Consider the following 72,089-nt stretch of genomic DNA (forward strand, 5'->3'; position numbering starts at 1 on the left):
ACCAGTTATAATCGAAGCATAAAATGTTTTCCATGTTAGCTTATATTGAACATGAGAATTAAGGAAGACACATTTTAAAAACAGAACTGAATAACAGCAAAGTGTAATGCACTGCAAAGTATACAAATAACTCAAGGCTTTTAAAACCATTTTTATCTCTAATTGCAAAGCTTTTACATTTTAGTTGATTGCACAAAAAAATCAGGTGAATATTGCAAAGATACCTGCAATGCTGACACTAACATGCAGGCGCACATTTAAATAAAAAATTATAAAATACTTTGTACATAGCCTTAGTTTAACTGTATACAGTATATATACCTTAAATGCTCAAAAGATGGTCACTAATCGCTTGACTGGCTGGAGTTGTTGAACATTGAGTCATGACTGGTCTGGCAATTGTTCAGAGGTCAGCTGTACATGACAGTGATGCGGCTGATCCAGGGTCAGATAAGGTGGATAGCCTCACTGCCACCAATGACCTAACTGTAAGAAAAAGACCTATCTGTCATAAAGACCTAACTGTAAGATAAATACCTGTCTGTCATAAAGACTGTAAGATGTACCACTTACGGGCCTGTTAGCAAGTGCACTTAGCTGTCAAAGTAGACAGGTGTGCAGGTCCATGGTTGAGAAGCAGAAAGACCCTGAACTCTCCTCTGGGGTCCGAGTCACTGCTGCTGCAGGCACTGACTCCTCTACTGCTGTCCTGCAGACTCAGCCACTCTGCGCTTGTGGCTCTGTTGATCAGAACCAGAAGGGTGTGTCTAACCAAACCAAAACCAGCAGGCAGAAACACTCTTTGTACTGGCCTATGGCCACATGGCATCAGTACAGACCCTGGTCATGACCTTTTTATAGAGTGCAGGTCCTGCCACAGCACATACCTCAACTGAATCCTTACTATGTACTATGTATCCAATAAATGTCAGGTTTTGTTTACATGATGATTTCTATGAAATAATGCAGCTGACATCTTCAAGGACATTTGGTTCAAATGTATCATGCATGGTATTCAGTTCCAGTTGTTCAGGCTGCATCTATCGATGTTTAAAGGCTGTGTGTGCAGACTGACTGTAGCTAATTTATCTTTCACTTACAAGATGTTTAATGTATTGTTGAATACTTATATTTTGTTTTAATTTTGTTAATTTAATATTAACATTAGTCTGTTCTTTGCTACTGTAATTATCCACATTATTGTATAATATAATACAATATAATACATTATTGAGGCTGTATTATATTGCATCATAAATTATATATTATTATATGGTATATATCATATACCATATAGTGAATTATATTGCATAAGATTGTATTGTAATTAGTTTGTACCCTATTGCTGTGAACAGTGTACTCTCCTATGTCACACATTATTTCTGTACCTCAGATTTTCACTCATCTCGTATACCTTGCAGTCTTATGTAAATTGTGACATGACAATAATCTAATCTAAAGGATTTTGTAACGCGTTACTCCGCCCCCCCTCATTTACTTACGTTTATTCGTCGGTTTTAGTGTTTTGCACCGCCTAGTTCCAGCCCTTGGTATTATGGGTCTCACCTGTACCTCATTGTTGTTTAAATAAGTGGGTATTTAAATCCTTAGTTAGGACACGGTCTTTGGCGATCGTTGTTTCATGCCCTCCGCGTTTCCAGGTTGTCCAGTCCAGTGCCGTCTGTCAGTGCTCTAGATTGTAGTCGAATTCACTTTAGTCTTCGTTTCAGTCTTTATCAGTCTGTTCTGTCTCTGGTTATTACAAGTTATGTTGTTATGGTTATCGTGTGTCTGTCTCCTTCGGGGTTGGTCATTGCCTTTTGGGAAACGTTGTCCTTCTAGTTCGCAACCCTGTTAGGTTTGGCCGTTCCCCGTGTTTGTTCCTTTGATTTCCCTGTCTGTCATTGTTTCTATATTCAGGTTCATGTCTGCGTGTGTTCTAATTTTGAGTTACGTGGTTAAAGTCCTATGTAGCTGAATACTTAGTTTCGTTTGTCTAAATCTAGGTATTTACTCCCTTTCACACACGAAATATCAAAGACTACTGACGTGGTTGTTCCTAATGTCTTGTTGATCTGGTCACCGTTTAAAGAGTTGTTACCGCCCATAATGTTATGTGGTTTATCTAAATGCCTCGGTGATCTAGTCGTCACGTAAAGAGTGTTACTGCCCATGTTGCATGTGTTATGTACTGTCGGTGATCTAGTCGTCACGTAAAGAGTGTTACTGGCCGTGTTACATGTAATATGTACTGCCTCGTTCATCAAGTCACCATGTTAAGAGATGTCATTGTTCTGTCTTAATATTGTTATATCGAGGTGAGTTGATGTAATCCCAGTGTTTCGTGGTCTGTCCAGGATGCCTCGTCGGTCTCGTCACCGTGTCGGGAGTTTGTCAATTGGTCATCTGTCTTTGGATTCTAAATTAAATATACAGTCTACTGCAAGTGCAACCCTGGTCTCTACGCGTTTGTGTCTTACTTCATCCAAGTCCGCAACAGAAACGTTACAGATTTAAGGAAATCTCACAACCAGACTACACTTAGGATGTATCACTTCATTCCAACCACTAACTAACATACATCAACATACTGCATGCCGCGACCTTGGAGCCCAGGAAGACGCCTGGCTGTTTTTCAGGAGAGCCTGCGTCTGCAACAACAAACAGAATGAGGAAACTGAGATCACTAATCACACATTTGTTCTTATTTTGCACAGTGACATTTTGCTCAAACATCTATTGAGTAGAGTAGAGGGAGTATTGAGTAGTGAGTTGTGAGAACACACACATACACAGTAGGCTGTGGTACATACGTGCCCAGAACGGTGTGCAGCCCTAGTCCGGCACCCAGGGAGTAGTTGGGGGTTAAGTGCCTTGCGAGTTACCCATTATTTGACCACCTACAACACAATAGTTTTTTTTATTATGATTTCCAGTTGTTGTTGCATCAACAATGTTAATTACTACTATACATGTGGAAGAGGCTGAGGTGGCTCATAGAACTGAGGCCTTAATGTTCATATGATCCTTGACCTCTTTGTCTCTGTCTGGAAAACACTTATTACCTCAGTTTAAGAACCTTCCATAAATCTGAACATAACCTCTCCATCATCACCTGGGTTAACCACATGACATTAAATACGCAGACACCAACAGGAGAATCCTGGATTAGATTGAGTGTATTGAGCTATGTTCAGAAGTCCAGTACTTTAACATAAACTTTCATGGATTGTGATTTAGGTGATTTACATTTCCACAATCTGTGGCAGTTATGTTCATGGTATAAACATGTGTATAAACATGTGTATAAACATGTGTATAAACGTGTGTATAAATGTGCTTTTCATCCTTGTATACTTCAGCCCATTCTCTTTGCAGTACATGTCAATGATTAAATGTCTGGAGTGCGAAATATGATAACTTTGAATATAGTTACTTCAAAGGCAAATTCTCTGCTATCTCTAAGTGTGTCTCATTATGTGGAAACTGGGGTGAGTGGTCAGTAATGTGTTTGACCTCAATTTCCATGTGAATACACTCTGAGGAAAAGTGACAATGTCAAAAGTGATGAAAGAGCACGATAACACTTGGTACAGTTGTTTCCAGTCCATGGTATCTCCAATGGTTAAAAGTCCATCATATTGTCTCATATAAACTAAAGAGGAGTTTACTTACTGTATCAACCAAAATTAACATTCAGGGTCCTCAATGTCCAGAGAAAGTTTACCAATCTCCATACCTTGTGAATAAAGTACTTTATTGGTGTATAGTATTAGCAAACCATAAAAAATATAAATATCAAACAAAATGAAAACAATTTTATGTTGGACAAATAAAAACTTGTGTAGTCCATAAAAATGTGTGTAGTCCGTTCCGCTCTCCGCTCTACTGTTCGGTGGACAGTGTCCATCCACTGACTATGAGGCTCAGTGTATGCAAATTAATCCATCCAGGGACCAATGAATTTTCTCTGTCTTGCCAAAGGTTGCGTGATCGGTGTGGTTTGCATCAGCTTCTCACCATACACTGCACACTGCACATAGTCACAGTGATTTTTGTTGCTGTTATTTTGCAGATTTTCCTTATTACTTACATAACAGATATTCAATAAATATATTAGATAGGGAAACATAGATTTGATAGGTTTAGATAGATAAAATAGGTTGAGAAAGACAAGATAGACTAGATTAGGTTAGGTAGGATAGATATATTACACAGATTAAATGGATCAGGTAGATTAGAAAGGGTTAGATTCCAGACCCAGGGGGAGAACCCTCATCTCAGAAAGGCACAGGACCCTGCTACAGTGATGGGCACTCAAGTCGAAATAGTGCTTAAGTCTTGACTTCAGACTTGACTTGAACTTGTTTCGGTGATTTGGGACATAGCCCCTTTTCTTGCAATGTATCACAATATCTACATATCAGAAAGAAACATCAAATGTAAACAAACAAGAGTGCTATGGCTGGATATGATGGCTGATACATGTTGCAACACAGACAAATGCAGACTTACTCAAAGGTTTTAAATCCTTTGACATAATAGAAGGACAGCAATATGTAAAGAATCTGGGACACAAATTAAATACACTTGAATGACCAATGTAACTTCAAAAGGCACCTGAAAACACACCAGGATAGGTCTGGAGACTTTACATAGACTCTAATAAAAATACTTGTATTTTGCGACTTGAAAATATCTCTAACAAAATCAGGCGGAGAACGTTCATCTCTGTCATTAAACTAGGCAACTTTGCATAAGAATGTATTGCTAATACTATGTACATAGAATTGTTCATTTGACAATAGCATGCAATATTTTGTAAAGATGTCCTTTACAGTCTTAAATTTGTGCTTAACTTAAGATGGAACTGACTAGGCCATTATTATTTTGAGCACAAGCTCATCTGCTCTGATTTCTCTACAGACAGCAGCAGGTGTGAACAGCCACACTTTCAGGTTCTGTCAGTCTTTGGGTTTTCTGAGATAATTGGGTTTTCTGAGATAAAACCTAAGGATTTGCAAGAAAGCTTTATAGCCCTTCCAATTTTTCAGTTCTGTAAACATTTACAAAATCATTATATATTATCTTCACCAAAGTACATAAACCTTTCCCTCAGCTTGCAGAAAAGAGTTGTCACGGTAGGTCAGGACCTGGGCTCAGGGGCGTCGCCCACTCCCAGACACACCCCTCTACATCACTCCCTCAGTCACAGTCGCCGGAGTATTAACACGCCACACCTGCGCACATTCCAGACATTCCACGCATTCCTTTCTCTCTCTACTTAAGCCTACAGGTCCCGTCATCCAGTGCTGCATATTCATCGGGCATGAGCTGCGCGTGCTACCTGTCGTGAGACTGTCACCTCGAGTTCGTCTTTGTGTTCGTCTGATCTCAGTTGTTCTGCACTTCTGCACCTTTATTTTGCTGGGCGTTTGCATATCTTGCATGTTATGGACAATAAAGCTCTACAAACGCCTTGGACATATGTCATGTGATCATTGGACTGTTCAGCAAAGTAGACCTCTTCCTAATTGGCCTCAGAGCTCTGGAATTAGATTGATCACCTTTCTAGAGTTGGAGTGATCACCTGCTCAGAATTAGAGAGATTCTCTCTCTAGAGTTTGTGTGATCATCTCTCTAGTGTTGGAGTGATTACATCTCCAGAGTTGGAGTGATCACCCCACCCCCTGCATGAGCCCTAAGGCTGATGGTCTTACTGGCACGGTGTCTAAATCCAGACCTCAGAGACTCGTGTGATGCTGCTTCACTGCTAATCTGAAACAATTAAGAGAAAATTAGTTGTTTGCTTCAAAGCAGCTTAAGAAGTTTATCCTTTCATCTGTGATGGCGGTGTCTCCGTGCTGAAGGCTCAACACCAGCCACTTCGCCATGAAAGTAAAAACATCTAATTCACATGAAACAGGCTCACTGATTTGCTATTAGCATACATTTATATTAATTAGGCTCTTTTGAATTACATGGATTATTTGTCATATTTCACATTTTAGTATCATTTTAAAGACGTGTTTGGTTTATTAAGCTTGGTAGACGTGGCTTCATTAATCTGCCCTACTCATTAAAGTAAAAGAAAAACAATCCAGACTGGATGTGATTCAGACAGCATGCTTGCAGAGGACAGGCGGGTGCCTGCCAGTTAAGACGTGCTATTAAAGGCAGATCACAGCTTGATTAAGACGCGTGTGATGGGACTAAGAGCATTAGTGAACGCTAACGAGCCAGGCCATCTGTTGAGCTATTAAGACATTTAGCGGTGATTAAAGGAAGGAGCACTAGGCTCATGGTGTTTTGTTTTAGATGTTTCTAAAATGCGGCTTGTGCCTCGTGTGGGGATCAAAGAGTTCCATCTGGCCCTGTGCTGTATGCTTACATGCATTTAGGATCACACACAATGATGAATGCAGCCTGTCAGTTCTATGTTTAAAATATTAGCACCCAAATACGATAAAATGTTTACATAGATGCACCACAACCCCAAGCCTCGACCTGCAGGAATCATGTAAAATATCTGATCAAGCCTTAATGTCATTGTGTCATGTTGTAATGTCATGTTGTTAGCAACATCACCCTTTACGTGCTTGAGAAGATAGTCGATGACTGGGAAGATGAGCAGGACCAAAGCTGAAGTGAACATTCCTCCGTGATTTCATTTAATTTTGGTGAAAATAAGATATAGTCTGACAATCTTTTTACAGTCTGTCAGATTTTTAGATCCAGATTTCTTTTGTATTACAGCTGTTTTGTCTTGTTGACTCTTGGGTAGCGCTGCTCTATGATCTGGTTTAATTTACAGAAGAGGACTGTGGATGATGGTTAAAGACACAAACTCACGCCTTCACACATGCAGCGTATTCAGAGGAGACATTTAATTTAAATCATTGAGTTTGTCTGCAAGCCAGCCAATCTCCTCGCCACCTCTTATTATTATTGCATGACCAAATGGGCAGCTGTGTAAATGTGTGTGTGTGTGTGTGTGTGTGTGTGTGTGTGTGTGTGTGTGTGTGTGTGTGTGTGTCAGTGTGTGTAACAGATGTGGAGGTGACACCTCACAAGAGTGTTTGGTAAAGGAATCACACCAGACACCTTAATGGAACACGTCCATCACATACTTATCAAACCACTGAAGACACCACACAGCAGAGTGGGATTAATGTGTGAGTGCTCATCGACTCTATATTGTGCCTTAATACTGAACTAGTACTGAACTAGTACTGAACTAGTACTGAACGAATGGGTACAGTTCAGAAGGCACACTGCAGCTCATCGCTGGCAAGAGCACCAGAGTAGCAGTAGGTAGATAGAACACTCGCATGAGACTGTAGGACCAGACGGACCTGTGCTCTGTCTGGATTGACCTGTGCTCTGTCTGGATGGACCTGTGCTCTGTCTGGACGGACCTGTGCTCTGTCTGGATGAACCTGTGCTCTGTCTGGACGGACCTGTGCTCTGTCTGGATGGACCTGTGCTCTGTCTGGACGGACCTGTGCTCTGTCTGGATGGACCTGTGCACTGTCTGGACGGACCTGTGCTCTGTCTGGATGAACCTGTGCTCTGACTGGATGAACCTGTGCTCTGTCTGGATGAACCTGTGCTCTGTCTGGACGGACCTGCGCTCTGTCTGGACGGACCTGTGCTCTGTCTGGACGGACTACATGAGAGTTTATGATTCAGTGCTCCACACTTGGATTCTCCTCCTCCTCCTCCTCCTTCTCCTTCTCATCATCATCATCATCATCATCATCATCATCATCATCATCATCATCATCATCTCCAAACATGGACCATCAGCCATCTCCTCTTCAGGGCATCACGCTGTACCAGAACATACAGTACCAGGACATACAGTGAAGACATCAGAATGTCATTCACACTGGATAACTGTGGTCAGATGGTTACAAATATAGTGAAGATGGTTATAGTTTCATACTACCTATAACGTATAACATTTACCCCATACTATAACATAACAGATATAGATATTATATACACACATATATATATATATATATATATAGGAGGTGAAACTCACATTCCTGTGTGAGTAACAGGTACTGACTAAGAGGCTGTTGCTATGTTACTTCCAGAGTAGAAAGCTTTGACCCTTTGAGTTGGGATCAAAACATACAAACACACAAGCACACACACACACACACACACACACACACACACACACACACACACACACACACACACGTGCGCACACACACACACACTCACACACACACACACACACACACACACACACACACACACACACACACACACACACACACACACACACACACACACACACATACATATACACACATATATCGCAACACTGTAGCTCTCAACAAAAAGGGCAAACAAGACTGCCAGTCTCATCTAGTCTGATCTCATTTATATATACAAAAACAAGCATGCCATACACTGTCGCCAAGGGAAACCAGCTAAAGATTTGCTAAGCAAAGACCAATTATTGTAATGAAATGCATGACACATTTCACAAATACCCAGTTATTCCGTTCTTTCATGCAAGATTAATTAGTCTATTAGGACACACTTGAATTATATACACATTCCCTGTAATTGGCTCTCCATGGAATTATAGTAGCTAAATCAGATGCAGGCTGGTTTAATACAGACGTTCCTGTCTGTGATATTTTTCCAAAGCAGAGTCCCAGTGGATGGATGGATATTACAAAGCTGGGAGGGACATGGATTTTGTTGTATGCTTCATACCAACTGCGGTGGAGACAGGGAAAGATCAAAAGAGGCATTTACGTTTGTGGAAAATCTAACATGTATTTCAACACCCAAAACACACACACACACACACATATATACACTCTTAACACACACACACAATCACACCAATCCGAGAATTACACTGCTCTCTTTCATGCTGGCACCCACCCAACCCCTTGTCCTCATGGGGAAGGGGGAAGGGAGGGAGAGAAAGAGAGAGAGAGACAGAGAGAGAGAGAAAGAGAGAGAGAGAGAGCGAGACAGAGAGAAGGATACGGAGATACAGAGAGACAGAGAGTGAGAGTATTCATGTCGGATCTTTGCATAATGTTATTGTGTTATTGGTGTTTGTTGGTCCTGCATGGCAGATCCTTCACTTCCATTTTTGTGTCTACACCTGGTTTACGGGTCTATGATTTAGCTCCGCCTCCTGGTTTACGGGTCTATGCTTTAGCTCCGCCTCCTGGTTTACGAGGTCTACACTTTAGCTCCGCCTCCTGGTTTACGGGGTCTATACTTTAGCTCCGCCTCCTGGTTTACGGGGTCTATACTTTGGTTCCGCCTCCTGGTTTGTACAGGGTTTCTACTCACAACAGAATGACAAGAATCCATGGAACAGAAAAGTGTGCATTTATGAATTACATTAGGAACTTGGACAGTGATCTCTGTATGACTCTGGTTTCTGATAAGAATTTTCCATGAATACACTGAAAGCTATAAGAGACTGAAATAGCATCTCTAAAAGTGACCAGTTTGGATATCCACAGATATTGTAATAATCCCATGTTGCTCCATATGTGGACCCACAGATTTTCTTTATGAATATATAATTGGAGTCCCCTTTGAACCCAGTGTGTATGTAGTAGGCACCTGCGCTGATTTCATAAAGGTAAAGAATATACTTAAAGAATATACTCAAAACTAGCATTCTGACATGCTGCTGGAAACAGATATAACTGCATTAAAACATAATAACAGATATAACTGCATTATAACATAATAACAGATATAACTGCATTATAACATTCTGTACCTTTGGTTGTTTAGGTTGATTCTTTCATTATCAGCATCAGCAGAAACGAAAGGACCAACTACATTAACATGTCAGTCAGAACCCCATATATGCCCCCTTCTGTGGGGTGACACGTTTATACATGTATAATGTACATTTTACTCCTTTACACTAACACCTCATATGTGAAGATGTATCACAGTTCTGACCTCCTTCACCCACACAGCCATCTCCACAAAATCACAGAGCAGCTGTGGACCTTCTGGTCACAGAGAGTCAAGTCGACAGTGGAACACACAAAGCGGCCACTGCTGTGTCTGACATGTGCTCTGCATTTTAACACCATCCACGGGGGTTACGTCATCCACAGCCGTCCCCCAGGGAGCCCCAGTAGATGGCGCTAGGGAGCAGAGAAGGGAGCTTTTGTTTGGGCCAGCCCACAACCTTAACCATTACCCTGGGCTACAGATGTCAGAAAGAGGGAGTGAGAGATTACCGGCTTTTCTACTGTCCTGGATTTGTGAATTTTGCACAGTGGATCAGGACCAAGTCCTGACTGAGCAGTCAGGTCACTTGCCAACCTCGTGCCTGTTCTGAATTTTGGGTCAGCACTGAATCGTGTGCAGAGTCTGTGGTTGAGCCAGGTGTGTGTCTGAATATCCAGCTTGTGGTTGTGGTGGTAAATGAGCCGTGTACTTATTCACACAGGTCAGTAGCACTACTAGCAGGACAATACAATGCTGAGCAACTGTAAAACAGCTCTGGTGGAAACAAGCCCTTTCTAAGAGATCAGAGCAGAAACCCCAGGAAAGGCAGATGTGTACAGCTCTTTACTGTCTGTGTTAGCTCATCCACTGGATAGCTCTGCTTAACTGGTTTTGTGCTTAACAGCTTCAATTTGACAGCTCTGTTTAACTACACAGTTCTGTTTAACTACAGTTCTGTTTAACTATACAGTGCTGTTTAACTACAGTTGTGTTTAACTATACAGCTCTGTTTAATTACACAGCCCTGTTTAACTATACAATATACCTGTTTAACTACAGTTCTGTTTAACTCAGCAATGCTTAACTACACAGTTGTTTAACTACACAGCTGTTTATCTACACAGCTCTGTTTAAATATACAGCTGTGTTTAACTACAGTTCTGTTTAACTACACAGCTCTGTTTAACTATAGTTTTTTTCACATTTATTGCAGGTTTTTCTTTTTTTTTTTCCTTTTTTTGTAACCATCCATTTTTATTTGCAGGATCTTCAATCACACTGTCCTATTGAGGTTTGAATTAGCATACTCATTTTCTCAGCTGTCCCATATTTTCTGTGGAGCGGCGCCTGTTTGGGGAGCGGCAGGCTTAGGTGTCGTCGTGTAGATGAATGGAGGATAGAGGTGGGATTCTTTGTCCTTGTCTGCTACATTCCTGAAAAATAATATCATACGTGAGCGAACACTGAAGTAACGTCTGACAACAGGGCCGCCTGTGTCTTTTACTTCATTATTCCAAACCCTCTCCTCTCCCCCTCTCCTCTCCCACTCTCTCTTATCCCTTTCTTTCTCCTCCCTCTCTCCTCCTCCCTGTCCTCTCCCTCTCTCTGTCTGCTGCGAGGCATTCAGGCAGACAGGAGGAGCTGAAATGTGGAATATCTCATTTCCATATCAGATAGTGAAAAGCAGATGAAGTGAAGATGTCTTCTGTAGTCCCGTCAGCACCATCACACCATGCGTTCTGCCCCCAACCGCTCCACCCAACTCTACAACAAAGAGATTCACGGGGCACCTCCACCATTTTCCCTCCCTCTTGCACTGAAGTCTTCAGGAAGGTCCTGCACTGTACGGTTGGATGTTTTCAATTATTCAGGAATGCCAATGAATTGTTCACCTTCTCTCACCTTCATTCAGCGTGAGAAGACCACAAGTGCTGAGGTCTGCCAGGCCAAACCCCTGCTGAACATCTCACCTCATCAGAACAGTGACGTCCATGCATGGGGCCGGCCTGGACAGGCCAGGAGAAATGAAAGGATGAAGTGAGAGTGGGATTCCTTTCATCTGTGCTGCAGGCACAACAGCGGTGAGCACTCATCTCCCTCTCCAATCTATCATTTATAAACTCTGGGATGTTTTATGCACCTGCTTATCTGAACAGCCCCTATCAAGCTGCCAATGTATGAATATATTGAAGAGCGCAGTGTTGGGAGTTCTGTTCTCATGTTTTGAAGCATGTTACAGACTGCTCCTGGTCATGAGAGAAGTCTCTAAAGCTTAATAACACACCGACTAACACACACTCTTCCTCCCACACCTACACACACACACACACACACACACACACACACACACACACACACACACACACACACCACACACAACCACACGTACTAACATGGTCTCCTTCCCACATCCATCCCCACACACACCAATCCCTACCTATACCCGCACACACACCCCAACACACCAACACCTACCCACACATACACACCAAGACCTATCTACACCAACACACCTATCCCCCACCACCCATCCACACACACAGTACCTACCTACACCCACCCACATCTACCCACACATAAACATCCACCCCCACACACCTATCCACACACACACACACCCACACATCTACCCACTCATACATGCTCTGTGTGCTCTTTCAGAACTGTATCCGGGTTCAGTGGAGACCCGAGACCAGACATGAGGAGGAAACACATGTCCTAATTTACATATATACTATGTAAATTTAAATTAGTATGTTGATGAAATATTTTTATCACTCTTTCAGTTAGAAGTGTTAATGTAGATTTGCTGTTGGTGAGAATAGCCACAGTGCTCTACTGTTGGTCATACATCTCACACGCAACAGGGCCTAACAGGCCGGTCTATGTATGAGCAAGTTAAAGACTGTCTCACAATCAACATATTCTTTTTTTCTGCCAATTGCTCCATCACATTTTACTGTTAACCTAAAGGTGCCATCATAGAGCATTTGTGCATAAATGTACATAAATGCACAGAATGTGCTAAATGTTGTTTCTTATCACACACACACACACACACACACACACACACACACACACACACACACACACACACACATGTAGGCCTCCATTGTAAAACACATAGTGAGGATACATACTCATGTGGGTACACTACCATAGACCTGTAGTGTTCCCAGTCTATATACTATACACTCCTGTACACTCGTACACTTACACTTGTACATTTTGTATACACTTCTACACATATATGGTCTGTCTTATACTGTCCTGCTTATTTACGGTACTGGAATTATTGTTTTGCATCTTGAAGTTAGTTGCAGTACATGTATTTATTGCATTTTAATTTAGGGTACAATGCTACCAGTTGCAATATATGTAATTCTTGTAACTAAAGATTTTGATTTGCTAGCAACATATATTGTAAGGTGTTGTAAACACAAGTCCTGTCTTGTATGCTGCACCAAGGCCCTTGAGGAATGTAATTTCATTTCACTGTATACTTGTATATGGATGAGATGACAGTAGATTTCTTAGGAACTCCTGATGAATATGAACTCTGGTACTTCCGACAGAGGTTAATTTAACAGAGAGACTGTTCCGCCACACCTCATTACCCCCACACGTTCAGACACTCTTTCTCTCTCTCTCTTCCTCTCTCTCTCTCTTTCTCCCTCTCCCTCTTCTTCTCTTTTTGACTGATTCACTCAAAGATGTTTGTTTTCCAAACCGCCCAACAGGATGCCAACACACAGTGTGAGGAGTGAGCTTGTACTGAGATGAGTGGACTGAAATTCTTTTACTGTGCATCTGTGTTTTCCTTGACTGACAAGCATAGGTTTCAGATGCAAATAATTACACATTCATCATTACCTGAGCACGGGAGGTGAGGGTGTTCTGATGGACAAGCTTTGTGTGCTTGAAATGGCCTTCAGAGAAGATCTGGACTCTGCCATCACTTTGTAATTCATGGCAGGGCCGTAAAGTATTTATCACTCAGCAATGAATGGAAAACACTTTTAGTGCAACATAATCTTCCATTATGAGCCACGCGCTTTGTGCAACACAGGAGACCTTGGACACACAAACACACAATAAATCTTTCTTCAATAAACGATCAAGTGACTGGTATTCATTGAGTCTTTGCCAAAAAGTTGGAACCACACACTGTGAAATGGGAGGGAAAACCTTCAAAGTTTTTTTTAACAGTTCAGACAAATTACCAGAATTTAATAAGAAATTCTGAAATAATCTATGTTGAATTCCCACCAAGAAAGTACCTTGCTGTCTGTGCTTCAGCAAAATTGTATGTCATGTGTAATGTTCAGATAATATGACACAGGGTCTCATAGGGTAGGTGAGTGCCCTGTAGCTAATGGTTGCAGACACAATGACAGTTAATCCTCAAACTAGTGGTTAGCATCCAGCCAGACATCCACACATTCAACCACATCCAACCACACCACACATGCAATGTCTCAGTGAACCCTCATGACTGTGGTCACCTCCAGGCCCCTCCCTTTAGTTATGCTGCTATAGATACGCCTGCTGGAGCCACATGCTAATTATTGGCACACGTGCTATACATATATGGTTGTTAAAATTGATGTTCACATACTTAACCTGTATTTTGGATCCTGGTTATGTGCTCCTACCAAAGACAATTCCATACAAGCACTTAGGAGATGGTCTGGTTTGCCAGTGGATGTGCTGATGCAGTGGATGGATGTACCATTACCAGCAGACACACTGATGTCGACTCCTCCTTCTACATTGGAGGGACTGTGACTGCTCGGCCTGGAATTAGAACTATAATTGGAACTATAGAACTATATTAGAACTATAAAAATGGACTTGCGGGCCGCCCAATGGAGGATGGGTACCCTGCCCCTATTCAACCACACCACACATTCAACCACACACTTGGCCCTATCCAACCACACATTCACCACACACCTGGCCCTATCTATACAGAGTCCTCTATACAGTGCTCTTTACAGAGTCCTCTTTATAATCATCTATGAAGTGTCCTCTTTATAGTCCAATATACAGAGTCCTCTTTACAGAGTCATATTTTGACAGTTACACATCAGAGCATGGTCATCATTTCATGTGTAAACTACACAGAGTAAAGCATTAAATGCACTAGCATTTGCATTGGCCATGATAACGATGAAATCTCCCTATTAAATATCCTGAACATACTACTGGTGGAAACTGATATCTGAGCTTTTTAGTGGAGTTAGGAAGGTGGAATGCATCGTGCTGTCTGCCAGGTGTGCCGTGGTCATAATGAAAACAATACAAAATTGAACCCATACTAAAACATTCACTCGGATACTAAAACATTCACTCAGATACTAAAACATTCACTCAGATCTTCAATACTTCAAATATACTTTTCATCCTTTATGTAAAAACCTACTGATATCAACCTACTGATATCAACCTACTGATATCAACCTATTGATAGTTATGTTCTTCCCTAGAACACAAGTCCATTCTTAGTCATTCTTGGTATTGAGAAGCACTTCTATAAGAAAGATCAGGTCAAAATGAACCATTTTCCTTTCCAGAGCAAAACTGTAGAAACTTTGCCATGTTGACACCCTCCTTCCAGCAGTCCCTGTCAATGAGGTGCTCCTTACTGGGATCCTGCAGCTGGGATCCTCCTCACTGGGATCATACCTCAGCCCACCTCTGTCCACGGTAATCTGACCTCCTCAGCTGATGCAGAAGTTTCACTCTATCTCCCTGGTCAGTTCGCTGTTCTCCAGAGGTGGGGACTCGAGTCACATGACTTGGACTCGAGTCAGACTCGAGTCATTAATATTAAGACTTTTGACTTGACTTGAAAAAATATTCAGAGACTTAGACTTGACTTGGACTTTTACACCAATAACTTGGGACTTGAATTGGACTTGAACCTGTTTACTTGCAAAGACTTGATTTTTTTTTTACCCCAAATCTAAATTTTAAAACGCATATTAATATTTATAAAGTGCGCCCCATTAATTTCATTTCCGTCCTTCTGACGCAGACCGGCGTTACACCAGATTCTGTGACCGTCGAGTTTTGTGACCACAGGGGGCGCTATTTCACAGTTTCTGTTCAGAGGCACAAACGCTTTACGAATGCTACGTAAACTATGCTGATGCACTTTCTTTACTCGTTTTGTTGGTGTCCACGAACCAAAATATGACAGATGTTTATATTTACATTTTATCGTCTCTTAATTACATAAATGTACTTAAACAAGATTTACCATCCCCTCACCATTGAGGCCAACAAAGAAATCATGAATGGGATATACAGGTGAGCCTTTTTAACTGGGGTCACCAATTCTGACGGCAGCCATCAGAATATGTGACCCCACTGAATCTCCAGGTAACAATAGTTCACCGTGACCCCACAATAACAGAAAACAATGAAAAAATAACCCTAACCTTTTATTAGTCTATATTTAAACATTTTATCCAAATGTTTAGAATAACCATTCGTAATGACAGCATCTTGCTTACGATGAAGCTTGCTATTTTCGTGTAAAATTATGTAACGAAACATTCTTGTTTAAGTACATTTATGTAATTAAGAGAAGATAAAATGTAAATGATCTGTCATCTTTTGGCTGGCGGACACCAACAAAACGAGTAAAGAAACGCATCAGCGTAGCATTCATAAAGCGTTGGTGCCTGTAAAAAAAAAAGACTCGAAAGGACTTGAAATTCCAAGCTTCAGACTTGGGACTTGACTTGACGGTTGCCTGTCTTGACTCGAGACTTGACTTGAGTTGACTGTCTTTGCTTGAGACTTGACTCGGGACTTGAGGATAAAGACTTGGACTTACTTGAGACTTGCAAAACACTGACTTGGTCCCACCTCTGCTGTTCTCTGATCACATTGCAAACTGCCATGTTGCTCTGTGCTCCATGTGAGTCTCCTTCTGAAGTAGTGATGCTGTAAGGTGTGAATGCTTCAAATGAACACATGAAGACCAGCAGCGACAGGACACTGTGATGTGTGCAATAATCGTAGGGGCCCCTGTGATGTGTGCACTCATCCTAGGGGCCCCTGGAATATGTGCGCTCATCCTAGGGGCCCCTTGGAGATGTGCACTCATCCTAGGGGCCCCTGTGATGTGTGCACTCATCCTAGGGGCCCCTGGAATATGTGCGCTCATCCTAGGGGCCCCTTGGAGATGTGCACTCATCCTAGGGGCCCCTGTGATGTGTGCACTCATCCTAGGGGCCCCTGTGATGTGTGCACTCATCCTAGGGGCCCTGTTAATCTGTGCACTCATCCTAGGGGCCCCTGGGATATGTGCACTTATCCTAGGGGCCCCTGTGATCTGTGCACTCATCCTAGGGCCCCCTGGGATATGTGCACTTATCCTAGGGCCCCCTGGAATATGTGCACTCACACTAGTGAGATGTGTGCACTCGTCCTAGGGTGCAGCCCACCCCCCAACAGAGAGGAGCGTCTGTAGCAGCTTCATGGAGTTGGTGACTGGAGTGATGAAACAGGGTTAACAGGGTTATCTGCTGCACAGCTGCAGACCCACTGACACGCTCGCGAACAGATCTCACTTTGCACTTAATCCCACAGAAATGCTTTGGTAGAAAATACCCATTTAAATGTGGAATATTGGATTCGGGTATTGAAGCTCGCATCTAAATCACAGCAGAGATGACCAATTTCAGGCAAAGAAGATAGCTTTACTTTCAGCTCTTCAGGTTAAAAGTGCTGGAATCACCACCATGAGCTAATAGACTCCCTGCCCAGCGGGGGGGGAAACTTTGACAGTGAAGCTGTAGCTGAATGGCAGGTGATGCTTTCTGCTGCACGTGCAGCTGTCAGAGGTGCAGACACATCAGGCCTGGGCTGCGTGTGTGACAGCCAGCTATGGACTAACGCATGTGGGCTTGCTGGGACAGATGGGGGGTCTTTCTGGAGTGGCAGTGAATAAGGCAACCAGGCCCTTACGGGAGCATAGAGAGGAAATGTGCCTGCCAGACCCACTTAGCCATACTTCCATTTCCCCTCTCTTATTGTGTCAGCATGCGGGGTCTGCAGTAGTGCAGGATGTTCTGTGTGTGTGTGTGTGTGTGTGTGTGTGTGTGTGTGTGCGTGTGTGTGTGTGTGTGTGTGTGTGCGTGCTCGTGTGCTTGTGTGTACTTGTGATAGTGAAAGAGTGCGAGTTTGTTTTTATCCTCTCCTTCTTGGCCCATTGAGAATTCAGCTCTTTTCTAAAGCTGTGTTTCTAATGGCTGGATTGGGCTCTGAACCAACCAATCAGGATGTTTGAGGAAGATGCCAGCAATCTGCTGCCAGTGCTGCCACCAGCAAACGTGCCATTACCTCCATGAACAGGAGTCCCATCTTCCATCTTCAGCCAGGTCAATTAAACCCACAATAGCAACTGTGTGGTACCTGCATCATCAGTACATCACTTCTACAATGTCATGGTCAGATGTTTCTTGTAAGGCGAGATCTCATGTGTAGGCTTTTATGAATATAAAATAACCAGTGGTGCAAATATAGAGATCTCATTATATTTAATTTAAAAATACAATAATAAAATATCAGACTTCGTTTTGTGCAAATATTCTTTCTTTGCTATACATAGAATTCATCTTACAAAAATCTGAGAGCTTATGGGTGAGAAATACAGCAAAATTCATTTTGCTGAAGCTTCAGCCGACAGACATGCAGCTCAAAATGGCCCCAATTTAGAAATGTCTGCTGTGTATTCATAAACCTCCCAAAAAAACCCAGTTAATTTTTAATAGGCTGATCTTTTAAAGAGAAATGCCAGTCTGGGTTAATGTTCAGCTGACATATATTGGGTTTCACTGTTTACCACTTTCACTGTGTGAAAAGAAAGAGAACCATAGCAACTCATTTATATTCGGAGAGGACATAATTCAGTGTGAAGTATTATTAGGCAAGAAAATGTGATGTTTGTCTGAGGGTTTTATCTGGCTTGTTCTGGCAGTGAGCTGAGGGACTGTCTTGTAGTTCCTGTCCGCAATATCAGCTGCAGTGGGCTGAGTTGTCCCTCATCCTAGCCATATGTAATCCATAAGAACACTGAAGCCTCCACTCCTTTCACAGAGCAGTAGGTGAAGTGTACTGGAGACATATGAGAGCTCCATATACCTTCACATTGGCCTTCTGGATCTCACCATGTAAGGCCTGAGACTGCATTTGGTTGTTAGAGCTCATCGTTTCACAGCTTTGTTACTTCATATCTGCTACGGATTCTACCATGAAATGTTCACTGAAACATGCTTGGTCAATTCATTCTGTAGGGTGTGTGTGTGTGTTAGGAAGACTCAGAGCCTCTAGTGAAGTATCCTGCAGTTCAAAGGCTTTGGGGAAAGCACATAAAAAAAGGCCTGATGTGGAAGTGAGAGCACTTCTGAACACAGCTCTGAACACAGCTCTGAGCAAAGCTCTAAGCAAAGCTCTGAACACAGCTCTGAACACAACTCTGAACACAGCGCTAAGCAAAGCACTGAACACAGCTCTGAGCACTGCTCTGAATACAGCTCTGAGAACAGCTCTGAGCATCAGTTGTAAATGTTGAAGTGAGCAGCTCTGAACACAGCGAGCGTTGGGTGTAATCACTGCCCCACACCCAGTACCACCTCCTCTCCATTTTGCCTTCACGCTGTTATTCGCTCCTGATAGATGAGCCACTCTTTGTATTTCAACCATGTGCACTTTCTTAAATCTAGAAAGCCCATTCATCTTAGCCAAACGGCAACAGAGAGTGAAAGGGGCAGGAGAGAGAGAGAGAGAGAGAGAGGAGGGGGGACAGAGAGACAGCGAGAGACAGTGAGAGACAGAGAGAGAGACAGAGAGTACAAAGAGTTGAGCAAAGAGAACAGTCCCCTCACTCAGCTGGTCCTGAAACAGCTCAGCACTAACACACACTAACACACAGTAACACACACTGACAGACACTTTGTCATTGTTGTTATTATTATAGTTGTTGCTATTATCATTTTTACTACTACTATTATTACTATTATCATTGTTGTTATTATTACTTTTACTATTGTTTCTATGAATATCACTTAAATGTTATGTGACAGAGACAAAGAGAGAAAGAGAAAAAGAGACAGACACACAGGGAGGAGAAGAGTATAGAGGGAGGAGTAGTTATAGAGGGAGGAGTAGAGTATAGAGAGAGGAGAAGAGTATAGAGGGAGGAGTAGTTATAGAGAGAGGAATAGAGTATAGAGGGAGGAGTAGATTATAGAGGGAGGAGTAGAGTATAGAGGGAGGAGTAGTTATAGAGAGAGTAATACATTATAGAGGGAGGAGTAGTTATAGAGGGAGGAGTAGAGTATAGAGGGAGGAGTAGTTATAGAGAGAGGAGTAGAGTATAGAGGGAGGAGTAGTTATAGAAAGAGGAATAGAGTATAGAGGGAGGAGAAGAGTATAGAGGGAGGAGTGGTTATAGAGGGAGACGAAGAGTATAGAGGGGAGGAGTGGTTATAGAGAGAGACAAAGAGTATAGAGGGAGGAGTAGTTATAGAGGGAGAAGAAGAGTATAGATGGAGGAGAAGAGTATAGAGGGAGGAGTAGTTATAGAAAGAGTAATAGAGTATAGAGGGAGGAGAAGAGTATAGAGGGAGGAGTAGTTATAGAGAGAGGAATAGAGTATAGAGGGAGGAGTAGAGTATAGAGGGAGGAGTAGTTATAGAGAGAGGAATAGAGTATAGAGGGAGGAGTAGTTATAGAAAGGAATAGATTATAGAGGGAGGAGAAGAGTATAGAGGGAGGAGTAGTTATAGAGAGAGGAATAGAGTATAGAGGGAGGAGTAGATTATAGAGGGAGGAGTAGTTATATAGAGAGGAATAGACTATAGAGGGAGGAGTAGAGTATAGAGGGAGGAGTAGTTATAGAGAGAGGAGTAGAGTATAGAGGGAGGAGTAGTTATAGAAAGAGGAATAGAGTATAGAGGGAGGAGTGGTTATAGAGGGAGACGAAGAGTATAGAGGGAGGAGTGGTTATAGAGGGAGACAAAGAGTATAGAGGGAGGAGTAGTTATAGAGGGAGAAGAAGAGTATAGAGGGAGGAGTAGTTATAGAGGGAGAAGAAGAGTATAGAGGGAGGAGAAGAGTATAGAGGGAGGAGTAGTTATAGAGAGAGGAATATAGTATAGAGAGAGGAGTAGAGTATAGAGGGAGGAGTAGTTATAGAGAGAAGAATAGAGATTAGAGGAAGGAGTAGAGTATAGCGGGAGGAGGAGTTATAGAGAGAGTAATACATTATAGAGGGAGGAGTAGAGTATAAAGGGAGGGGTAAAGTATAGAGGGAGGAGTGGTTATAGAGGGAGACAAAGAGTATAGAGGGAGGAGTAGTTATAGAGGGAGAAGAAGAGTATAGAGGGAGGAGAAGAGTATAGAGGGAGGAGTAGTTATAGAGAGAGGAATATACTATAGAGAGAGGAGTAGAGTATAGAGGGAGGAGTAGTTATAGAGAGAAGAATAGAGATTAGAGGAAGGAGTAGAGTATAGCGGGAGGAGTAGTTATAGAGAGAGTAATACATTATAGAGGGAGGAGTAGAGTATAAAGGGAGGGGTAAAGTATAGAGGGAGGAGTGGTTATAGAGGGAGACAAAGAGTATAGAGGGAGGAGTAGTTATAGAGGGAGACAGAGTATAGAGGGAGGAGTAGTTATAGAGGGAGAAGAAGAGTATAGAGGGAGGAGAAGAGTATAGAGGGAGGAGTAGTTATAGAGAGAGGAATATAGTATAGAGAGAGGAGTAGAGTATAGAGGGAGGAGTAGTTATAGAGAGAAGAATAGAGATTAGAGGAAGGAGTAGAGTATAGCGGGAGGAGTAGTTATAGAGAGAGTAATACATTATAGAGGGAGGAGTAGAGTATAAAGGGAGGGGTAAAGTATGGAGGGAGGAGTAGTTATAGAGAGAGGAATAGAGTATAGAGGGAGGAGTAGATTATAGAGGGAGGAGTAGTTATATAGAGAGGAATAGACTATAGAGGGAGGAGTAGAGTATAGAGGGAGGAGTAGTTATAGAGAGAGGAGTAGAGTATAGAGGGAGGAGTAGTTATAGAAAGAGGAATAGAGTATAGAGGGAGGAGTGGTTATAGAGGGAGACGAAGAGTATAGAGGGAGGAGTGGTTATAGAGGGAGACAAAGAGTATAGAGGGAGGAGTAGTTATAGAGGGAGAAGAAGAGTATAGAGGGAGGAGTAGTTATAGAGGGAGAAGAAGAGTATAGAGGGAGGAGAAGAGTATAGAGGGAGGAGTAGTTATAGAGAGAGGAATATAGTATAGAGAGAGGAGTAGAGTATAGAGGGAGGAGTAGTTATAGAGAGAAGAATAGAGATTAGAGGAAGGAGTAGAGTATAGCGGGAGGAGTAGTTATAGAGAGAGTAATACATTATAGAGGGAGGAGTAGAGTATAAAGGGAGGGGTAAAGTATAGAGGGAGGAGTGGTTATAGAGGGAGACAAAGAGTATAGAGGGAGGAGTAGTTATAGAGGGAGACAAAGAGTATAGAGGGAGGAGTAGTTATAGAGGGAGAAGAAGAGTATAGAGGGAGGAGAAGAGTATAGAGGGAGGAGTAGTTATAGAGAGAGGAATATAGTATAGAGAGAGGAGTAGAGTATAGAGGGAGGAGTAGTTATAGAGAGAAGAATAGAGATTAGAGGAAGGAGTAGAGTATAGCGGGAGGAGTAGTTATAGAGAGAGTAATACATTATAGAGGGAGGAGTAGAGTATAAAGGGAGGGGTAAAGTATAGAGGGAGGAGTAGTTATAGAGAGAGTAATACATTATAGAGGGAGGAGTAGTTATAGAGAGAGGAATAGAGTATAGAGGGAGGAGTAGAGTATAGAGGGAGTAGTAGTTATAGAGAGAGTAGTACATTATAGAGGGAGAAGTAGAGTATAGAGGGAGGAGTAGTTATAGAGAGAGGAATAGAGTATAGAGGGAGGAGTAGAGTATAGAGGGAGGAGTAGTTATAGAAAGAGGAATAGAGTATAGAGGGAGGAGAAGAGTATAGAGGGAGGAGTGGTTATAGAGGGAGACGAAGAGTATAGAGGGAGGAGTGGTTATAGAGAGAGACAAAGAGTATAGAGGGAGGAGTAGTTATAGAGGGAGAAGAAGAGTATAGATGGAGGAGAAGAGTATAGAGGGAGGAGTAGTTATAGAAAGAGTAATAGAGTATAGAGGGAGGAGAAGAGTATAGAGGGAGGAGTAGTTATAGAGAGAAGAATAGAGATTAGAGGAAGGAGTAGAGTATAGCGGGAGGAGTAGTTATAGAGAGAGTAATACATTATAGAGGGAGGAGTAGAGTATAAAGGGAGGGGTAAAGTATAGAGGGAGGAGTGGTTATAGAGGGAGACAAAGAGTATAGAGGGAGGAGTAGTTATAGAGGGAGACAAAGAGTATAGAGGGAGGAGTAGTTATAGAGGGAGAAGAAGAGTATAGAGGGAGGAGAAGAGTATAGAGGGAGGAGTAGTTATAGAGAGAGGAATATAGTATAGAGAGAGGAGTAGAGTATAGAGGGAGGAGTAGTTATAGAGAGAAGAATAGAGATTAGAGGAAGGAGTAGAGTATAGCGGGAGGAGTAGTTATAGAGAGAGTAATACATTATAGAGGGAGGAGTAGAGTATAAAGGGAGGGGTAAAGTATAGAGGGAGGAGTAGTTATAGAGAGAGTAATACATTATAGAGGGAGGAGTAGTTATAGAGAGAGGAATAGAGTATAGAGGGAGGAGTAGAGTATAGAGGGAGTAGTAGTTATAGAGAGAGTAGTACATTATAGAGGGAGAAGTAGAGTATAGAGGGAGGAGTAGTTATAGAGAGAGGAATAGAGTATAGAGGGAGGAGTAGAGTATAGAGGGAGGAGTAGTTATAGAAAGAGGAATAGAGTATAGAGGGAGGAGAAGAGTATAGAGGGAGGAGTGGTTATAGAGGGAGACGAAGAGTATAGAGGGAGGAGTGGTTATAGAGAGAGACAAAGAGTATAGAGGGAGGAGTAGTTATAGAGGGAGAAGAAGAGTATAGATGGAGGAGAAGAGTATAGAGGGAGGAGTAGTTATAGAAAGAGTAATAGAGTATAGAGGGAGGAGAAGAGTATAGAGGGAGGAGTAGTTATAGAGAGAGGAATAGAGTATAGAGGGAGGAGTAGAGTATAGAGGGAGGAGTAGTTATAGAGAGAGGAATAGAGTATAGAGGGAGGAGTAGTTATAGAGGGAGAAGAAGAGTATACAGGGAGGAGAAGAGTATAGAGGGAGGAGTAGTTATAGAAAGAGGAATAGATTATAGAGGGAGGAGAAGAGTATAGAGGGAGGAGTAGTTATAGAGAGAGGAATAGAGTATAGAGGGAGGAGAAGATTATAGAGGGAGGAGTAGTTATATAGAGAGGAATAGACTATAGAGGGAGGAGTAGAGTATAGAGGGAGGAGTAGTTATAGAGAGAGGAGTAGAGTATAGAGGGAGGAGTAGTTATAGAAAGAGGAATAGAGTATAGAGGGAGGAGAAGAGTATAGAGGGAGGAGTGGTTATAGAGGGAGACGAAGAGTATAGAGGGAGGAGTGGTTATAGAGGGAGACAAAGAGTATAGAGGGAGGAGTAGTTATAGAGGGAGAAGAAGAGTATAGAGGGAGGAGTAGTTATAGAGGGAGAAGAAGAGTATAGAGGGAGGAGAAGAGTATAGAGGGAGGAGTAGTTATAGAGAGAGGAATATAGTATAGAGAGAGGAGTAGAGTATAGAGGGAGGAGTAGTTATAGAGAGAAGAATAGAGATTAGAGGAAGGAGTAGAGTATAGCGGGAGGAGGAGTTATAGAGAGAGTAATACATTATAGAGGGAGGAGTAGAGTATAAAGGGAGGGGTAAAGTATAGAGGGAGGAGTGGTTATAGAGGGAGACAAAGAGTATAGAGGGAGGAGTAGTTATAGAGGGAGAAGAAGAGTATAGAGGGAGGAGAAGAGTATAGAGGGAGGAGTAGTTATAGAGAGAGGAATATACTATAGAGAGAGGAGTAGAGTATAGAGGGAGGAGTAGTTATAGAGAGAAGAATAGAGATTAGAGGAAGGAGTAGAGTATAGCGGGAGGAGTAGTTATAGGGAGAGTAATACATTATAGAGGGAGGAGTAGAGTATAAAGGGAGGGGTAAAGTATAGAGGGAGGAGTAGTTATAGAGAGAGTAATACATTATAGAGGGAGGAGTAGTTATAGAGAGAGGAATAGAGTATAGAGGGAGGAGTAGAGTATAGAGGGAGTAGTAGTTATAGAGAGAGTAGTACATTATAGAGGGAGAAGTAGAGTATAGAGGGAGGAGTAGTTATAGAGAGAGGAATAGAGTATAGAGGGAGGAGTAGAGTATAGAGGGAGGAGTAGTTATAGAGAGTGTAGTACATTATTATTATTATTTTTTTTTGTGTAGAGAGTGTAGTACATTATAAAGGGAGGAGTAGTTATAGAGAGAGTAGTACATTATAGAGGGAGGAGTAGTTATAGAGGGAGGAGTAGAGTATAGAGGGAGGAGTAGTTATAGAGAGAGGAGTAGAGTATAGAGGGAGGAGTAGAAGAAAACAGACATAGATTTTTTTAGCTCAGTTCATGTGCATCTGCGCTGTGTTTGTTCTCCATTAAGCTTTTTCCTGATCCATTTTTTTACTCAGACACTGGACCAAACACCACAATCACAAACACCACAAACACAAGCACAAATACCACAAGCACAAACACCAATTCGTTCTGCTCCCTTTTAAATGTTTTTCACTTACCCTTGATGCTGCTTGAATAACATCGAATTTCCAACAGCATCTTGTCACGGGCCTGAATGTCCCATGTCAGGGTCTCATGCTGGCAAATGTGCCTGTCGATGTGAGAAGCGACAGTGTCATCTTCAATTAACAGTTCTTTTCCTGTCGATTACCAACCTCATGCAGACAAATTAATTCTGGATGAGAAGCCAGTAACACCCTGAGTAACCCTGCTTTCCTCCTAGAATGGAATATGTGTGCAATAATAGAAGAGACATGGCTCAGCTGTAATGGAACAGAAATTTATCTATATATAAACCACTCAGAAGTAGCCACATTAAATACCCCCACCCCTCAAAAACACCTTATAATAGTAAATACCCCCACCCCTCAAAAAACACCTCATAATAGTAAATACCCCACCCCTCAAAAAACACCTCATCATAGTAAATACCCCACCCCTCAAAAAACATCTTGTAACTGAATCACAATTTATAAAATCATTGTGGTCTTAAAATAATTTCTCTTAGCCCAGAATCACATTAGGACACATTAGTTAACATTAGGACAGTCCCCTTTGCACAGTATACTCTCTTTAACACATTGTCAGTCTTTAACACCTCTTAACTAATCTTAATTACCTCTTAACTCAACATCTACCCTTAACCCTATGAATATCAACCCTAACTCAGCCATAGTAGCCACAGTAGGTTGGGTCTCATCCCTCAAAGAAAATGCTGATGGACATGTGGCCTATTGGGACCAGTCCAAGGATTAGTGGACTTGGTTAAAGATGAAGCAGGAAGAAAACAAACAAACAAACAAAAAAGACGATGGACTAACACAATGAAGAAAAACACTACAGTATCCTTTGTGGAGGATTTTGACATTCCCTATGACATTCCATCTAATGTTGGATCTTATTCTGTGGGTTGATATCGCTTGAAAAGATTTTAAATAAGCAACATGAACTGGAATCTCCTTTTTGTCGCAATTTCTAAAGGACATTTGTGGTGAGCGTATAAGAATATTGAGGCGGCCTGGTCTCCAAGTTTACCAGAAAGCGCTCCGTCAAATGAATGAGTGTGTGTAGTCTGAGAGAGTAGCTGCTAACTATGTGTTTTTGTCACGTTGTGGGGGGGCCCCCTGCCGGTCGCCCCCGGTTACAGCGGCAGCGGTCCTGTTTTTGGTCACGTGATGTTCGTCCCTCAGGTGGGCGGGACCCGTGATCCGTCTCACCTGAGGGTCGTTTGTTCGTCTATATATGTCTTGTCTTTGTACCAGTTGACTGCTGGTTATTATTTCCTTAATCTGGACCAATGCATGGGTTTTTGGTTTGCACACTTTCTATTAAACCATCCTCTTTCCCTGAGACTTGGCGTGATCGCTTCCTTTTTAGTTGCTCACCCCGCCCGTCACAGTTTGGGGTTATTCTTCTTGTTGTTATTGTTGTGTGAGGTTGGCTTTGAGAGCCTAAGTTAGAGGGGTTAAAGGGAAAATTAATAAATAAAATGACTCTCATAAAAACACAATTTGTTTTGGTATGTCCTGCTCAAGTAAAAACTCAAAATTAACCCTAACTTGTTATCATCATCATCATCATCATCATCGTCATCATCATCATCATCATCACTTTTTATCCCTATTATTAACTCATAACAACCTATTATTAACTCATAGCGCAGTATCAGTGTCAGACCCATTCAAATCTGCCATTTAAATATATACGTATTTGCCCTAAACAGAATAAGCATCACTTTACAGTAATACAATATCAGTGCTTTTAAATGGCATTACCCCTTAACACAGTTTAGGTCCTTAAAGAATTACCTAAAGCTAGACTGATTAATAAACAAAAGGTTTTAAGTTTCCTGAAAGTAGTTGTCAAGGAATGGTACATTCCCCCAATTCCCCTGTCTGTAGTGGTTTAGTCCACCATGTGTACTATTGTTGTGCTGCCACATCCCCTTTTTAACATGGTATTAGTCCTTAACTTAGTATTAGCAAATGTCATAGTGTGACGGTGGCGGGTAGGAGCAAGGATGAGACACGAATCCTGCTTTGCAGCCAACGTCACTGCTTTATTCAAGTTGCGTTGCGCAATACGCGCACAGAAAACACAAACTTCACACACACATGCAACGTGCAAACTAAAGACAACGACAAGCACACGACACTGCGTGAACGCACATTAAATAGACAAACTACATGAGCCCCGAGTGATTACGAGACGGGCCACAGGTGAGACGGATGAACACACGCAGACACAACCACACCCACGAGGAGCCACAGACGCAGACGGAAAGACGCAGACGACGTAGACACACGCCCACAGGGAGGGGTCCGGAGCTGTTCCGTGACACATAGTCCCAATCAACACCCTAACTGTAACATTACTGTGTTACCCCCAACCTCCCCCCCCTTCCCCACTGGTCCACTGTGGGCCTGTATTTCATGGGTGTTAGTCGTTTGGCCACGGCCCTCGTTAGAGTTCCCTATGTTAGTTAGATTCACCCGACTCTCAATCCCCCTCGTTAGTGTGTGTATTTTCTGAATTGTTGCTTGTCTTGCTGTCATGTTTGTTGTTGTGTTTATTGTTTATCATTGTGCTACCTGTTCACATCACTCTCCCAGCTTGCCCTCCCTCACTCACCATGACACTAATCTGTTGTTTCACAAACATTTTAATTAACACAAATACAACAAATAAATAAAAAATAAGTAATTAAAAGTTCTGCTTTTAAAATATTTATGAATGCTCTAAAGTTCAGATAAAGACGTTAGTCCAAAGAGTACACTGGTGCATCAAGACCAGGACTCAGTAAAACACTACAAACACTCTGTGTCTTCCTTGTCTCCAAAGAACAGCATCAACACATCATCGTCCGGCTGCCCTGGGTGTCCCTGCCCCTTCCCACTGGCCTCCAAACAGGAGTGATCCATGTCCATCTTTAATATAATCAGCTGAGCAGCAGCCCTGGAACGTTATACAGCTGTGTTTAAATAAACAATATACAGCTGTAATTAAATAAACGTGATTCAGCTGTGATTAAATAAACGTTATACAGCTGTGCTTAAATAAATGTTATACAGCTATGATTAAATAAACGTTATACAGCTGTGCTTAAATAAATGTTATGCAGCTGTGATTAAATAAACGATATAGAGCTGTGCTTAAATAAAGACTGATGGCTTGAAAGGATTCGTTAAAAAGTCAAATGTTCAGTTCCCCTAAGTGGGACAGGATGATGAAGCACAACAACTGTAGAAATGCTCTCTTCACACAGCAGAAAGACCCTTCCTACACATACGGTGACATATTTGTTTTGGAGCTGAAATGACCTATAACAGTTCACTAGCTCTATTCTCATTTTCATAGGGGCTTTTTCAATGCAATGAGTAGTAAAGAAGAGGGGTGTAGCTGATGTAAAGGTTAAGTCTAAGGTCACCAAGAGTTTGAACAGGGTAGAAACCATCACCATTTCTGTGGTTCCACCACGCTGTTGCAGGACTGGACCACAGACTGTGGAGAAGGAATGAGCTCTGTCCAATGGCATCTACACACTGCAGCCTTTGGTCTCACTGTTTAATAAATGTTTCTTATCATGTTAGGATGTTTCTTTTAAAAGCTTTTGCTTGAGGAAAAAAACAAAGCACATATCAAAGCATAAAGTTTATTTCACCTACCCCCAAATGCACAGAATGAACCTGGACATATTCCAAAAATGCAGAGTTAACCAGCACATGAATACAGCAGTACAGCACCTGATTACAGCATCACAGCACCTGAATACAGCACCACAACACCTGATTACAGCACTACAGCACCTGAATACAGCACCACAACACCTGATTACAGCACTACAGCACCTGAATACAGCACTACGGCACCTGAATACAGCACCACAGCACCTGATTACAGCATCACAGCACCTGATTACAGCACTACAGCACCTGAATACAGCACCACAACACCTGATTACAGCACTATAGCACCTGAATACAGCACCACAACACCTGAATACAGCACCACAACACCTGATTACATCACCTCAGCACCTGAATCCAGCACCACAGCACCTGATTACAGCACCACAACACCTGATTACAGCACTCAGCACCTGATTACAGCACTCCAGCACCTGAATACAGCACCACAACACCTGATTACAGCATCACAGCACCTGAATACAGCACCACAGCACCTGAATACAGCACCACAGCACCTGATTACAGCATCACAGCACCTGAATACAGCACTCCAGCACCTGAATACAGCACCACAGCACCTGAATACAGCACCACAGCACCTTATTTTAGGTGTCAGATTCAGGTGTCTCCCTTCAGGACAGTGTTCTTTGCAGTCATGTAGCTGTGAGATTCAGGAGTCACCCTATAGGACAGTGTTCTTTATAACTTACATCAGAATGATTTGCAAGACATTTCAAGATAAATGTGTAGTAATGCTGGAGTATCAGCGTATGTTAATCAGAGTGAATATGACCATGTCCATAAGATTGCACATTTAATATTAGAGAAAAACAAGACAACCTTGTTTCCTTGCTTTTAAATGTAGTTTTACTTAGTATACGTACCTAGTATATATGAAATAAATATCATAAATACTTTACCACAAAATATAATTCAGGTGGGCTAATAACACTGTAAGTCTCGCATTTTGGTATTTGGCAGAATGAAAAGCGTATAATGGAATATGGCAGTGCGGGAGAAGATAGCTCTCCTCCCGGCTCACTCTAATTGCGAGCGTGGGCTCTTAAGATTGGCACACCATTCACCCAGAATCCTGCCTGAATGTTTCGAATCTTAATGCGGCACACAAAAGGTGGGAGAGAGTCTGTCCAGAATTCTAAAGGAATCTTAAAACGATCTCCCACGAGAGGAGTAATCAGCCAGCAGCCAGATGGGCAGCGCTGCTGTATAATTTGCTTCTGATCTCTAATCTTTTCTGAAGCCCACTGCTGACAGAGTGTGTGTGTGTGTGTGTGTGTGTGTGTGTGTGTGTGTGTGTGTGTGTGTGTGTGTGTGTGTGTGTGTGTGTGTGTGTGTGTGTGTTTAGACTATCATGGCATTTCTTGAGGCACATTATGGACTGAAGTGATTAGCAAACTTGAAAAATGCAAAGATCCCCTAAAAGAGAATGCATTTAGAAACCTATTAAAAATGGAATTATGTCTGTGAGCCAACTGTAAATGTAAAATGCCTATCTTCCCTGAAACAGTTCCATGCATTTTCTTATTTGCCTTCGAAGCTTCTTTTCTGTGGCATGGATTCATTTGAGGCCACAAAAGATTTGCTGAGAACTTTCAAAGAAACAGAGCAATGCCCCTGGAATATAATCGCTAATGTTAGAAATGGATGTTCCAGTCGGTTGAGCATGCCTGTTTAATTATCTGTGATATACCCAACACGGCTGCTGCCACAGGGACACATGAGCTGAAGATTGGAAGTTAATATAGCAAAACAAAGCATGAGTGTCTGTACTACTACTGCTGCTACTGTTATTGTTGTTGTTTTTGTTCTTATTGTGATACATTTGTGCTTTCTGAGGAAAGTGGTAAGATTCTTAGGATTCTTAGATCTGAAGATACTGACATACATCTAACAGAAAATGTTGGGTCTTCTCTTACAAGCAGTAATGCTTTGATTAGAATTATGATTAAGAAACATATACTGAATACCATATGAAGTTCTGTTGGTTTGTTGACAGGAAATGACATTTCCCACCTCCAAAATAGGAGAGTCTGTCTTGCAGGGATGGACCTGATCCAGTCATTCCTATCATTCAGAACGTGGTGATGCGACTGTTAGACTGAATGAATGAGGGTTAGACTGAGAGGTAGGGTAAGGTTTAGGCCCTTCCTAGAGCGTGCCCTTCCTAGAGCGTGTCGTTGTTAGAGCATGCCCTTCCTAGACCGTGCCCTTCCTGTAGCGTGCCCTTCCTAGAGCGCATCGTTGCTAGAGCGTGCCCTTCCTAGAGCGCATCGTTGCTAGAGCGTGCCCTTCCTAGAACATGCCCTTCCTAGAGTGTGCCCTCATCATTCGTCACAGGTTAGAACGTCCTGAAGTGTTTCCCATTTTAGCACAGCGAGTCCTGACTAAAGAAAAGATCAAACACACTGAAGTAAACACTTTTATAAATGTTTCCTTCACAGCTTTAGTTCAAAAACATGTATCATATCTGCCTGAGAATCCCAGGGTTAACTCTAAATGTGGGCTCATGGAGTCCGATTATATTTGTTCTTTATGCGGTCTTGGTGATGTGAAACGAGGGATTGGTCACGCGCCATCTCATTTGAATGTGAATTAGCATAATTCACCGTCCGCGCTGCAGCTCTCGTGGCTGCACGGGAGGGGTATGAAAGTGGCGAGAACTTACTGACTACACGCGTAGAACGAGTGACATGCGCTTCCGTTTGGAGAAGCTGACGGGCAGGCGCGAGACCACTGTACAGTAAAACGCTGCTGATGTGTTAGGAACGCTCCGAGCTCCGCGAGGTGTTTAGGGACGGTCACAGATACGGTCACCGTTTTCTCATCAACAAAATGGAGCGACGGACACTCATATGGATCCGATGGACATTTGGAGTTACGTTTTTGTGTGTGTGCATCGCTGGTCCAGTTTTGTCAGAGGAAAAGACGGTGAGGTATAAAATCTACGAGGAAGCGCGTCCTCCCACAGTTATTGGAACTCTGGCTAGTAATATAACCTGGTCTCCGGACAAAGCCTGGAGATCGTCTCCTGGCATCAGGTTTAAAATGATGCCTCAGTCTACTGCTTCATTTATCCGCTTCAGAGAGAGTGACGGGAGGTTGACGGTCGAAGAGCGCATCGACCGAGAGAAAATGTGCAAGCGAAATTTGAGGTGCTTGATCAGCTTCGATGTCGCCTTTGTGTCTGTCGAACACTTCGAATTGTTTCATGTGGAGGTTGACGTTGTGGACATTAATGACAACTCTCCGGAGTTCCCGAGCCCTGAGTGCATGATTGAGATATCGGAGAATGCAGCTGTGGGGTCCCGCGTCCCTTTGGACGCCGCCGAGGACGCGGACGTTGGCTCGAACTCAATTCAAAACTACCAGATTTCTGATAACAATTACTTCGGGGTGGAGATGGTGACGAGAGTGGATGGGGTTAAATATGCGGAGCTCGTGCTAATTAAAGAGCTTGATAGAGAAACTCAAGCGAGTTACACACTTAAGCTTGTTGCTACCGACGGAGGTAATCCTTCCCAAAGTGGCTCTACTAACGTCACTGTAAAAGTGTTGGATTTTAACGACAACAGTCCCGTTTTTGATCAAACTAATTATTCGGTTGATTTATTTGAAGACGCCCCGATTGGACACCTTCTGTTACACCTGAACGCTGTAGATCCAGACGAAGATTTGAACGGACAGGTCGTATATGAGTTTGGCAAACAGGTCCCAAGTGAAATCCGACAGCTCTTTAAAATAGACCACAAATCTGGGCATCTAACACTTCAAAGCCCCGTCGATTATGAGGAGGAAACAACATATGAAGTCGACATACAAGCCACTGATTTGGGACACAATCCCGTTCCGTCCGTCTGTAAAATTATCATACACGTCCGAGACGTAAACGACAACCGACCTGAAGTCAGCATCACTCCTATTACATCGGGAGCGCACGGTGTCGCACACGTAAGCGAGGCTACGAGTCGAGACAGCCTCGTCGCCTTGATCAGCACCACGGACAGCGACACTGGCGCAAACGGCCAAGTCACCTGCAGCCTTCACGGCGGACACGGCGACTTTAAACTGAGAAGGGCTTACGAGGGCAGCTACACGATCGTGACCAACGCAGCTCTCGACAGGGAAAATATCCCAGAGTACAACCTAAGTATTGTAGCCGAAGACTTCGGAGCGCCACCATTGCGCACTGTCACTCAATACGTAATAGTTATTACCGACGTCAACGACAATGCCCCGTTTTTCAGTGCTAAAGTGTACGAAGGGTTCATTGAGGAAAATCAGTTGCCTGGTACCTACATCACGACAGTTTTGGCTAGCGACCGGGACGCGGGGCTAAATGGAGAAATAACCTATGACCTTTTTGACAGTGACACAAACGGCGTGTCCAGGTTTGCGATTATGAATCAAGCCGGCCACGTGTACGCTTTACAGAGTTTTAACTACGAAGTTGTAAGAAAACTAGAGCTTCGCGTCCACGCCAGCGACAGGGGTTGGCCGCAGCTTCAAAGTCACGCCATGCTCATCATAAATATAGTTGACCAGAATGACAACGCCCCCACGATAACCCAGCCCCCCCTCACCAACGGCTCCGCCGAAGTGTCCCTGCCCAGAGACGCAGCTCCAGGCTATATTGTTACGCGCATAAAAGCGAAGGATATGGATACAGGATTAAACGCTGAACTTATTTACAAACTCATCGAAGGGGCTGATTTGGGATTTTCGATCGATCAAGATACGGGAGAAATATACGTGAACCGAAAGATCGCGTATGACGCATATGAAATGTTGAAAGTGTCAGTGACTGTAAACGACAACGGACTCCCGCCTCTCACTTCAACTGCAACAATTCATTTCACCCTCACCGAGGGCGCACCAGCAAGCAACAATTTCTATAGCGACAGTGAGACAAACCCTGAACCCAAACCTTGGGCTACGTCCCTTATTCTTGTTCTAACCCTAACCAGTTCCTCTGTCTTGTTGCTTGCCGGGATTTTGATGTATTTATTATGTAGTCGTAAAAAGAGCCACAAAAACCCCGCGGTGCGTCAGAATGCCGCGGATCGAAGTTACGCAGAGAAGGAGAACAACGCCGTCTCGCTCATTTCACACCAGACACCTAACGTGTTTGAGGCGCACGCGCTGCCCAGTAAAGCTGTCCTGGGTTCGTCTGAAACAATCCGTAAGAGTGTGGAGGCAAGCGCTGAGCCCACACTTATCTTCAAATCTAAGTACAGGAATGTTGACGGTCAAATGGACGTAAGTGGTAGCATTACCATTGTTTCATTTAGTGTGTGTGTGTGTGTGTGTGTGTGTGTGTGTGTGTGTGTGTGTGTGTGTGTGTGTGTGTGTGTGTGTGTGTGTGTGTGTGCACATGCATGCATTCGTGTGAGATTATTGGTATATGTGTATGTTTTAGAAGCTGTTTATCCACCAGCATATATAATGTGCCTCAAATGAACCCCAGTCTACAGACAGCTGGTGTTCAGCATTCTCCAAAACACCCACCTGCCTAAATGAGGTTGTGTATGGCCAACACTGGTGACTGCTCCGTGCCTGTCGGTCCACAGGGCTACTCCACACTGCCTGGCTACGGCAAAGCCGGCCTGCGTGCAGCTGCAGTGTGGAAGGGGAACTCCATGCTGACCGTCGCAGGCCGAGACCCGCACATCAGTGGCAAGGACAGCGGGAAAGGTGACAGTGACGTGAACGACAGCGACTCTGATATAAGTGGCGAGGCGGCTAAAAAGGACTTTGCATCTTACAAAGGTGTGTGTAGTGATCCAGGCCAGGCCTGAGAATGAGAGCACAGGATTCACAATGATCAGATTGATTTTCCATTGTCTCACCTTAAGCCTGAAATGGGTTACTGAGTGGGGGGGTGTGCTACTGAGGGGGAGGGGCTACTGTGGGGGATAGGCTACTGAGGGGGTGTGTGCTACTGAGGGGGGGGGGGGCTACTGAGGGGGATGGGCTACTGAGGGGGGTGGGCTACTGAGGGGGTGTGTGCTACTGAGGGGGGTGGGCTACTGAGGGGGATGGGCTACTGAGGGGGGTGGGCTACTGAGGGGGATGGGCTACTGAGGGGGGTGGGCTACTGAGGGGAGTGGGCTACTGAGGGGGATGGGCTACTGAGGCGGGTGGGCTACTGAGGGGGGTGGGCTACTGAGGGGAGTGGGCTACTGAGGGGGATGGGCTACTGAGGGGGGTGGGCTACTGAGGGGAGTGGGCTACTGAGGGGGGTGGGCTACTGAGGGGGATGGGCTACTGAGGGGGGTGGGCTACTGTGGGGGATGGGATACTGAGGGGGGTGGGCTACTGAGGGGGATGGGCTACTGAGGGGGATGAACTACTGAGGGGGTGTGGGCTACTGAGTGGGGGGGGTGCGCTACTTTGGGAGATGGGCTACTGAGGGGGAGGGGCTAATGAGGGGGGTGGGCTACTGAGGGGAGTGGGCTACTGAGGGGATGGGCTACTGAGGGGGATGGGCTACTGAGGGGGGTGGGGTACTGAGGGGAGTGGGCTACTGAGGGGGGTGGGCTACTGAGGCGGGTGGGCTACTGAGGGGGATGAACTACTGAGGGGGTGTGGGCTACTGAGTGGGGGGGGGTGCGCTACTTTGGGAGATGGGCTACTGAGGGGGAGGGGCTAATGAGTGGGGGATGGGCTAATACTAACACTCAGTGTCCTTGAGTGCTAGAAAGGCGCTATTAAATAAAATGTATTATTATTATTAATAAGGGGGGGATGGGCTACTGAGTGGGGGGGCTATTGAGTGGGGGATGGGCTAATGAGTCAGGCCAGGACCATTTACCAAGCCATTTACATCTAATCCATAAGTAATCATGATAATAAGAAGGTTAATAAAATACATTTTTAAAGAACATGGCCAAGTTGACATATGTTAAAAACCTGATTGTCAACCACCTGTTAAACTAATGATTGTGCATGCCATTCTTATTATATTGTATGAATTCAGTTTTACAGTATACTTACCACTAATGTTGAAATTATATCTTCAAATGTCTAATTAGCAATTTAACAATTACCTTTATCATTACACTTAAAAGACTTAGAATTCATATTTTATACAGGTCTGCTACATGTGTGCAAAAGTGAATTTGCTCCAGAGCACAGAAATAATACTAGTCTCAAGCTGACTTTGCTCAAACTTTCTATCTATGAATTTCAGAATTTAAATGGAGTTTGAGGTGTGTAGAGTTAGACTCTAATGCAGATGTGTAGGAAGAGATTGTCATGTAGGTATATGGGAAAGGACTGTAGACTGAGCTGGTGGACATCAATTCATATTTATCTAACCCAGACACAGACACAGTGGATAAGGCTGTAAATAGACTTCTTCATTATCATAGCTACATTTGGACTCCAAATATTATGAAGGGGACTGCAAAACATGATTATATTATAACCTGAACTAATCCAATTAATGTTATTTTCTTACATTCTGTACATCTCCAAAAGAGCTTGCTCTCCTTCCACCCAGAAGGAGAATAGTGGGGTGTTAGGTTTGGGACTGCTGGAGTGTTTATGTGGTGTTTGGGACAGCTGGAGTGTTTATGTGGTGTTTGGGACTGCTGGAGTGTTTATGTGGTGTTTGGGACAGCTGGAGTGTTTATGTGGTGTTTGGGACTGCTGGAGTGTTTATGTGGTGTTTGGGACAGCTGGAGTGTTTATGTGGTGTTTGGGACTGCTGGAGTGTTTATGTGGTGTTTGGGACAGCTGGAGTGTTTATGTGGTGTTTGGGACTGCTGGAGTGTTTATGTGGTGTTTGGGACAGCTGGAGTGTTTATGTGGTGTTTGGGAATGCTGGAGTGTTTATGTGGTGTTTGGGACAGCTGGAGTATTTCTGTGGTGTTTGGGACTGCTGGAGTGTTTATGTGGTGTTTGGGACAGCTGGAGTGTTTATGTGGTGTTTGTGTGGGCTTCTGTCATTGAGTAATTGCAGACAATCTGTTAGCATATGGATCAGTTGCGCTGAGTTGATTCATTATTAGCACACTGTAGAAGTGCTGCTTTGTAAATGCACAAGCATCAGAGGTGCACATAGCACAGAGAGCACAGAGAACTGAGAGAACAGAGCACAGAGAACAGAGAACACAGAGGATGGAACTTTACAATGGACAGATTTGAATCTGAACCACATCACATCTGCCTAATAGAGGGGACATACATAAGAGTCAGCAAATAGCCTCTTTCTGGGTTGAACAAAATTGCAGTCTAGTGAAATGAAGGAGTTGGGTGAATATTTAGAGGTAAAAATGAGAGAGATTCTGTCTCTGATTGATTGTCAGCATGAACATCACAAAACCATATCAGGATATGGTTATAAATCACACACAAATGCCATGGTGCCAGTATAAGCAAGCAGGTTCACAGTGAAGGACTAACCATAAGTATTCCACCCTAACCCTAATTATTTAATAATAAATGCCTTCTCCACTCCTCCATGACTGAGTGTGTGTTGATGACTGAGTGTGTGTTGATGACCGAGTGTGTGTTGATGACTGAGTGTGTGTTAATGACCGAGTGTGCGTTGATCACTGAGTGTGTGTTAATGACTGAGTGTGCGGTAATTATCAAGTGTGCGTTGATGACCGAGTGTGTGTTGATGACCGAGTATGTGTTGATGACCAAGTGTGTGTTGATGACCGAGTATGTGTTGATGATCAAGTGTGCGTTGATGACTGAGTGTGCGTTGATGACCGAGTGTGCGTTGATGACCGAGTGTGTGTTGATGACCGAGTGTGCGTTGATGACCGAGTGTGTGTTGATGACAGAGTGTGCGTTGATGACCAAGTGTGTGTTGATGACCGAGTATGTGTTGATGACCAAGTGTGTGTTGATGACCGAGTGTGCGTTGATGACCGAGTGTGTGTTGATGAGCAAGTGTGTTGATGACAGTGTGTGTTGATGACCGAGTGTGTGTTGATGACCGAGTGTGTGTTGATGAGCAAGTGTGTTGATGACAGAATGTGTGTTGATGACCGAGTGTGTGTTGATGAGCAAGTGTGTTGATGACAGAGTGTGTGTTGATGATAGAGTGTGTTGATGACCGAGTGTGTGTTGATGACCCAGTGTGCGTTGATGACCGAATGTGCGTTGATGACCGAGTGTGTGTTGATGACCGAGTGTGTGTTGATGAGCAAGTGTGTTGATGACAGAGTGTGTGTTGATGACAGAGTGTGTTGATGACAGAGTGTGTGTTGATGACAGAGTGTGTGTTGATGACCGAGTGTGTGTTGCTGACCAAGTGTGTTGATGACCCAGTGTGTGTTGACTCTTCCAGGGCTCTGGGCCTGTACCAGTGAGTGCAGAGTGCTGGGTCACTCAGATCGATGCTGGAGCCCGTCGGCCACACGGGCTAATACCTCCACCACCCACCACCTGTCAACCTTCTCCAGGGCCGCCCCCTCCCCCCCCCACTCCCGTCTTGGCCCCCAGCCGGCAGGGACGGCTGCTGTGCAACGCACCACTGAGGGGAGACGAAGCCAGTGTGACTACATCCACATCTGCTCTCCACAGCCACAGAGGAGAAAGAACAGTGAGGAAACAGACGTGGAAGTGTTCACACACTCCACACAGCCAACCCCAGTGAACAGTCCCGGGAGATTCACACACTCCACACAGCCAACCCCAGTGAAGAGTCATGGAAGTGTTCACACACTCCACACAGCCAACCCCAGTGAACAGTCATGGAAGTGATCACACACTCCACACAGCCAACCCCAGTGAACAGTCTTGGGAGATTCACACATGAATGATGATTTCATGGGCTTTGATGATAGAACTTTCATCTTTATTTGACATTTTGTACATACAGAGTATATTTTTGAACAACGCAATATGAACTTTTCTTGTTTTTTCATGGCATGTTTTAGCTAAGGTTATATAAAAACCTAATTTCAACCTTAATGTCAGAAGTGACAATGTATTTAAATGTGACTGTATTTGTATGACATTTTGTCACTGTGTTTCAGAAATAAACATTTTTTTCTACTGCTTGTTTAGCCTGATTGTTTTGAAAGCACTATGGGGGTAATCAGCAGAGGTGGGGACTCGAGTCACATGACTTGGACTCGAGTCAGACTCGAGTCATTAATATTAAGACTTTTGACTTGACTTGAAAAAATATTCAGAGACTTAGACTTGACTTGTATGGCGTCAATATAGGACCTAATGTTTTGAGAATCAAAAAACAGAATCCATAACCAAGAAATTACGTTTTGTAATTGAGAAAACTGTCGTTAATATTGAGAGTTTAAAAAGCTGGTTTGTAAACACAATATTTATGTTTTCAATAGTCTATTTTGAGTTTAATATTCTTGAAGAATCTGTTTTCGTTTTCGTTGCGCCTTTTCTCGTTCGCAGCTTCTCTCGGTCTCGCTCTCGCCTCCAGAAGTTTCTCGCTTTTGACTTTTGGACCTGTTTTTACGGGTGTGTGTGTAAAATGGCATGGGTGGGCGGGGCTTAACTCCATCAGCCAATGACTGTGTAAATCCCGCCCACCCATGCCATTCTACACACACACACGATTACAATATACAACAGGGTAGTCGTAACTCCACAACAATCTACTTCAGTCTATCTACTGTGGGTTACTAAAATAGATAATTGTTAAAAATAGCTGATATGAGAAAACATAAACACAAATCTTGCCTGTGTTTGCCGGTGTTGTGCTGAATTCCGACTCAAACTAAGAATTACGAGAAAAGTAACACACTTGATATATCGAAGTTCACCTACGACTACGTGACCTCGCCATGTTACTTTGTTCCACGTCGTTACAGACAACCGTGCATCTTATAAGTGTGTTACTGTTCTCGTAATTCTTAGTTTGAGTCGGAATTCGGCACAACACCAGCAAACACAGGCAAGATGTGTGTTTATGTTTTCTCATATCAGCTATTTTTAATGATTATCTATTTTAGTAACCCACAGTAGATAGACTGAAGTAGATTGTTGTGGAGTTACGACTACCCTGTTGTATATTGTAATCGTGTGTGTAGAATGGCATGGGTGGGCGTGGCTTAACTCCATCAGCCAATGACTGTGTAAATCCCGCCCACCCGTAAAAACAGGTCCAAAAGTCAAAAGCGAGAAACTTCTGGAGGCGAGAGCGAGACCGAGAGAAGCGCGAACGAGAAAAGGCGCAACGAAAACGGATTCTTCAAGAATATTAAACTCAAAATAGACTATTGAAAACATAAATATTGTGTTTACAAACCAGCTTTTTAAACTCTCAATATTAACGACAGTTTTCTCAATTACAAAACGTAATTTCTTGGTTATGGATTCTGTTTTTTGATTCTCAAAACATTAGGTCCTATATTGACGCCATAGCCTTGGACTTTTACACCAATAACTTGGGACTTGAATTGGACTTGAACCTGTTTACTTGCAAAGACTTGATTTTTTTTTACCTCAAATCTAAATTTTAAAACGCATATTAATATTTATAAAGTGCGCCCTATTAATTTCATTTCCGTCCTTCTGACGCAGACCGGCGTTACACCAGATTCTGTGACCGTCGAGTTTTGTGACCACGGGGAGCTATTTCACAGTTTCTGTTCAGAGGCACAAACGCTTTACGAATGCTACGTAAACTACGCTGATGCACTTTCTTTACTCGTTTTGTTGGTGTCCACGAGCCAAAATATGACAGATGTTTATATTTACATTTATCGTATCTTAATTACATAAATGTACTTAAACAAGATTTACCATCCCCTCACCATTGCAGCCAACAAAGAAATCATGAATGGGATGTACAGGTGAGCCTTTTTAACTGGGGTCACCAATTCTGACGGCAGCCATCAGAATATGTGACCCCACTGAATCTCCAGGTAACAATAGTAGCCTACACCGTGACCCTACAATAACAGAAAACAATGAAAAAATAACCCTAACCTTTTATTAGTCTATATTTAAACATTTTATCCAAATGTTTAGAATAACCATTCGTAATGACAGCATCTTGCTTACGATGAAGCTTGCTATTTTCGTGTAAAATTATGTAACGAAACATTCTTGTTTAAGTACATTTATGTAATTAAGAGAAGATTAAATGTAAATGATCTGTCATCTTTTGGCTGGCGGACACCAACAAAATGAGTAAAGAAACGCATCAGCGTAGCATTCGTAAAGCGTTGGTGCCTGTAAAAAAAAAAAAAAGACTCGAAAGGACTTGAAATTCCAAGTTTCAGACTTGGGACTTGACTTGACGGTTGCTTGTCTTGACTCGAGACTTGACTTGAGTTGACTGTCTTTACTTGAGACTTGACTCGGGACTTGAGGATAAAGACTTGGACTTACTTGAGACTTGCAAAACACTGACTTGGTCCCACCTCTGGTAATCAGTATAGGTTACAGCACACATATTTATTTACAGCCCACAATATAAATGTATATGATTTAAAGTGCAACGTAATGCATCTTTTGGACTAACATGACCCTTTACTGTATATGAGTATAACCCTTTCCATAGTTATCTATTGTGTTGTTGAACTATTCCATGAATGTAAATCATTTTTTCCCAGTTCTGCTCCCAGTTCTCCTCTTGCAGTGGAGCAGCTCAGACAGAGAAGAACGTTGCAGTAGAGCAGGTCTATGGCAGAGAGAATGGACCGAGCTTCTGAAGAAAAACCCGTTGGCGTTTACATCACCTTTCGGGCAGCTGCCAGACTCCTGCTTTTTTGGGAAGACGGCTAGTGTAATAGTGTAATATGGTTTCTGAGATACAACTGGAGAATTTAATTTAATTAGATCTGGAGAATCAGGCAGCCACTACTGTGCAGTGAGGGACAGCTTAGAGAAACTCTCACACAACTGCTGAAGACGAGGAACAAGCTTCATCACCAGGAGGCAGCCATTACAAGTCAGTTTTAATTAATGAAGGACTGCAGACATAAGGCAGACTGCTGTGACGTTTCCACATTCAATAAGGCCAAGAACCTCATGTGGACTCTACACCAGCACGAACACAGGAATATGTTTGTGCTATTGAACAGTTGGATAAATTAAAAATCTTAGAAGTTAAAGGTGGAGTTAGAAGTGAAGTGGGGGAGAGTAGTGGAGGAGTGGAGGATATCTCCATGTAGATATTTTCTACATCTCCATAACATTTCCAAGCTGAGAAATGCATTATCCCAGCATGATGCAGAAAAATTAGTACACGCCTTTGTTAGCTCCAGATTAGACTACTGTAACTCATTACTGTCAGGATGCTCAAATATCTAAATAAACTTCAAATAGTTCAAAATGCTGCAGCCAGTGTTCCAACTACACCTAGAAAATGCGATCATATTAGTCCGGTCTTATCAGCTTTGCATTGACTCCCAGTTAAATTATGTATTGATTTTAAAATTCCTCTATTGACCTACTGTGACGAGCAGTGAGTGCGAACGGAAAAGGAAGCGATCACGTCAAGTCTCAGGGAAGAAGGAGGGGTTAATGATAACGTATATGCATACCAAAGACCAAAATTAAGGGTATAATAACCAGCTGTCAACTGGTATAAAGACAAGACATATATAGACAGACAAACGACCCTCAGGTGAGGGCCTGCTAATAGGCCCCGCCCACCTGAGGGACAAACACAATGCAATAATAACAGTATAACTGCCACTTTGTACAGGGCCGACCGGCAGGGAGGGGCCCTCATATAGTGACACCTACAAATCACTGCACGGGCTTGCTCCTGTTTACCTCCAGGAACTTATCTCCAATTATGAACCCCCACATCCTCTAAGATCACAGGGTGCTGGCTTCTTATTAGTTCCAACAATTAATACAGGTACAGCAGGGGGAAGATACTTTTCTTATAGGGCCCCCCAGCTATGGAATAACCTTCCAGAATGTGTCCGGGACTCTGACACAGTCTCAATCTTTAACTCTAGGTTGAAAACTTGTTTATTTACTTTAGCATTTGATAATTAATGTGCCCCCTTAGGTAAAGGTTACAGATCCCAGGGTTCATAGTGGTTTTATGGTATAGCACTGGTTGGTGCTGACATCCCATCACTGCACATGATCACTCAAGTTTGTTGACACTGTAGTGAATGAATGCCAATGTCTCAGGATGCTTCCAAGTCTGTTACCTTCTGGTTCTGCCCTTTTAGTTAGGCTGTAATAATTTAATGCCAGAGTTGCTACCACACTTCAGAAATGTAAAAAAATTCTCTGTCCTGCATATAATCCCATACAGAGCAAATTTTCCCTCTTTTCTTTTTCCAAATGGCTGCCCTCCTACCCAAGAAACACTGAGACGAGGAGAGATGAGCCTATCCACACTGGGCCTGCCACCTCCTGCCTAACCAGCTATAGATGAAGGATCAACCCACCCAAGGAGTGGGGGAGAGTGGGAGAGTGGGGGAGTGAGAGAGTGGGGGGGAGTGGGGGAGAGTGGGGGAGTGGGGGGGAGTGGGGGAGTGAGAGAGTGGGGGGGAGTGGGGGAGAGTGGGGGAGTGGGAGAGAGTGGGGGAGAGTGGGAGAGTGGGGGAGAGTGAGAGAGTGGGGGAGAGTGGGGGAGAGTGGGAGAGTGGGAGAGTGGGGGAGTGGGGGAGAGTGGGAGAGTGGGGGAGAGTGAGAGAGTGGGAGAGTGGGGGAGTGGGGGAGAGTGGGACAGTGGGGGAGAGTGAGAGAGTGGGAGAGTGGGGGAGTGGGGGAGAGTGGGAGAGTGGGAGAGTGGGGGAGAGTGAGAGAGTGGGGGAGAGTGGGGGAGAGTGGGAGAGTGGGGGAGAGAGTGGGAGAGTGGGAGAGTGGGGGAGAGTGAGAGAGTGGGGGAGAGTGGGAGAGTGGGGGAGTGGGGGAGAGTGGGGGAGAGTGGGAGAGTGGGGGAGAGAGTGGGGGAGAGTGGGGGAGAGTGGGGGAGAGTGGGGGAGAGTGGGAGAGTGGGGGAGAGAGTGGGAGAGTGGGAGAGTGGGGGAGAGTGAGAGAGTGGGGGAGAGTGGGAGAGTGGGGGAGTGGGGGAGAGTGGGGGAGTGGGGGAGAGTGGGGGAGTGGGGGAGTGTGGGAGAGTGGGGGAGAGTGAGAGAGTGGGAGAGTGGGAGAGAGTGGGAGAGTGGGGGAGAGTGGGAGAGTGGGGGAGAGTGAGAGAGTGGGGGAGAGTGGGAGAGTGGGAGAGTGGGGGAGTGGGGGAGAGTGGGAGAGTGGGGGAGAGTGGGGGAGTGGGGGAGAGTGGGAGAGTGGGAGAGTGGGAGAGTGGGAGAGTGGGAGAGTGGGAGAGTGGGGGAGTGGGGGAGAGTGGGGGAGTGGGGGAGAGTGGGGGAGAGTGAGAGAGTGGGAGAGTGAGAGAGTGGGGGAGAGTGGGAGAGTGGGGGAGTGGGGGACACGTATGCTCTGTAACACATATGCTCTGTATCTCATAAAACACATATGGGCTGTATCTATTAAAACACATATGTGCTGTATCTATTAAAACACATATGTGCTGTATCTCTTACTGGCTCAGCACATAGGCACCAGTTCAGCAGTATGAGGCACTGGTGTGATTAGGATATATTATAAATGTATATACCATGTGATATATACATATGTATGTATGAATGTATGTATGTATGTATGTGGTCCAGTCTGTGTGGTCCAGACTATGTGGACCAGACTATGATATATAGTCTGTGATATATAGTCAATATGACATTCAAAATAAAATCTAGAAAAAAGGTGTAAGACTTTTGTCAGGAAAAATATCAATAAATATAATGTTTCACTGATAATGTACTGAAAAGAGAAGCACAGTTAAAAGTATAATTACTTCAAAAAACAGATACAAACAAACAGAAATGTCCAATTACACTAACAGCCCTGGAGAAGCAAGGGCCCAAAAGACTAATTAAAAGACTAATAAAAAGACTAGTTAAAAGACTAATTAAAAAACTTCAAAAGGAAAAGCATTTACAACAAAACATTGTGCATTTGCATCTCTACAGCACCTTAAAAGCATCACCTCTATGTGTGTCTCCTGGTCTTTCAAACACCATTAAAAGAAAATTATGTTTTCTCCAGTGTCTCTGCTATTACACAGCCGCCCAGTGGAAAAGCTCAGTGAGCCATGAGAGAAAAAAAAAACAAAACAAAACATTATGATCCGCACTCAGACCCAGACCCAGACTCAAACTCACTCACACTCAGACTCACTCACACTCACTCACCCTCAGACTCACGCTCAGACTCACTCACACTCACTCACCCTCAGACTCACGCTCAGACTCACATTCAGACTCACTCACACTCACTAACACTTTGACTCTTTGTCTGCTAACTGGTAACAGGTGATCAGCATTCATTCCAGTGCATCTTATACAGCACAAACACCCTACAAACTATGTTATCATACACAGCTTTCATGAAGAACATTGTTCCAGATTTTTGAAACTCCAAAATACACCAAAATAACCTCCCACAAACTGGTCCTCTAAGGGACTAACAGTATGTGTGTCTTGGCAGAAGAAAACTGTATGTGGATTACGAGAATAGTTCAGCTGTCTGCACCCTGTGAGTGAGTGCTTGTTGACTGTTATATAATAATTATATTACTATATAATGACTATTATATTTAGTTCATTTTGTATGAGTTTACAGAAACAGTACAAGGCAATAAATGAAACATTGATTGGTGTTTGATAGGAACGCCATCAAAAACAAAAGAGCGTTTAGTAAGACTGGAACCTCACTGGGGAGGGACGTCCGTTATCTGGATAAGTGGTTCTTCACCAGGGGAGATGGGACAGAGCCCCTTCCTGCAGGCTATGTCAGCCTTGGTGATGCGCACCAACGTTAGGGTGAGGGTTACAGTAATGGCCAGGGTCACGGTTAACTCTAATCTCAGTGAGTGTCAGAGATGAGGCATCTCAATACTACATGATATTAAATAAATAAATAATGTAAGCACCTAAATTATTTTGAGCCACTCCCCATCTTCATTTATTTAAAGTCTCACTAAAAGAACCAGCATGACATGGTTCATAAACTACAGAACTACATTAAATTGATCTCAAAGGAATAATAAGTAAGTATTATAAGTAAGTATAAAATATAAGAAAGCATAAAATGAGTAAGTATTAGCACAAAGGACACATAAGGCTTGAGCAAAATATTGCAAAGAAAAAATCTTCTTTGCAGGAGTTTTATTCTATATTACTGAGTCTGGAGATTGGGGGAGGAGTGGAGCTGTTTTATCTGAGTGGGGGAACCTGGCTAACTGTGACTGACTTTAGGGTAGAGCAGGGGTGGGCAATTAATTTTTACAAGGGGCCACATGAGAAACCTGAATTGTGTCAGAGGGCCACACAAACAATAATGACGTCATCACAGTGGCTCCGACCACCTCACGCAAACTTCCGCGAACGGCGGAGGCGTTTATACTTGCCGCGTCACATTCTGTGCAGTGTTCTCCGAAACGATGTGTGTTGGTATAAAGAAACACCCCTCAAAAACAGGGGAAGGCAGGGTTGCCAACTCTCACGCATTGAGCGTGAGACACACGCATTTGACCGTTTTCACACGCTCTCACGCCACACTTCTGATATCTCACGCCGAAAAAAAATATCCAGTTTATTTACCTCAGATTCACATATATGATTCAATACGTTACTAGTTCGCTAGCTCTGGCGCCATCCACCGGCGATATAACACTGAATCTGTGTCCATTTTACGTTCGCCAAGACCCCCCCCCCCCCCCCCACATACTTTCGTTCGCCACCAAGCGCGGCGCGCGAAGTTACAAAATTCGAGAGATAATCTATTGATTACAGGACACACGATTATAAAGGAGTGCGTGTATAAAACAAAGTGTGTGTATAGAACACATATAGTATATAAACCTAAAATGTTTATGTATTTTTTTTTACTTTTTACCCCAGACCCGAAGATCAAACAGGAATTTAAAAAATCATAACCAATAATAGGGTATACGCTAATTTATTGCAGATGTTTTTTAACAAATGAACAGTATTCCCTCCAAAAATAAACATCGTAAAGTGCGGGACATCCAGAGACAGCCACTATTAATCTCTCCTCCATTTTGCAATCGGAACAAATAATCAGTAGGAACCAAAGTCAGAGGTGCGGTTTCGGAGGAGGGTGCAAACATACTTTCTGATTGGTAGTCGCCGCCGCGCGTCACTGCTCATTTGCATAAAGTTGAGCCAAGCTCAACTTGTTCGCGTCGCTCGAATCGCTCACTTCGCGTCGCGCCGCGCCGCGCCGCGCCGCGCCGCGTCGCGTCGCTGGGTGTCGCTCACTCTCATTGAAAATGAATGACTTCCGGTCGCCGTGTCGCTCTCGTCGCTTTCGGTGTGAACGCACAGTTATTATACTTTCGCGAGCGACCGTAGCACGCGACTCCGCCCACCTCGCGCGACACTGCGCGAGCGGTGGCGTTTATACTTTCGTGAACGTCGCGAGCGTCGCTGCAGTGTTCTCCGAAACGATAGGTGGCGATAGGTAGCAGTGGAGAATAAAAAACCTCTGCAAAACCGGGGAAAGAACATTTTTACCTGACCAGAGACCGTATAGGCATCAAACATAAATATGGCTTTGCAATATTGTATGAAACGATATGTGGTAGTATAAAGAAACACCCCTCAAAAAAAGGGGAATGAACATTTACCTGACGCATTTTGATGTTGCTTTGTGTTTCAGGTTTGAAAAGTGCTGGAATTTAGGCTAAAGTACATTAAAATGTTGAAATTACGTTAACAAATACGAGCCTCTTGTAATTCCAGGACGAAACATGAGAGAACGTGTAGACGTTAAGATTGGGCGTTTTGAAAATAAACAACCATTAAATAATGTGATAAAAAGCGAATTATTTCGATTAATTTCGAGTATATGTAGGCTATAAATATTTAACTTAATTAAGTTTAACGTGCAGGGAAATATTGGTTTAAGCCTGGTTTATACTCGACGCGCCGCGAGTATAACCATTAAATAATGTGATAAAAAGCGAATTATTTCGAATTATTTCGAGTATATATATTAATATTTAGTTTAATTATGTTTATCGTGCTGGAAAATATTTAAATGGACCTTGAAAGTGCCGTACAAGTGCTTTAATTCCACCTTGTTTAGGTGTATGAACCCTGCAAACATGACTTTGTCGGTCGCGTTGAAGCGCGGCGCGCGCGCGAAGTTACAAAATTCAAGAGGTGCACGACCTCGCGCAGCGACGGCGCGTCAAGTATAACCAGGCTTGAACCAGGCTTAATTACGTCATTTTCGCCGCGCGGACCCTCGCAGCATCAAGTATAAACCAGGCTTAAACCTAGCTTTAAAGCACTTCTACGGCACTTTCAAGGTCCATTTCTATATTTCCCAGCTGACTCAGATTCTCTCTAAGCTCGGTTTCTGGAACGGAAAACCTGAGCTCAGCTTTCGTTAACTCTGAGTTTACTTACCCGCTTTCTGGAATACCCCCCTGTTCAGTCAGCTATTTGTTGTGAATCGAAATACAGTTAAGCATTTTCAAGTACTTTAGCCTAAATTCCAGCACTTTTCAAACCTGGAACACAATGCACAATTAAAATTAGTCACGTAAATTTTCCGCCGTTTGCGGAGGTTCGCGCGAGGTGCAACGTTCACTCCCGAAAGTTTAAATTCAGCCTTAACTTGTCGCTGATCACCTACAGTGTTCTCGCACAGCTCACACACACACGCAGGTACGTCCACACGGAATTAACACAAACGTAGCGCTTTCAAAATGAAAGCGTCACAGTTGTATTGCACGCACGACATAGATATTTGTTTCATTTATTATTGGCCTCTCGCGGGCCGGACAGGGACGCATAACGGGCCGGATGTGGCCCGCGGGCCGTATTTTGCACCTGGTCTGGGATAGAGAGTCCATGAGTGGCCACATCACAGCTGAGTAAATGCACACTGCCTTAGACCTCAGCACCATTTCTGTCATTATATGTCATTATATTCAGCTCCTACATCAACATGGGTCACGGAGAAGATGATTGTGTTTGTGTTTGAGGACTAACAACTCAAATAGGGTCTAGCATCTTAGATATTATATTTTACAACATCCCCCCACACCGTGGAGCACTGTTTTATAAAAAAGAGACATTACATTAAAATGACTGGGTTTATGCAGACGAGCTGGCGAAAGAGCGCAACAGAGAGAAAGAACGAGGGAAGGAAGGAGAGAGTGAGGGAGAGAAGAAGACAGAGAGGAATCTTTCTGCTTTGACAAGGCAGGTCTGCTTATCGCACATGTGGAGCTGATAAGAGAGTCGGCGTGTCTCCCTGGGCTGTGTAGTATTAATCCAGCACCCACGCTCCTCACAGAGCCTTAGACGAAGGTGACAGCCACGACACATCCAGGACCTCTTGATGACTCTAGTAGAGGCACCTACAATTACCTTCAAGTGATGAAAATGTGTATGTGCGTGTGCGTGTGTTTGTGTGAGAGTGTGTGTGTGAGAGTGTGTGAATGTGGTGCATGTGCTTGTGTGTGTGTGTGTGTGTGCGTGTGCATGTGCATGTGTGAGAGTGTGTGTATGTGTGTGTTTGTGTGTGTGCATGTGTGTGAGTGTGTGAATGTGGTGCATGTGTGTGAGTGTGTGAATGTGCTTGTGTGTGTGCATGTGTGTATGAGTGTGTAGGTGTAGGTGTGTGTGTGTGTGTGCATGTGCATGTGTGAGAGTGTGTGTGTGTGTGTGTGTGTGTGTGTGTGTGAGTGTGGTGCATGTGCTTGTGTGTTTGTGTGTGTGCATGTGTGTATGAGTGTGTAGGTGTGTGTGTTTGTGTGTGTGCATGTGTGTGAGTGTGTGAATGTGGTGCATGTGCTTGTGTGTGTGCGTGTGTGCATGTGTGTATGTGTGTGTAGGTGTAGGTGTGTGTGTGTGTGCATGTGCATGTGTGAGAGTGTGTGTGTGTGTGCTGCATGTGCTTGTGTGTGTGTGTGTGCATGTGTGCATGTGTGTATGAGTGTGTAGGTGTGTGTGTGAATTCAAGGGGGCACTGATTTTCATCTCACCACTGTCACGGTGATTAAACAGAATCAACCTGCTGTGTGTCTCAGAGCTTCACCTCAGAGCGAGTGACTGACTGCTCATGTGACCTGAGGGGCACCTCCCCCTCACACCCGCCTTCCACAAACTGGATTGGAAGTCATGGTAAAAGCAGACGTGGGCTACAGTGAGTCTCTTAGTGAGAGATCCAGTTATGGTGTTAACCTCCCATCAAAAGCAATCATGTTAAAGGAAACACTGTAATAAATTTGCTTTCATCATTTAAGTTCTGAATGAATGCATTTGCTATTCTGGCCCTGTTGTACTCATACAATGAGTTAGCATACATACATTAATGAAAACTGTGACTATCTATAGAGCACAAAACTAAGAAGCCCAGATAACAGCCCCTGATAACTCCACCCAAAACTCTACCCATAATGCTGTTCATAATGCTAATTTTCGAGACAGCGGGGAGGAGGAGAAGAGGAGGAGGAAGGGGAAGAATGAAGATGAGGAGGTAGTGTTGGGTGGAAGGTCTCCCCTGTGGAAGAGGAAAGGTTCAGCTCAGCAGGGGGAGAGTGGGGGATCAGGCAGCCATGGGATCCTTTGGCTCTGGAGAACAGACCCGATCCCTTCTCCATTCAGAGGATAGCGCTCCCACAGACCAGCGCTCCCACAGACCAGCACTACCATAGACCAGCACTACCATAGACCAGCACTCCCACAGACCAGCACTACCATAGACCAGCACTACCATAGACCAGCACTCCCACAGACCAGCACTCCCACAGACCAGCACTCCCACAGACCAGCACTACCATAGACCAGCACTACCATAGACCAGCGCTCCCACAGACCAGCACTACCATAGACCAGCACTACCATAGACCAGCACTACCATAGACCAGCACTACCACAGACCAGCACTCCCACAGACCAGCACTACCATAGACCAGCACTACCACAGACCAGCACTACCACAGACCAGCACTCCCACAGACCAGCACTCCCACAGACCAGCACTACCATAGACCAGCACTACCATAGACCAGCACTACCATAGACCAGCACTACCATAGACCAGCGCTCCCAAAGACCAGCGCTCCCACAGACCAGCGCTCCCACAGACCAGCGCTCCCAGAGTGGCGTCAGAGAACCTCACATACACCTGTCTCAGTTTTGAAAGTCACAGACTTCAAAAGCAGTAGTGATAATGAATGCAAATGGCTTACAGAGCTGGCCTGGTATGATCTGTACAGCTACTATGAAAAAAGACAAAAAATAGAGAAAGAGAATGAAAGAGTGAAGGTGAAGAAGAAGAAGGTTAAGAAGTTGGAGAAGAAGAAGAAGGTGAAGAAGATGATGATGAAGAAGGAGAAGAAGAAGGTGAAGAATAATAATAAGAAGAAGCTATGGATGTTTCATTTCTGCTTTGTGATACTGTGCCGTTTGTCAAGGAAGAATTCAGCTTCATCTGATGTCTGTTTAAACTGTACACTATTAACTTGTTCACTGGTCTTCAAACAAATTTTCCATTGCATTAATAACACATCTACATTTACATAGTTACTTAGTTATATAGTTATATATATATATATATATTAGTATATAACCATTTTCTACCCAGCAGAACATTCTCCAGAGAAGCTCTGTGGTATTTATGCAAGCCAGTTTGCAATGTGTGATAATCAAGACATGGAACAGAAGCCTGATAGCCCATCTCACATTTTACAATTCACATCTAAAATCTCAAATCTCCCATCTCCCATTTCAAATGTGACATCTTCCATCTCAAATCTCACATCTTAAATCTCAATCTCTGTTTCCCTTGGCTGACCTGCTGGTGTGTTTGGAAGAGCACGTAGGTGTAACACGGTGGTACCAACAACTACACACCGTGTGTAAAAACAGAGTGAAAAGTGGACCCAAGTGCCGGCTCACGCTGACAGAGGGATAGGCAAAGCCTATCGCCAGTGTGAGAGATACGCGAGCACACAGTAGAAAATAAACTCAAAACAACGCGGAAAATTCAACGCATGCAAAACGAAACTTAACCGTAGAGAAATGGCAAAGAAAAATAATAAAGGCAACACAAAGGATGCGGAAAAACTCAACACGTAAAAACGAAACTGAGAATGCCAGGGGAAGTAACTGGCAGCAGGCAAAACATGCCGCAATAAAATAAAACCCTAACCCAAAATTAAGGTAAAACGGATAGGAAGAAAACAGTAGTGGGAAAACTTGAGATTGGCTAGAAAGCAGCGCAGGACATAGAGACTAGAATAAGTGAAAGACAAGCAAGAGAGAGAAAGGTGTCGAGACACCTTGCAAACGAACGCAACAACCGAGAAAGCAGGGAAAGGCTGAAAGCATGACGGCATAACCAAAACGATTCAGCAGTGATTCGTCTCCACAAGCTTCCTTAAGAAAGCCTAAACACAGCTGAGACGAATCACTGCTGATTACGCCGATTAAGTCTTGGACTGACTCGGTTGCCTCCAGTGACGGCTGGGAGAACTGCATCCGAGCCAGACCTGACAGTAGGAGTGCAGAGATGTGGTACAGGAGCTTTAGTTCGCATCTCCTTATCAGAGCATGTCCAACACTTGTGGGTAGGGTTAGGGTTGGGTCAGTGTTAGGGTTAGGGGTTAGGGGTAAGGTGTTAGGGTTTGGTATTAGGGTTAGGGGGTAGGGTAAAGGGTAAGGTGTTAGGGTTAGGTGTTAGAGTTAGGGCTGCCTTCAGCACTTGCCTCAGTGTCCAGCAATGGCAGGCATGAAGGGACGCTTTGAGAAAGCTTCCAATTCAAGCACCATTTTAATGAAGTGCTAAGTACATGCAAAGTCAGTCAGTATGGAGTTGGCAAGCACTGGCTGGCACAGTGTTAGCTCTCCATGTCATTCTGCCAAACGCCCCCTGCTGGTTGATTGTACACTTCTCATTTCTTCACGGTTATGGCGAGTTTTTGCACTTCAACACCTGGAAACACAGCAGACCTTTCACAAAGCCTCGTTATGGGTTTCTGCATGAGGGGACTGCCATGGTGGTTGGCACTTTCTGTCAAATTATGACGCAACTGCCTCTTCACTGTAGCATCGTTAGCTGCGTTGTCGTCCAGGTTGCAGTAGACCGGGTTCACTGTAGCATTGGTTCACTGTGTTGTCCTCTAGGTGGCGCAGTAGGGTTAGAGTGCTGGTGTCACACTTTATTTGTATGTTCTTTGCTGGACCAGCATAGCGATGTGACATAAATGACGTGACATGAACGATGTGTCGTGAACAACATGAACGGCACCTGTTAGGTTTGTGGGGCTGCCTTGTCCCTCAGGACACACCACACTGGCCACACACACCATATGTGAGGCCCTGAAGATCACACACTACACGTGACACCCTTAAAATCGCATACTACACGTAATGCCCTGAACATCGCATACTACACGTGATGCCCTGAACATCACACACTACTCTTGACGCCCTGAACATCACAGTGCAGGTCATGCTATGCACAGATATTAACATCACCAGACTACATGAGCAGTTCTGCAGACATGTGCTCTAGATCATATACAGCTACTGCACTCTGGGTAATTTCACTTTTAGTGGTCACAATAAATGAAACAAACAATTTGCACATGATTACCTTCTGGATCATCCCCCCGATGCCCATATAGATGGAGCGTGTTCAGGGTCCTGACAGCACCTTATGACCCTCATTTTGTTTCCTTTGCCAGTATGTTAGGTATTTATGATAAGCTCGTTCTGACTGTACAGCAAGCAGTTCTTTCTGTTTGTTTGTTTCCTAGTCTTCACCTTCACAACAACAACAGGGACTCATATCTGAAACACATCAGATCAGCGGCTCTTGGCTAGAGTTGGAGGTAAATAACAATACATTAGACCTCCAGGTGCAGTGCAGAAGAAATAGGGTCTCACATCCCAGCTGGAGGATATGAAAACTTGGATCTACAGACAAAGTTTACGAGGAAGCAAAATAAATGTTTTTAAATGTGAAACAAGGATAACTGGGCGGCTTAGGGCTGAAGACTTACAACTAGTTCATCATCTCTCCCCCATACACACCAGACTCCCATTACCTTTTCACTTCTACTCTTGCTGTCACTTCCCCTTGTTCTCTCTCTCTCTCTCTCTCTCTCTCTCTCTCTCTCTCTCTCTCTCTCTCTCTCTCTCTCTCTCTCTCTCTCTCTCTCTCTCCTCTCTCTCTCTCCCTCCCCCTCCCCCTCTGTCTCTCTCTCTCCCTCTCTATCTCTCCCTGCTAGTCGGCATTAAACCAGCACTTCAGCAGTACTGTTATACACAGTTGCCATATGGACAGCGTTTTGAGCCAGACTGAAACACAAAAGGCCTTCTGGGTAGATTTCCCAGATTAGTGACATGAATATTTTATATAATTTCCATCTAATTTGCACTAAATCATTATACAGAACACAAGAAAATGTGTAATTAATTTAAAGAACAGACCAGACACAGGTTTGTACATTGATTTTCCTCTTCTGAAGGTGTGGCACGTTAGGTGTACGTATTTCACTACATCACTACGTCACTATCTTGAGAGATCTTCTTTTTGCTGATGTTTGGTCCCTGTTTTCCACACAGTAGCATACCATAACAAAGCTTACAGATGATTAACTCTTGTCAGCATTTGTTCAATACCTCTCTGTTTGAATTTCATATGGAGAGTTCCACATGCCAGTAAGTCTGCAGTTTAATTAAATTCATACTGTTTAATTAAACCCAGACACGAGGGAGGCAACTCTCTTCAACTGAGAGCCTGATATGGAAGGATTATTATTGGCTAAGGGAGAATCTTGTGTGGCCTGCTCTCCATCTGAGAGTGAGGTACTGTGAGAGTGAGGTACTGTGAGAGTGAGGCACTGTGAGAGTGAGGTACTGTGAGAGTGAGGCACTGTGAGAGTGAGGTACTTTGAGAGTGAGGTACTGTGAGAGTGAGGTACTTTGAGAGTGAGGTACTGTGAGAGTGAGGTACTGTGAGAGTGAGGCACTGTGAGAGTGAGGTACTGTGAGAGTGAGGCACTGTGAGAGTGAGGTACTGTGAGAGTGAGGTACTGTGAGAGTGAGGCACTGTGAGAGTGAGGCACTGTGAGAGTGAGGTACTGTGAGAGTGAGGTACTTTGAAGTTCACACCACACAGACTCTAGAAATGCTGGAGTTTAGACTTCTACACATGCAATTTATAAGAAAACACACATTTGAACCTGCAAATTGACCAGGACAGGCCAATTTGCAGATACAATAAATGTATCACCACAATTAAATGAATACATAATAGTGTTCATATGAATGACACAATCGAGACTTAGTTACCTTTTCAATGTTTGTTTTAACATACCTATGTAACAGCTGAATCCTCCATTCATGCTATGTTTATACAGACCCGTAGGACTGTATCTACAGTGAACATCAGAAGGATGTGTGGTAAAGCCTTTACAAGAACACATTCTTATTAATCTTAAGCAACCCTAGAGTGAAGCGGTAGTAAGACGGTAGTAAGACAATATGCAGAACATTTAACCCCCCAGACCACATGAGGATGCAGCAACCCCAAACCCCCAAAACCCTAACCCTACCCCTAACTTCCCAAACACCTAACCCCAACCCCAGACCACATGAGGATGCAGCTAACCCCAACCCCACCCTCAAAACCCTAACCGTAACCCAAACCTAACCTCCCAAACACCTAACCCTAACCCCAACCCCAAACACAAAACCCCAACCCTACCCCTAACTTCCCAAACACCTAACCCCAACCCCAACCTCAGACCACATGAGGATGCAGCTAATCCCAACCCCAAAACCCTAACCCTACCCCTAACGTCCCAAACACCTAACCCCAACCCCAGACCACATGAGGATGCAGCTAACCCCAACCCCACCCCCAAAACCCTAACCGTAACCCAAACCTAACCTCCCAAACACCTAACCCTAACCCCAACCCCAGACCACATGAGGATGCAGCTAACCCCAACCCAAAAACCCTAACCCTACACCTATTCCTAACCTTCCAAACACCTAATCCCAACCCCAGACCACATGAGGATGCAGCTAACACCAACCCCAAACACAAAACCCCAACCCTACCCCTAACCTCCCAAACACCTAACTCCAACCCCAACCCCAGACCACATGAGGATGCAGTTAACCCCAACCCCAAACACAAAACCTCAACCCTACCCCTAACCTCCCAAACACCTAACTCCAACCCCAACCCCAGACCACATGAGGATGCAGTTAACCCCAACCCTACCCCTAACCTCCCAAACACCTAACTCCAACCCCAACCCCAGACCACATGAGGATGCAGTTAACCCCAACCCCAGACAACATGAGGACACAAGGGAGACAGAATCAAGACAACATGAGCACCACTAAAAGCAGAGCCAGATTGATAATTTCACCTGCAAGACCAGATTGATAATTCCACCTGCTGTGGACAACTCACACCCCCAACCTGAGTCTTGCAAACTCTTGGGAATGTTAATATTGGTAATCAAACCCAAATGCATATAAACAAAAACTAGTGTTGCAACTAAACAAAATTACGTTGTCAAAAGAAAATAAAAATTATAACATTTATTTTGTGTGATTTAAATTGAGGTAAATTTGTAACAAAGCACTAATGGTAGTCATTGTGGATAAAACTGACACTGAAACAAACACTGCCAAACACAAAAATTAAAAAGTAAATGTTTCTTGGATCAGTTTTATAGCATTTTACATTACATTACATAATCTTTTTGTTTTTATTACTTTCAATTCACTATGTTCATTTGGTAGAATGTGTGTTTAAGCATTAAGAAACTCACTAGGATTCTGATTCTAAAATGAGACAGGTTCACCTGGTGATGTGAGACAGGCTCACCTGATGATGTGACACAAGTTCACCTGGTGATGTGAGACAGGTTCACCTGGTGATGTGAGACAGGTTCACCTGGTGATGTGAGACAGGATCACCTGATGATGTGGCACAGGTTCACCTGGTGATGTGAGACAGGTTCACCTGGTGATGTGAGACAGGTTCCCCTGGTGATGTGAGACAGGTTCACCTGGCGATGTGAGACAGGTTCACCTGGCGATGTGAGACAGATTCACCTGGCGATGTGAGACAGGTTCACATGGTGATGTGAGACAGGTTCCCATGGTGATGTGAGACAGGTTCACCTGGTGATGTGAGACAGGTTCACCTGGTGATGTGAGACAGGTTCACCTGGTGATGTGAGACGGGTTCCCCTGGTGATGTGAGACAGGTTCACCTGGCGATGTGAGACAGGTTCACCTGGCGATGTGAGACAGATTCACCTGGCGATGTGAGACAGGTTCACATGGTGATGTGAGACAGGTTCCCCTGGTGATGTGAGACAGGTTCCTCTGGTGATCCTGCTGTGAGACAGAGGTGTGGCTCAGGTGAAGCTGCATGGCTCTTCCAGGCGCTGCGTGTTGCCCGTTTGACAGGCGTGTGAGGAGGTTCCCCACCCCTCTCTGCTACATTCGCCTCCCCCCTTCGCCTCCCCCGACCTTATTCTGTCATCTCTGCTCTCTCTCCCTCCTCCTCTGGCTCAAGGCTTCCATAAGGTGTTCCAGTGCACAACATGTACATTATAAACAGGGCCGTCATCAGTCACTCTGGAGCACTCCAATGTGGTGCGTTCCCGTCAGAGTGTGACATGTGAAGTGTGAAAGGCGGGAGGGGCGTGTCTTCCACCAGGGTAAGGGGTGCTCTGATCACTCCCCTCACCCTAGTTACTTTGACATAATCACATATAAAGGCATCAACAAAAAAGCTGTATTTCGGTGAAGTTGCTTGATGGTGCCAATTTGTACGCAACTATGACATATTCTGTATTTAGCCCCCAGTGGACAAAGGTAGAGTAATTACAGATAGGGGTGTATTTGTGTTAAGAGCAGAAGCGGAGGTATGAGCGCAAACCCCAGACTAACACTAGACTAACACCAGACTAACACCTGACTAACACCTGAATGACTCCAGCCATGATTTCCAGCCCACACTGTATGAAAAATTTGAAAGGAATACCTGACATAATGGCTGGAATTGAGTTTAAGCCTGCAGGGACAGTCAGAGCTAGACAAATGTGTGTGTGTGTGTGTGTGTGTGTGTGTGTGTGTGTGTGTGTCTCAACTGCCAAACCTGAGGTCCTCTCTGCAGAAGAAGTTTGTTTTTTAGCTGGAGACCTGTGAGTGTTCTGCATCTGTGTGTGTGTGTGTGTGTGTGTGTGTGTGTGTGTGTGTGTGTGTGTGTGTGTGTGTGTGTGTGTGTGTGTGTGTGTTTGTGTATCTATGAGTGTCTCTGTGTCTGTGTGTTCATCTGCAACTGTACCACTGTCTTTGCCCATGTCTGGCTTATCTGGGTGTTATATATGTGTTGTCTTTTAAAATGACCTGTTCTAATATCCCAGGACCGTGTTGTGCGGATATGCAGCTGTGAAACTCAACCTTAGATCTCAAGAAGATTTTTCCCTCATTTTAGATGTTTGTACAAGAAGAGGAACAACAGTATAGTGACGATTGAGATCAACAGAACAGCACTGATTTAGACAAAAATGAAACCATGATAAAGGAAAGGAAAGAATAATATCATACAGAGAAACGAGGCTATAATAAATGATTGTGACCCTCTAACATATCTAATAATAAATCACTTCTTTGAATTATTATAGCAATAAAAATTATGAAACTCTGATATCATCCTTCCTTTCTGCTTTCTGTGCCCATCATAATGGAAAACAACAGAATCTGAATGTGAATCTGAAGTTTCAGCATATTGTATTTCAGCTCACAGTTTCTGCCTGTGCTGGTGTTTGTGTCCTGATCACGACTCAAGGTCCCTTTAAGTGAAGACAGACTAAAGCGTTTGATGATGTTAGGCACCATAATCATGCAAGATTAATTCTACATTCCACCTGCTGCCACATCTGATCTCCTGGGGAATACACTCTACTCATTAATAATTCATATGATCTCCTGGGGAATACACTCTACACATTAATAATTCATATGATCTTCACTGGGATACACTCTAATCATTAATAATTAATCTGTAAACAAACTGTGCTGGCATAACTTCACACAACCTTTATGAAAGCAATGTCTACCAATGAGTAACAGTGACTCAGGTTATGTTCTGCCTAATGAAATGATCCCATTTCCAACGAGTTGGACATGATGGCACTGTAACAAGATAAAGGAGTATGTTATGTGATGATGCTTTGCCTGGTATGTGCATGAGCTGTCAAAGGTTTCTAGTCTAGCCAGTGCAGTGCCAGAGATGGTCTGCTAACCAGAACACAGCCTCAGTTAAGCTCCATCTTTTTGTTGAAGTGCTGCACAGAGCTGTGGGATTGATACAGGAGTCCACAGAGGTCATGGTAATGCTCACATTGTGAAGAATAAGCAAGGGACTGCAAGGGACAATGTTATACTGGCAATACCACACACAAACACACACACCTTCCTCAATACTACACGCGCACACACACACACACACACACACACACACACACACACACACACACTCCATCAACACACACACACACACACACACACACACACACACACACACACACACACACACACACACACACACACACACACACACTCCATCAACACACACACACACACACACACACACACACACACACACACACACACACACACACACACACACACACACACACACACACACACACACAAATGGAGTTTTACTGTTTCTCTCACATTTTCTCTCCAAAAACACAAACACCAGGCAGAATACACAAACACTAGGCAAAGACCACAAACAAACACCAGACAGAAAACACAAACACCAGGCAGAACACACAAACACTAGGCAAAGACCACAAACAAACACCAGGCAGAAAACACAAACACCAGGCAGAAAACAGCTCTGGCAGCTTCCCTCTCTGTGGAGTGCCAATACTCCAGTTAGTGTGTGTGTACACACCATGTCATTCATGTTACTACAGTACTAAGCACAAAAGCCTAGACAGCAGTGTTTATCTCTATGTTTGATCCTAGTCCGTTCCTAGTACAGTACGTCTTTTCTCACACATCACTTCAGCAGTCTGAGGAAACAGATTTCTCATGCACATTATCTGATGTATCCCATCAGTATCAGTCTGCCCAACCATCTCCCCCTCCCTTACTTTTGTTACTTTTGCTATTGAGCTGTTGGTATCTATCTGGCATTGTGGCCTCATCATATGGTCTGCCTTCAATTTTCTGACCTTGTGCTAGGGAAAGGAGTGACTCACTGGTATTTGCCTCTGTCAGATACTTCAAAGAGCTTCATTAAACAGTCTATAAAGTTTTAATCAGCCCCTTCGTAATTAGAGCGAATAGCTAATCACCCGAATGTCACTGCTTCTTGTTCTAGCTACACTGCATGCTGGAGCAGTCAGCTAACAGCAGCTGATGGAGACAGTGGCCTTTGGGGAACATACCACAGTAGAAATGTTCAAAACCCTAACCTCATCCTAATCCTAACTCTAATGCTAATCCTAATCCTAACCCTTAACCCTAAGCTACCCCTACATCTGCTAGAAGACTAGCCTTAACCCTATCCTAACCCTTGACGTCTGCTAGAAGACCCAAACCCTTAACCTAACACTAACCTTAAACAAACTCTAATCCTAAATCTAACCCCAACTCTAATCTTAAATCTAATCCTAACCCTAAACCAAATTCTAATCCTAAATTTAAATGTTAACCTTACCCTAACTTTAATCCTATATCTAATTCTACCCCCAACCCCAACTATAATCTTAACTTTCACTAATGTAATGGAGACCATATTGAGGACTCTAGCTATCAGAGCAGATCCCTTGCAAACCTTGCCAAAGGTAGCAGTGCAGTTTGCAACTAGCATGGAGCTGTTACATACTTTCTGAACAGACTAAATATTTAGGTGACTAGGTGCTAACAACAATTTCACACATGAAAGTTATAGTGAATTCCTGAAAGAGCTAACGAGGCCCCTATGGCAGGCCACTGCCTCCAATCTGAAAGAGCTAACGAGGCCCCTATGGCCACTCCAATCTGAAAGGCTGAGCCTCCCATCCATGTCAGATTCTGTAAGGTGTGCAGCATTACTAAGAACAACCTGAACAACCTCAGAGGGTGAACAGAAATCACACTACTCTGCCACACAGGAACACCAGGCACACCAGCGTCTGAGAACTGAGAGGACACTTAGCAATCAGAGAGAGAGAGAGAGAGAGAGAGAGAGAGAGAGAGAGAGAGAGAGAGAGAGAGAGAACACTGATGACTTTAGAAACTAATAATTAAGAGTGACCTGGTAGATAGCCTCAGGGTTGCCAACTCTCACACACGCATTTGACCGTTTTCACACGCTCTCACGCCACACTTCCGATATCTCACGCCGAAAAAAAAAATCCAGTTTATTTACCTCAGATCCACATATATGATTCAATACGTTACTAGTTCGCTAGCTCTGGCGCCATCCACCGGCGATATAACACTGAATCTGTGTCCATTTTACGTTCGCCCCCCCCCCCCCTCCCCTCAACAACTTTCGTTCGCCACCCCCCCCCCCCCCCCCCCCCCCGCCGCTCAACAAAATACACTCGCCACCGGCTCCAGGTTAAAATCTCACTCCAAGCGAACGTCAACCCTGTAGCCTGTTCATTAGAGCTCTGGGAGAACAAACTGCTGCCACATGCAATGAAAGCCAATCAAATTTCCAAAGATGAAGGAACATGAGCAAAAGAAACATTTTAAAGTTCCTCCCTTTACCAACATCCCCCTTACCTACATCCCCCTTTACCTACATCCCCTTTACCTACACCCCCCTTACCTACACACACCCTTTACCTACACACACCCTTTACCTATTAAACTATGCAACTGCAGCTTGTCACTACAAAGTGCTGAATACTGCATCAAAAATATGGAAACTATCTCTGTGCTAAAAATACTTAGACAGCAAGGCCAATGTCAGTGAATCCAGTTAAACACACATGGAACAGGACAATAAATTGGGTTCATTTTAGAGTATTATCTTTGTGAACAGTGACTGCAAAGTGTGAAGCAGACATGCCCTCAAATGCTCTTCTTACTGCATTGTGATTTGATCACTACAGCATGGCCGATGATCTCCATGTTAAAGACCATTTACAACCTGCCCACTTTGGAATGCTCTGTTTTTTAATATGATTTTATATTGATACCTTGTCACTGAAAACATAATCTTTTGCTTTCATGGGAACTATAATTATATAGTAACTGTATATCGCAAGGCTAATTAGACTGCATCTAAATATTTGCACTGCTTTTGCAGGCTCACTGTTCCCTACACTGTTGATGTACTCAGCAAATGTTCTTCCTGTCTAGGCAGACAAGCCTAGAACTGGACAAACACAATGAGTTTACAGAGCATGACTCCAAATGGCCAGTCTAGTCCCAGACAGCTTTGAGAAGAGAAAACTACCAGAAAACTGTCAATGAAAAGTTTAGAGATGATATAAATACACAGAACATTATCTCCTTTATCTCATTTCCATTCATTTGCGGCAGTAACAAGACTGAGTTACTGGACTCATTTTTACTGCAAACTACACTGTCAAGAATATCAATAATAATACAAATGATGTCCACCACAGCAAGCCTGGCACTAGGAATAATGGAGAACAGGCCACTTCTCATACATTTATGCTCCTTGATTATGCTCAGTGAAGTCACATTCTCAACTGCTCCACTCCTCTTCCGTCAGAAATAAAAGTTTGATCTTTAAACACAGACTAACACTAGGAACATAAACTGTTCATTACTTGCCTGAAAAAAATTATTAAATAATTAGAACATTATAAATGTGTAACATTTTAACACTTTTCCTTAATTTGATTAAGCAAACTTCACAAATTTGCAAGAAATAATGCAATATAACATCTCTATCCAGCAACAGAAAATCTAGAAGATAGAAAATCCAGCAGGGTGCTCTGCTACTGGAGACAGTCTTACCTATCGTCACCCATCACACATATCATATCTACCCTTGCATAGTGCCAATCATATATAGTTTATGGGCAGAAAGTGCGGCTCAGTAAAATGATGCCGCTTCCAGACTGGGGCCCTCAGAGCTTCATGCAGCCATGGCCTCGGGCTCCAGGCAGATACCAGTCTCCACATGCTCTCTGTCTGAGACACTGGCTCACCCGCTGTGGGGCTCCGTGACCCTGCAGCGTTCACACACTTTGGGACCAAACAGTGTGTGTGTGTGTGTGTGTGTGTGTGTGTGTGTCCTGTGTTTTGGTATGTACTTTGCTGGTTTTTATTCTCCATGTGCTCTGTGTTTTGGTTTCAGTCTTCACACCCCCATGATTAGTTTTCCACCCTCCGTTATTGTTCACACAGGTGTCTTGTTTATTACCTCATGTATGTAAAGTCTGTGTTTTCGGTTTCCTGTCGCTGGTCATTGCTACCGTCAGCCTTGTGTCCAGGTTTGTTTTCCTCTCCTCAGTTTGTAGCCTAGCCTTCATAAGCCTGTTGTGTTTTCGCTACGCCTCTTCTTGTTGGTTATATGTCTCTTTCAGATTGCCATTGCCCCATGACTCTGGACCAATTTAATGATTCGGAATATGGATTTGCCCTTAATAAATATTGCTCCTTTCAACACTTGTGTCGGTCTGTTGCTTTTTTCCTAGAACCACCCTAGAAATCGCTGCTTCTCGGATACATATCATTTTGTGGCATTTTTAACATAAAACAAATTACTTGACTTAAAATATGTTATAGTCCTATGACACAACAGTAACAGACATTGCAACAGAGCTTTCCAAAACGTTTTTTTTTAGAATATTAAAATGACTGGATGTATTTTTGTTGTAGCTACAAAAAGACGATCTGTTCCCTCTCTCTTACATTATGACAGATCTCGCATTTACCATTAGAGATTAATGGATCGTTGCAAATTGAAGACAGAAACCTCAGAGATGAACCTCCGTCTCATCTCCAGCATCCTCTCAGACGAATATCACAGGCTTCAGGGCTCTCACAGTCGCAACCAAAAATCTTCAAACACGTGAGAAGGAGCAGAATCTCTGTGTCAGCAGCTCTGGTGTGAAGTAGCAGGAGTCTTTTAATGCACGTTATGCACTCACATATTCATGCTACATATTTGCAAGCCTTTGAAGATAAGGATGGTCGTCTTCTCCCTAAAAAAAGCGAACAGTAATTTATTTTATTGATTTATTTGTAAAATTTGTACACTTAGTGCAAGCTCTTTATTAAATACCCTTCAGCTTGCCTTATACTTATACTACTGAAGCATAGCAGGAACTGGGTTTTGTACATATACCTGCACACATCTCATAAAGTCAGCTGTGTATGTGAAGATACATTTCAGCAGAATTTCTGTCTAAGAAAATAAGAGATGCTTCAAATTTCCCATTATGCAAAACATTTAACTTGGAATTTAAATACTCTAATGTTTTGCAAATAGCATTCAAACAATCTGGCACCTTCTCCAGGGTCTTCCAGGGTACTGTCTGCCAACGAAGAACAAAAGACTCGCTTCACTCTCTGCCTTTTACTAGAGCTGCTCACCGCAGGCTGTTTACTTACATGAGATCTGCTGTGAGATCAGTCAAGGTTCAGCACTGTTACTGGAGACCAGTGCTGGATGGATGCACTTTGTTTTGTCTGTTAATTCCCAGGATTTCCAGCAGTTCCCTGAATGGGCTTTACGATGTAACACTTCATACAGGCTCAGTCAGGCAGGAGCTGATTTCCTGACCAATGAAAACACACAAATTCACTCAGCTGGATGTCGGCAGCCTGCTGCAGTTGCACTGGTGTGCAGTCGTTTGACCTGCTGTATTAACCCCTTAATACTGCTCACTGACCACAGCTCACTGACCACAGGTCACTGTAACACGCATGCTGAAATGATGTGGTGCAGTTATCACCATGGTAACGAGGAAAACACAGGCACATTAGGAGTGGGTGGAGTGGAGAAGACTGGCAGACACCTGTGCAGGTGTAACAGCAGTGTGTGTCATCAGCACACACCTGTGCAGGTGTAACAGCAGTGTGTGTCATCAGCATACAGCCTGGTTCCTGATCATTCACAGTCCCAACAAGCAAAATGTTTCATGTGTTATGATAACACATGAAACATTATACATAAATACACTAAAACCAACATTTACAGCCTATGGCCAACAACTCCATTATATCCTTGATATACGCATGTCATTTGTAGTACCATTGTTATGTAATTGACTTGTAAATCCAGTTTTTGTGGATTTCTTTATCATCTTCTGATAAATGTATGCAATGTGCACTATTAAATCATAAACAGTGTGATCAGTTGGTCTGAGGTCACACCTTTATCAGTAAACATAAATCATGGGAAAATTACTCTGAGAGCTGAAGATGAATCACTAATCTGGAGATTCTGGCTGCTTCCTTATGTTGTACAGTACTGTTTGCCTTTATTTCTTATTTATCAATGATTAGCACATTCACTTTATTCACAGCTCACTCTGTAATATGATGTTTTACTCTATACTGTGATGTTTTACATTGTTCCTCAATTACAGGAAACCCATTCATATATTTTTGTTCCATAATTAAAATACAAGATGTTTTATCTTTCACCCAAAATACAATGAAATTCAGTGTGGAGAACAAGAAGAATGAAACTGCAGTTTTCTTTTAAATTTGTTCACTCAAAACCTCAAAACCTCTCTGATCTAATACCAGTTTGATTCCTGTTGCAATCCCTGTTCTAAAACACCAATTCCTGTGTCCTAAAACACCAGTCTCTCTGTTCTAAAATGCAAATCCCTCTGTCCTAAAACGCCACTCTAATCTCTATGACTTTGAACTCTACTAGAACGAGGCAGCAGACGTGGAGAACAGCCAAGAGACAGATGTGTATGGCATACCAAGAGAGGGTAAGAGAATAAGAGAGGGTAAGAGAGTAAGGGTTAGGGTAAGAGAATAAGAGGTTAAGAGTGTAAGGGTTAGGGTAAGAGAATAAGAGAGGGTAAGAGTGTAAGGGTTAGGGTAAGAGAATAAGAGTGGGTAAGAGTAAGGGTTAGGGTAGAGTAAGGGTTAGGGTAAGAGAATAAGAGAGGGTGAGAGAGACAGGGTTAGGGTAAGAGGGTAAGAGAGTAAGGGTTAGGGTAAGAAAATAAGAGAGGGTAAGAGAGTAAGTGTTAGGGTAAGAGAGTAAGGGTTAGGGTAAGGAAGGGTAAGAGAGATTAAGGGTTAGGGTAAGAGAGGGTATACCCTCTTTTTTTGGGATAGGGTAAGAGAGGGTAAGAGAGTAAGGGTTAGGGTAAGAGAGTAAGGGTTAGGGTAAAAGAGTAAGGGTTAGGGTAAGAGAGGGTAAGAGAGTAAGAGTTAGGGTAAGAGAGGGTAAGAGAGTAAGGGTTAGGGTAAGGAAGGGTAAGAGAGTAAGGGTTAGGGTAAGAGGATAAGAGAGTAAAGGTTAGGGTAAGGAAGGGTAAGAGAGTAAGAGTAGGCATAACAAGTGTTGGAGCTCCACCCCTCCTGGTCTACCAGCATGAGTCAAAGCAACACACATTTAGAGGTCAAATCTCCAGAGACTATCAATTCAAGCAAAAACTAGTATTCACTCTATCCAGAGGGAAACACTGTCAGACTTTACCTTGTTGTAGATGGATGTGGAACCACAGCTGATGTGACTGAGAACGTTTTGGAGTAGAAAGTGAAAAAATGTTTCATATATGAAATATATTTCATAGTTGAGTTTTATTCATGTTGTAATGTTCATGTTTCAATTTCAAGGAGCAAATTAGCTTGAAATAACCATATGCTATTGAAACATGGATGAAACGTCAACATTACCATCTACATCAACATCTACATCAATATTAATGAGACTGTTTTCACAGTGAGTAGATATTGTGACAGCTAACCCCTTGTTTATGGTGTTTATCAGATTCATGGTGTTTATGAGTTTCTCATGTCTGCAGAGCATCCAGTGTGGAGTTCTGCAGTGATCAGACAACCTTTCTGTGCGGCTTCTGTCAGCAACCCACTAACCCATTAATTATCCAAGAACTTGAGAATAAGCTGAACCATGAGAAGACGACGTGGTGTGTCCTTGATGCAGCATCCATAGACAGATGCACCAGAAACCCAGAAACCCTGTTGCAGGATGTGCTAAGACCACATTTAACCTCTGTGTCTCTTCAGACTCCTTTATACACTGCTTTTGTGAAAGTAGTGAAAGAAGATGGAGTCTGTTTTAACACTGCAGCATGTCTCTAGATGGCACTGGGAAGGGTTAGGGCACCCGACACACAACCAATTCACAACCAAACAGGCAAAAAAAGCAGTGAAGGAGAGGTGCGTATTCCATTCAAGAGATATAATCCCACATCCTAATCCATTTGGGCAATATAATCCTAAATCCATTAGTTTGCTCCTAAATTGCTAGGTGTTCTGCCAAAATAGACAATCTGGTCTTGTACAGTGTAATTCTAGTCTTTTTTTGTCTTATTAAAGTAATATTCATAAGGGTATCACAGTTGTTTTGTATCCTACACCAAAATCTAAGATCACAGATGTGTCTCTTTCAGGTTGTCGAAGCTTGTCAGAATGTAAGACAGTGACAACCAAAACCATTTTCTGTTAGGTAAAAGTGCACTGCTGATCATGATCAACACATTTTCTAATTGGTTTTGATTTGAGGTAGCTGCACCACTGATTAACACACACACTAGACACTGAATAATTACACAGCAGGTGGTGTCTCAAATGTTTATACAAGTTCACTAACCCTTCTGTTCTTTGAAATTTTCTGGAAAAAAAACACTTTTTCAAAACAAATGACAAAAATACTTTGTCTATATTTTTATTTGTTTTAACTAAGGTCAATCGCAGTTTAAAATGATTCCCTACAAGGTGTCTGATGAGTTTGGGACTGTGGAGGGTATCAAAATGCCATGTTTCATCTTCAAGAAGAGCCAGAGACAGAAGACCAGGGTGGTTTATATTAGTGTTAGTGTCAGACCCTTCTTAAGCACCTACTACACTTACATTCGTATCCTCTTACTCAAACACTTAGCCTAACCTTAACCCTCCCTTAATCAAACTCTTACCTTTACCCTAACCCTTTATCTTACCCTAACACTTACCCTCTCCCTTACTCTAACCCTCATTCTTACCCCAACCCTTACCCCCTTCCTTACCCTCTCCCTTACCCTAACTGTCTTACCCTAACCCTAACCCTCACTCTTACTCTAACCCTTATCCTCTTATTCTAACCCTCTCATACCCTAACCCTTAACCTCTCTTACCCTAACCCTTACACTCTTACCCTCTTTCTCTTCACGGTCAAGTAAATTCACCTTCTGTGGCTCCAGGACACAATTTATAGCTCTGTAGTCCTGAGAAAATGATCACACACACAGCATTCTGTTTTCTTCCTTTAAGGTTTTTAAATAGAGTTTACTTATCACACCAAGAGAAGTTTGATGTATTTTCTGAAGTGTTGTAAAAGCCCCCCGGGGCTTCACCAGTCCAGCTTCATGCTCCCGAACAGCATCAGCTGCCCCTCTTGCACCACGGCTGTTTCCACGGCACCACGGCTGTTTCCACGGCACCACGGCTGTTTCCACGGCACCACGGTTGTGCTAATCCCCTTGGCTGAGGCTGCACACTTCATCTACATTGTAATGGAGGATAAACAGAAACAGGCCGACATTCTGGTCATCTTTCCCCCCACAGGCCTTTCCTCATGCTGTCATCCCAATGGATTATCTGGTACATTTTTAAAGAAACGTGTCTTGTTGGGACCAACAAGGACCAACATGATTTTATAAGACTACAAGAGAGGACGCAAAAAAACTGATCAATGCTGCCAAGCCTTCTCACACATATGCACAAGTTCGAAGGACTTTTCAGCCAAACCAGCAATGAATGAAATATAACAAGGCCAGACTGTGACTGCACTCCAGATCTCATTTGAACCTGTGTGTCTACCTGTGCAGGTAAAGGCTGCATCTGAACACACCTAGCAGGCAGGGATGTTCATCACGCAGACAGGAGCCCCGAGGCACACGCGCATGCGCATCCCATCCAGCACACGTGTGCACGTCTGGACTCCCACATTCACGTCCCTTCCAGCACACGCATGCGGAGCCCTGAGTACGCACATGAGCCTGTAGATCCAACCTGAACAGTTTACACTCCTCATGTGCTTCAGTGTGAGCTCTGTGCTCAGGCTCAGCCCTGCTGTTGTTTACTCTTATGCTTCAGCGTTTCCTCTTCTGCTTTGACAGCTGAGTGTGAGCTACGTAGTAAGTAATCAACCATCAACCATAACTTTTAATGTAATTGTCATTTAATTACTGATAATTGTTCAAATCATCTGTACTTTATTATCATACACATACGGCAGTGGATACAGTTCAGTGTGTTTTTAGCACACAGCCTAGTAAAGAACCCTCAGCTTTTATTGCCTCCATGTTTCACCAGCTGAAATACCCAGAGGCCCAGACAATGCCAGGAGCTGATCTAGTGCACGTGCAACTACAAATGAAGTGTCTGTAGGTCTGCCCTCTACTGGCCAGGCTGTGCACACACGTGGCCTGGCCCCACAGGACCATGTCCCCATGTGGGCTGCTGCTTGCCAGTGGAGCAATGGGGCATTTAATCAGACAGCCAGGGAGGTCCACATGGCCCCCAAGGAGCAGAACAGCAACGATTCGGCAACAAATACATCATTAAGCATCCGGAAAACTGGCGTAATGGAGGAATGTGATAACTTTAAAAACAATAAATTAAGATATAATGTTAGTTCTAAATTAATTACATTATCAACTGAAATTTATATGATGAAATCTATTATTAATTTCCTTTGCAAGAAATGAACCCTTCAAAATTTGGACACAACATGTTAATCAGCAGGGCCTATGAAAGCAAACAGGCCTAAACAGAAAAAGCAAAAACACACAAATTATAAAAAAAATAATAATAATTATAACAAAAAACACCCAGTTTAATAACTACAAACACTGAATTAGCAAAATTTCATTTAACTGTTGGCCTGTTTGCAGGAATACCGGGAATACCAGGAATAGCGGTCTGCAAGCTGGCCTGCTTGGAGTAATTGTGGATGACCAGCTGTCACGCTCTTAGCTCATGTCACATACTTGACTGTCACGCAGGTTTCTGCTCTCCAGCACTCTGAGAATTCATCCTTTTCTCTCGAGGGAGGCCACCAGCTGCATTTTCAGTCTCCTGTTATCTCCAGGCTTGACTACTGCACGTCTTCCTGTGCATGACATCAGGCCCATGTAGCTGAACCAGAAGGCTGTAGCACGTCTGGTCTTCACGGGTCTACGTTCTGCCATGACTGTTCACTCGACTGCTAGGTTCACTTCAGTGGCTTCCTGTAGCTGCTCTGTAGACTTAAAACCCCAAAAGGAACCTGCTCCTCCTCCTCGGTTCCAAAGCTGATCCTTTTACCTCGATCCCTTCGACATCCAAATGTGGCGTGGCCTTGTCTGCCATTGGTCAAGATTCATGGAGGAAACATCAAGACTCCTGGCTGTGTGAATCCCTTGCTGTCCTCAAACAAGCATCTCTTTGAAAAGCCCTTGAACGTAATTGTGCACTTAAAAAATCCACCTATAATTACACCCGGGCTGTTGTTTTTGCACTGAAATATCTAGAAATTGCACTTGCATTGTCTTGCCTTTTAGCCTCAGGTAAATACATTGTATTGCATCTGCCAGTCTAGGTTTCAAACCTGACTTTTGGAAAATTCCAACGAATTTCATGATAGTCGATAAAGTATCTGCAGTAAATGTGAACGCTGGACTAATAACTAACTACAGTAGCTAGCTGGCGAGACAGCAATCTGTAAGACGCCTGTCCAGTGGATTAACTGCTACCACAGCTTGGCTTTCAAGGCCCTCTCTGGTTCGTCAAAGAGGACGTGCGGCCTTGCGTGTGGCTCGGTTTCATTGTGTTGAGGTTCTACACTCTTGCGACTAGCACGGCTTTGTTTTTATTATCAGAGAATTTGATGTTTATTTAAAATATTGGCTAACAGAATTGCTTCTTAGATACTTCTTACATTCTTACATAGAAATTACATACTCCTGCTTTAACAAACGTCAGAGGACTGCAGAAAATGCACAGCAGATGAATACAAAGTTAAACAAGATTTGAAATGCACTGACATTTCATGAGAATGCAAAGTTAAATGAGATTTGAAATGCACTGACATTTCATGCGAATACCAAAGTTAAACGAGATTTGAATTGAATACAAAGTTTGACATTTCTGTGCCTAGGCGCTTTAGTTTGTGAGTTTATGGAATCTGCGTTAATTTAAAAAAAGCATCTTGACTTGTGATGTATTGATGTGGTTTCCATAACAACTCTAGTAAACATCTATAACATCTAAAGTAAACAAAATTTTAGAATACGGCACACATGTACCGTAATGTAATGCCTGTGTATTACCCAGAGGAACCAAACAGCCCCAACCCTGTACAAAACAAATTTTATTACAGCATACATTGCAATAAATTAATCCAGATGAACAAATATATTCAGGCTTAGTCAGTACACAATCCTGGTCTCTAGTTAAAACTGTCAAATAGTCAGTACACTAGCAGTGATACAGGCCTTTTCATACAAATCAAACAATACATTTACACAATAAAACCATAGATTCATCACTCAATACCAATATTGAGCACAATGTACACGTTAGATGAAAGATTAGCATTGATATTGAGGGCACAATCACCATGACTCTTTGTTCACTGCAGCTTCCACACCTCACCATCTGTAGCACGTTAAAACAAAATCCAAACACTCCTTA

The 72,089-nt window shown here is 43.4% G+C and overlaps 1 protein-coding gene and 1 long non-coding RNA gene across 2 annotated transcripts; one reads left to right on the forward strand and one right to left on the reverse strand.

Annotated features, from left to right (window-relative positions):
* Nucleotides 1-492: 492 nt before the first annotated feature.
* LOC143511607 (uncharacterized) lies at nucleotides 493-25,650 on the reverse strand. The gene is made up of 4 exons (XR_013130190.1): nucleotides 25,519-25,650; nucleotides 2,814-2,900; nucleotides 2,582-2,651; nucleotides 493-740 (listed from the first exon to the last, which is right to left on the reverse strand). It is a non-coding gene; the product is annotated as an uncharacterized LOC143511607 (long non-coding RNA).
* A 6,205-nt stretch (nucleotides 25,651-31,855) lies between these two features.
* On the forward strand, nucleotides 31,856-39,232 carry pcdh8.2 (protocadherin 8, tandem duplication 2). The gene is made up of 3 exons (XM_077001937.1): nucleotides 31,856-34,485; nucleotides 34,797-34,995; nucleotides 38,534-39,232. The coding sequence occupies exons 1-3, from the start codon at nucleotides 32,062-32,064 to the stop codon at nucleotides 38,947-38,949; spliced, it is 3,039 nt and encodes a 1,012-aa protein (XP_076858052.1). The 5' UTR covers nucleotides 31,856-32,061; the 3' UTR covers nucleotides 38,950-39,232.
* Nucleotides 39,233-72,089: the final 32,857 nt, after the last annotated feature.

This window comes from Brachyhypopomus gauderio, chromosome 4, assembly GCF_052324685.1.
Source record: "Brachyhypopomus gauderio isolate BG-103 chromosome 4, BGAUD_0.2, whole genome shotgun sequence".
Taxonomy (NCBI): domain Eukaryota; kingdom Metazoa; phylum Chordata; class Actinopteri; order Gymnotiformes; family Hypopomidae; genus Brachyhypopomus; species Brachyhypopomus gauderio.

What these genes read in the sequence shown, in the direction of transcription:
- pcdh8.2 (XM_077001937.1), top strand. Translation starts at nt 32,062, where the DNA reads ATGGAGCGACGGACACTCATATGGATCCGATGGACATTTGGAGTTACG. An exon ending in ATGTTGACGGTCAAATGGAC is followed by an intron (nt 34,486 to 34,796) that starts GTAAGTGGTAGC and finishes GTCGGTCCACAG; the next exon opens with GGCTACTCCACACTGCCTGG. An exon ending in GGACTTTGCATCTTACAAAG is followed by an intron (nt 34,996 to 38,533) that starts GTGTGTGTAGTG and finishes TGACTCTTCCAG; the next exon opens with GGCTCTGGGCCTGTACCAGT.